The following is a 72,089-nucleotide window of genomic DNA, read 5'->3' as shown; positions in this document are numbered from 1 at the left end:
AGACCCTTATGAAAATGGTTATGTCCTTTAAGTTTACTGCATGTTTCCCGCAGTTCACATGAGGAAACGTCCTTTATGTTTCCTCGATGTTGAAATTTGGCCACTGCTTTTATGTTTCCTTCGTGTGTCCTACCTTTATGCATCCTTTATGTGGCCGCACTGATTAGATCCTATATTTTATGTAGACATGCATCGATGAAGAGTTCCGTGTGCACATTTTATATTTATAATCTTTTTCTGAGTTTAAAAGTTTGCATTGGTTTTCATTGTAAGGCCACTGTTCCCTACATGATGCAGCGTACGGATTGGAACTCTGCTATGACACAGAACTTCATGCGAATCTGTTCTAAAATTACAAATTAATTAGACTTCATAGATTATTTCAGTATAACACTTGGAGTACCCCTGTACGTTCCTCATTGCATAGCTGCTGTTGTTCTAGTCATGTCTTTGTTACTAATATAAAATGTAATGTTTGCAAAAGTTAATTTGCAAATGTTTGTCTGAAACTACGAACAGTTTATTGGACTATCTGGATGTTACTTCAATTTGCCACGTCTGCTCACAGCAGACCTCTAGAATGTGGTGCTTGGGTGAGAGCTCACAAGGCACCTGAAAAACAAAATAAAAGCCAATCTTTTTCACTTATTCAAAAATATTTATATAAGCAAGAACAGCTTGGCCTGTATGCACACAGCTAAGAAACGTGGAGCAGTCAAAAATAGCTCATAAAAACATCAGGGCAACACAGAAGCTTTTAACTAATTGTTACTTGAAACAGAGTGAGCTACCAGTCAACTCAGGTATTAAACAGCTCACAAATTCTTTTAAACATTATTGCAGCAGCTGCTAAATAGTAAATGACCTTTAGGAGTAGGCAACTGGCCAATAACTCTTTGTGTACTATCTTTGTGTGCCTGCTTGTACAGATGTCTCGTAGTTATATCTCAAGTGGTTACACTGTTATATAGTAAAATTCAGGTGGGAATAAAACCAGCAGCAGACATCAGACTACCTGGAAAATTATCACGAACGGTCTAAAACCTAGGCCGCGATTTTGTAGCGATCCCTTTTCCGATGCTACTCCTTTTCCTCATTGATCTGACCGACCTTCCCCTATCGTTATTAACTAGAACAGCCAGCCGTGGAAGGTGGTTTATAAGAGTGGCAAACATCGAGCGGAAAGCATCGCAAGAAAATCGCAGCCCTTATTAGGCAGTGCTACAAGCCACTGTCTTTAACAATCGCAGGAGCTGACATCCTGTTCTTCGGATGAAAATATTAATGAAAACGAGCGTCTGATTGACATGCCTCGATTAAAAAGAAATTTCGCTGTTGTAATGTCAGTGTATATTTGCCCTACAATATAAAAGACAAATACGCGAGCACGTCAAAGAGCACAAACAATGTAGACAAGTTCTCGCAAAGCTGTACTTCAAACTGAACACTATCAATAAAATAATCTTCACACAAGCTGATATCTGTTCAAGTGTCAAACACCGCAGTCGTGTGCCAACTCGCGATGCCCACGACACATCGAAATACATTGCACATGTAACTTGCGGAAATGCATATCCACGGAAGAATTTCGTGCCACGAAACTACCGGGGAAACAGTAGCTTTCAGCATTTACGTAAATGTTTGCCCATCCAGCCCCAACAATCAGCGGTTTCACCACAACAATCACCAAAAAATAGCGTTGAAAAAGCAACATGTCAAAAAGGGCTTCGAAGACCATGGTTTTGAGGTGGAGCAGTGTCAGCGTCTCCCAATGTTCGAGCTTTTTTTTTCAGTTTAGAGTATCAGAAACGTTATGGATGTTCAATTCCACTACATTCTTTCGAACTAGACATTCTGAAAGTTAACGGAAGCTCCAGTTCAGCTTTGGAGGTGGCAGCGCTTGCATTTCCCGCTGATGGCTGCAAAGAAATCTTACGAGCGTAATATAGAGAGACTCGTAACGTACCTATTAGATATTTACGCGTAATGAGGCTATTATGAAACCAATATAACACCGCGAACGGCTACTTAAATGGTTGTGTAATCATATACGCTCACAGCAAAGCGGCGGATTGGCCGCGGAGGCGTCCGCCTCTTATGCGGTTCATGTAGCGCAAGCCATCGAACACTGCGCGTCGTGCCACCGCGTCTCCAGCCGCCGCGCAATTGTTATTTGTCGTGAGAGAGTATTCGCTGCATGAGGCTTTGATGTACGTATGTATACTGTTGATGGCGCGTGGTGATCAATGCGGCCAAGATAGATTGGAAGGGGGAGGCAACCCCCCCCCCATTTTTTTTACTTTGGTACGCCAGTAGTTCATACATCTTTCATGTAGATGATCTATCTCTAGTATGTGTTAAAAGATAATCACTGGGTGCACTATATGTTATCTGGATGTGTGTTCGAGGGAGTACACAGCCAGGCAACATATAGTGCACACGCAAGTAACATCCTGTCGTAAACACAAAGGACACATCCTACAGGAAAGATAAAGTTCGTTTCCTCGAGTTCTAAGAAAGGATGAATAAACATACCTTAAACACAAAGTATGTTCACTCAAGTTCACATAGAAGACAAGGAAACATAAAGGTCACGCAGGGCAGAAGAAGGAAACATACAGGAAACATAAAGGTCATGACCATTTTCATAGGGCGAGTGGAGACAACCGCGGCGTCTTCTACGGCGTTGGCCAAAACCGTAGAGATGCGGCGCAGAGATGCGCCGTAGAGATGCGTCGTCGGCGCCAATGTGTCTTGTGTGGGGTTTTGCGCTATATTACTAGCCTTCCCCTAGCTCCACTGGTGTCTGGTGTTTGTAATAGCAGAGCCACGCATAATTTTTAAATTATTCACCCTTCACGAACGACGGAGTGTAGCTTGTACCACGGACAGTGAGTGAAAAAGAATACCGCTGGAATGCAATCTTTACAATATACCGACCCTGTTCACACAAATAAAATAAGGTCCACTTTAGCACCCCACTTAGAGACGCATCTTGTGTCAAGGACGATTCGTGTCGCTACTATATCGCCTATACTTCTACTGCTACGATCTAATAAATAAATGTGGCCACGGCCACAGCCAAAGGGATCACCTTAAATTTTCTTGCCACGTGTTCTTGCTCACCACGCGTGAGTACGTTCAACTAGATATAGTTTGTTCCTGAATGAGAAAATGTGGCGCAGAAAACACGAGTAGCCGTATTCAGCACCGGTGTTCACCTAACTCGTGTATAAGCACTCCACTCCGCGCTTTCTTTCTCATCGTAGAATGTTAAAGTGATTGCATGCTACAAGAACAAAACAGAAAATGTCAGTTTTTCGGGAATATATTCATGAAATGGAGGAAGAAGCTTGAGCAGTATCATTGCGTTTGGAGTTATCGCTTACGATGTCAATGTCAGCGAGGTTAGATCATAGTCCTCAAACTGCCAGCTTGCGCGACCAATCTTTTTGTTAAAGGAGACTAGAACGATTTATTCGAATGGTAGAACGGTAGCCAGTGCTATAGTGTACTAGAATAATACTAGTACACTATAGCCAGTGCCATCAGGGTACGAAACTGGCGAGTTTTTCTACGGGTATTGAACTGCGAGGGGAACTCCCGTGCTTTCTTGAGTTTGTCCTGAACCAGCTGGTCATGGCGCTTTTCTTTTTTTCTCAGCTAGTTCGGGAGATGACGGAGGCAACTGAGATTGACAGACGTCGTGAACAATGCGTTAACACGCCGTCCTTGTTACTAAAAAAAAAAAAAAGAACTTCAGCTTTCGCGCGTACAACCACTATGTTGAGCGCAAAAAAAAAAAAAAAGCGTGTTTCCCATGATGTGCAATCACGTGACTTCGACACGTGTGGGCAATGGTATAAGAAGCCGTGTTTCTTTCAAATAAACGTTGTTGAAAATCAACGCTTGTGGTGTGGTCTTCTCGTCTCGTGTCCCGTCTACGTTTTGCGCTGTTAACACCAGGATGGAAAACCAAAAAGCCCAAGCTGCTATTCTAGCGAAATACTAACGCGACTATAGCAGTGATAGGGACGCAAAAACGAAGTTTTATTCTGAAAACTTGGAGCGGAAGACGGGCCTATGGAGTCTCCCGCGATTTTCAGAAGAAACATGTCCGCGCATGCAGTCTGGGCATACAGTTCTTTTTTTTTTTTTTTTGAGGGCATGACAGAGTTCAGCCCAGCTCGTGGCAGTAGGTGAAGAACCCTCGGTCCTGATTTTATCCTCCGATAGGCTTCAGCAATATGAATGAAAGCATATGCAAGTCATTCGTTAGCGAGACCACAACACGTGTCACGCACAGAAGTGGCACGTGAATACATGCCGCTGTGTTGAGTCAAGGACCTGCGCAAGCAAGAACAAGGGCAAGGCGGCACGAAACGGGCAACGCTGCTTGTACGCGCGCGCTTAAAAAAATTAAAATTAAATTATGGGGTTTTACGTGCCAAAACCACTTTCTGATTACGACGCACGCCGTAGTGAAGGACTCCGGAAATTTCGACCACCTGGTGTTCTTGAACGTGCACCTAAATCATAGTACACGGGTGTTTGCGCACGTCGCCCCCATAGAAATGCGGCTGCCGGGGTTCGATCCCGCGACCTCGTGCTCAGCAGCCTCTTAGCAACCACGGCGGGTGCGCGCGCTTCCTCGGCCTCGTAAAACATTGGGTGCTCTGAGTCAACAATTAGGATGCCAGTCAACTATTACGCACAGCCACCGTAACAATCTTGAAAACAAAAATTAGGGAAAAAAGAAGAGCCAACGAGCCCTATAACTGAACTACAGGTTGCGCAGGCGACATGGAGCAATGGGTTTATTTTTCGAGGAAATTTCCGCGGCTTGTCGTTCATGTCAACCCATTTTCACTTCGGCTCGGTTGATAATCACAGCTCCTTTAGAAGTCATTACATACAAGTTCCCGTATTTTATTAATGAAATTTTGTAATAAAAAGGAACCTAAGGAGCCGCTAAAAATGCTGAAGTGCCATTGGAGATAGCGTAGCCTGACCGACCGTGTTGCTTTTCTCCCTGCTTTATTTACTTCATGGTTGCGGCACCCACGCCGGCAACACAGCAACTCAGTGAACTCCCTCGAAACATGCGCATATATGCTTCCAAGCAGGACACGCCTACATACCTTTCTACCAAAGCGTCTAGGAATCGGGGACTTCAGTACCTGCAGCCTTGCTTCTCGCTAGCTGGAAGCAATTGCTGTTTTTAAACGGAGAGTATCGTTTTGTCCAAATCCGTAAAAAGTAAATAATGAGAACCACATTACGGGAAATGTTCCGCGGAACAGTTTCTGCTACCCTACCCGCACTCCGTGCGCCAGTGATACCGTTTCATGTTCGAAAAAAACGTAGGCATGCGGACGCAGGCATAAACAGAAGGAAACGGATAAGAGAAACACCGACTGTCAACTGCAAAGTCGCACAGTGGCGAAAAAGAAGGTGCACACAAAACTTATCGGCGCATATTGAAGAATGGCAGCACCCTCCGCCAAACTTAACTGCGCAGGCTAATGAGATGCAGCTCCAAGCCTCAATCAGGGACAGGATGAAAATAAAGAGGAACTGTCGCGCCTTAACACCTACCTTTCACGCAGGCCCACATGTGTCCCCAGTTGACGGTGGGCGCTGCCACTGTGGTACTGCAGTACTTACCCACGTTCAAGTCTTCAGTCGTTTAAATCACATCTCGAATTGCTGAACAACACAGCGTAAGCGGAAAATCGCACCCGTCATGAGGTACGTTTCTCATTAATCGTTACACGTTAACAGTCTCAATCTACCAGTTTTTATATAATTTACACCCATGAAATGATTAACTTTGGAGAGGGGGTGCCTACTTGCCGGGCACCATTCTTAATCTATGTTATCCCACTTTTGTTGTGTGCGCAGCTATGTGACTAGCCCATATTTGGAGTCAGTAATCAATATGCACGGCGTAAAAGCGAGAATTTGTAAAAAAAAAAAAAAAATTCAGGCCCGGTGCAATGCTCTAACTCAACGATAAATACGGCTACAAAACCACGCAAGATTTCGCACATACAAGCTTTTGCCAGTTCTTTTTTTAATTACAGTCCTGCCACGTGTCCACTGCAGGGAGCTAAATTCGAGGGTCACGCTAAAGTTACGTAACACTTTGAAGTGCGAACGGATTATTTTGGTGAAATATTCCACATGCAATTATCTTCTTAATGCACGCGGTGTGCAATCTCGAGCAAAAGTTGAGAAATCATTAGCGACGAAAAAAAATTACGCACACCCAACGCAAATGTGGGAATCTAAATGAAGCAAAGTTTCAGTAAAAGAGTTAAATAAACGCTTTGCATCTATCGGCCATGAGTACAATTGTGCTTGCTTTGATCCTATGCAACGGGTAACCTAGTGGAATGTGGAACACAAAGCTCACAGCTTTATAGTAATGCAATTTTTGTGCTTAAACACTGCATCGTTCACAGGCTGTGACGAAATTCAATCTCAATCAGGCGGTTGAACACTGCAAGACGTCTGTGTAGAAATGTCTACGAGGACAAAGGCTATGCATGACTCTTGTCGAGGGAAGACTGGGGATGACAAGTGCGTGAACAGAAAAGTACGACACGTATTAAAGATCATTTAGGAATTCTGTACCTGTTGTGTCACAATAGGAGAATTCAGGAGAATTGGCCAGGAACTGGCACACACACACACAGTGGCGCATATCGAGAGGCTACATCACAGCGAATAAAGGAAACTGAAGAATAAGTTAATCACAATACGCGATTTCATTATGGTTGATTCCGCGATTTCATCTGATGAAGAAACATAGTGGCTATGAGTGACCAATAGGGACAATGTCTCTGGAATAATTTTTGCCGTCGGGTGTTTCAGAAAAGGACTTCGACCCCATGCACCTGCAGAAGGGTTATTCATTCCAACCGCATTGGAATGCGGCCGCGAAAGCTGGGAATCGAACCTACGAACTCGAGCTAAGCAGTGGACTGCTATACTCTGGGACATCAAGCGGGGTAACAGACAGTGTAATAGGTGCACGAAACCTGTCCTAATACAGAGGGCAAACCACTTCCGTGATCTTGCCCAAATGTTTTTCAGAATGGTTCATGGCGTTCTGAGCACATCGCGAGGGGATAGCTTCAGTTGCTGGTCACGGCGGCAGAATTTCGATATTGCCTTAATGCGAAAACGCTCGCACATCCTTTCGTGGGTGCTGTTTTAACCCCAGGCGGTCAAACTTCATCCGGACTCCGCCCACTAAAGTGTCACACTTAGTAGTACGGTGAATAAATCACACAATTCCCGTTCATTCTCCTATTTTTGTTACTTTAGCGCAGAAATAGCGTTCAAATAAACGTATGTGACATTTACCCTACATCTCTGTCTCTCTTTTATATCACCAACATTTTCGCCCTCATACTCTTATTCATAAGCTAAATCAGCCGTAGTACAATCGGGTCTCGTTACATAACGCTTCGTCATTCTTGCTCAAATACTGATATATACTTATTTTGCGCTCTTCACCTGAAAAAAACATACAGACTGTCGAATAACGTTTTGCCTTCCTTCAAGCTTTCATGTGAGCGTGATGTCCACAAATATTTGTATAAAGCTCGAAAGAAAGTATGATTTAAAGAACATTAAGTGAATGTTCATATTCTGACACAACATTGCATCTAGCTTCTTACCACTCCCCATCACTACCTTTTCTGCACGAACTAGCACATATAATGTGACGTCCCCATGGGGGGTAAAAGACCTTTCCTGAAATGCTGCCCCTATTTTATCTACGACACTCCCGAATGAACACGGAACGAGGACAGCTGCATTAATGAAGTGTTTGCCGATCAACTGGCAAAAAATACAGCGATGAGGAGCCTGACATTCAATGATGACACATAGAGTGGAAGAAGGGATTATGAAACTCGTTCAAAAAGCACAGAATAATGTTCTTTTGTGAGCTCGCATTAGTGAGGGATAATAAAAGCAAGTAAAACCCAAAGCTGGCGCGCTTCAGAATGATTCGGGAAAATCTTTAAACGATGTCAATCCAAGCTGGAGTAAACACATTCCATACTCGTATTTATAAAAATATCAAGAGCGATGGCCGTCGCCTGTGTGCGAGGATCACGTGCGAGTAAAAGACGAAGACGAAGCGCCCTTCTCCGTTCGACGCTGCACGAGACGCTGCACGAGCGAAACCATCCAACCGAGCGAGCACCTCGGAGACGATGGCCCCTTCAGCCGCTCTGAAGTCCTTCAGGCGTTCCCGGATGCCAAGGCACCCTCACGCAAGGCGCCAACGGCGCACTGATGGCGTCCGCCGTCCAGTCTCACTCGGCATCCGACGTCGTGCTGGCGGGGCTAGGCAGCGGGCTTCGACCGACCAATTATCCCTCCGGCTGCCTGGGCGCCACAAGGACCGCAGGAGGTGTCCTCGCCACGTCTTCGAGCGCAAGTGCCGCAATGAGGCCATGTCGCCCTGCACTCTGGGATCCGCAGCAGCAGCACCTGGCAACTGCAGCATCCTACCGTGCTTCCGGCTCCGGCACGAAAGGCTGCGCTCCTGCAGAGCCCTGGCAAGTGACGTTTATTCATTCGCCTTGAGTGTATGTAGCTGCCACGCCGTCAATATTATTTCCTACTCGCAGATAGCACGCTACGTCACGGGATATCTTCATACTGAGTATAAAATGGGCCATGCTGCCTTTCCGTCCTTTATCAGTCTGGATTGAAAACCTCCTCACAATATTCATCAGTAAGAATGGAACGGTCTCTCCTGTATTTTTGTTTATTCCTTTTAATCCTAACGTTGGAGTCTTAGCGTAGATAACTAAGTACGTTTTACAGATATAAGTTTTAGAAATATTAAATCACAAGAAACGTATAAACGAAGAAGTGCCTCTGTGTGCACCCTTGTATCCATCTTTTGTGCGGATATTTGATGACGTAATAAGCTGTCATGGGAGCTCAGTAGCCACCCTGTCGCTCTCTAGAGGTCGAGGTCATGTGTTAGATCCTAGACGGGGGGCGGGGGGGGGGGCGGGGAGGGGGGGGCCAAGTTCCTATCGGGGGCGGCATACAAAACGCTCGTGCAAGATGGATTCGGAGCACTGTAAATAACCCCCGGCGGTCAAATTATTCCCAGAGCACAGCGACTCATCATTGAATTGCAGTTCCGACACCTAACTCCCGCTCAACCGACGCCAAAGCAAAACCAAGCAAAACAAAACAAAAAAAAACCTGGCGCCCTATAACGTAAAACTATTCCAATATGTTTTTATTCCAATCTCCTGACGTCAAGTTTCCGCAACCGCCGACGCAAGCATCACGCGGTGACCCGCAGCGCTGCCTCAACAGCCCAATCAAACACTCCTACTTTTCTTTGCTTTCGAAATTAATAACATTGTCTACGTTGAAGTGTGCTTCACATGTAATTGGGTGCCAGGAGGCAAGGAGCACGCTCAAGTGGAGAGCGTTTCGATGGGGCCGAGACACCGAACTGAAAGAAATAACCAGATGAAGAGGGTGGTGCCGGCGTCTGCGATTGGTCCACGTTCTCTAATTCGTCGAATGGGAAATTACAATTTTTCTTTTGTTCGGTCAAATGATGCATAATCAGTGCGTGCACGCTATTTCAGATGGGGAGCTATCGGTCCAAAAAAGTTTTTGACCAATCGTGGAGGGCTGATTTCATAATTGGAATAGAAATGTTTGGAATACTTTTACATTATAGCGCTCTGGTAGCTATCTGAATCATTTAGATGAGCGACAAAATAATTTTATTTAAATGGCTGTTTCATTATGTGGTGTCGCAAACGGACCAAATATAGAAGGCGACTTTATGCTGGCTGGGCTACGCAGCGTGCATCGACCGACCAGTTTTCGCTCCGGCTGCCCGGGCGCCACAAGGACAGCAGCAGGTCTCCTCGCCACGTCTTCCAGCGCAATCGCCTCCATGACGTCATGTTGGGCTGCCCTCTGGGATCAGCAGGAGCAGCAGGTGGCAACTCCAGCCTCCTGCCGTGCTTGTGGCTCCGGTACGAAAGTCCCTGCCCTTGCCGAGTGATAGCAAGTTGGGTTTGTTCATTCGCCAACAGTGTTAATAGCTGTGCTGCCGTGAAGGTGATTTGATAGGCGCCCATAGTACAGCGTGTCACGTGTTATTTCTATATTGAATATTCAGGGGAGTGGCCTCTTTGGGGCGCTCTCGGGATGCAGTTTGCATTCGGCTGGTCGAAACCAGGCGTTCTGAACACATTCGCGTGGTCTATTCAGAGCGCCGAGCTGGATCACGCGGCTACTCTGATGGCTCTGGCAGAAGCTAGCACGTTCGGCTGGGGCAGTATTTCTACGGCTACAATCACGAGAGGGCTCCGCATCGCTGTTAACCGACTTGGAGCGTCGTAGGAACCACCAGAGTGTACCATAAAAGGCCCCGTGTTGGCCTATTTTCCTTAAACTATTCGTATTAAAAGGCCTCTACTCATCAGGAAAAATTGAATGGCACTCCAAGCGTTCATTTTTTTATTTATAGAATTTGGTGCCTTTGGGTAGAAACTATCTGCATATGTTTTTTTTTTAATTATGGAATTTTACGTGGCGAAATCACGATCTGATTGTGAAGCACGCTGTGGTTCGGGACTCCGGAATAATTTTGACCTCGTGGTGGTCTTTTAACGTGCACCTAATCCTAACTGCACGGGTGCTTTCGCATTTCGCCCTATCGAAATGCGCCCGCCGTTGCCGGGATTCGCTCCCACGACCTCGTGCTTTGCAGCGCAACACCATAGCCACTAAGCAACCACGGCGGGTTAGATCGAGTCCATATAAGTCGTTCTTACTGTTCGACAAACAAACCTTAAATCGAAAAAGTACCTGCTTGTCCAGTGAATAATATACGCCTTCTTTACATATGTTTCTTCCATTTAGTGAACGCCGGTCTGCACGAAAAGAAAAAAAAAATAATTCTAGCAGTGTTATCTTTGTCGACAACAATTTTTGGGTCTAAAACGAAGGCTACGGAACCAAATCGCGACTTTTGCACCGCTGCAGGAAGAAGTCCCGCAGTTCTGTTGACGTTTTCTTATGTTCGAAAAACACTGTCTTCTTCTTTCAAAGCATAAAATTGGAACAATGCTTAAAAGTCAACAGTAAGCGACTGATAGTTTACTGTTTTGGTTAGTTCGCCCTGTTGAGTTCTCCCATGCTCGAGAAAAGAGCGCATTTGGGCGTCAGTCAAATTTGCAAACGCAAGATTGCGGCGGTGTCTTCTGGTGTTTGTTCGTCGCTTCTGTCCCGCTTGTTAATTGATTCCCACGTGGTCAAAATTAACCTCGACTGTCTTCCACTAAATCGTGCCTCATAATCAAATCGAAACTTTGGCTCGTAAAACCCCAGACTTCATTCATTGCGCCTCTGACCTTACGGGCAGAGACTGATGACCAACATGAAAAACAAAATACAGTTGAGGCGAACAAAACACGTTTTGACACCATCCACGCGGAATCCAGGTCAATCCGTCAGGGAATCACTACCGTCGAGGCCGGCTTCGGTTGCGCGTTCGACATCATACGACCACTTCGGGGCTCAGGTACAGGCTGCGTTGCTGCCTGTTCAGAAATCGATTGATATCGGCTGTATAAATATCGATTAGCCTCTGAAATTTACGCCGAGATAGTGGTATCAGCCAACACTGAAATGAAGGAGTCATGCACCGTCGGAAAACATTAAAGCCGAAGCCTGTGCCACACTCAATCACCGGGACTCCGCTGCATAGGAATACACGTGCAGAAAACTGAAAACCCGTAGCCTTCGCTTCGTGCCACAGAGTAGTTGTCAGCGAGTATTGTCAGCGAGTATTGAGCGTGAATTTGTTTCGATGTACCTTTTGTCGTTCATTTCCTGCTCCTTCATTGTTGTTCATTTTAAGTGCTGGCCCAGAAAGGTCGCAACCTCTTAGTGTACTGTTTAACTACGCGTATAATATTAACAAGTGTGTAAGCTTGTCCTTCATATTCTGATGCAATGTATTGCCCGATGTCCAGTAACCGCCTCCGTATGGAGGCTTGCACTATGTATGAAATAAAAAAAATAATTACCCGCAGTGGTTGTCCAGTGGCTAAGGGGTTGCACTGCTGAGTCCGAGGTCGTCGGTTCGATCCTCGCCAAGTTGGAGGCTTTCCGAAGTAGGGTGGAATGCAAGAACGGCCATGCATGCCGTCACTTGGGTGCGCGATGAAGAACCCCACCGCGTTGAAATATACTCCGAAGGACGCTCGCTACGGCGTAACTCATAATAATATCGTAGGTTTGGCTGGTAAAATGGCCGAATTGAATTAAAAAAAAAAGACTCCTTAACGGACACCAACATAATTCATTCGAATACCAGAGGAATTCTCTGAAAACGGATGTACTCTGCTGTGGTTGCACAGTCTAACCAAATTTACTAGCAGAACTTTTCCTTCTCATTTTATGACGTGCTCATCAGGGCAGTCAATTCATTTAAGCATGCAGTAAAGCAGCCAAGACTAAAATGATGACGTGCACGCATCCCTAAGCGTTGTAATCCCTGACGGTCAACGTGCCGCCAATCTGTTGCGGGAGTTTTGTTCCGACGGCTTTGTAAGCGCCAATTACAAGTAAATATACACTGAGTATTCTGCACGAAATCTGCACGCGCAATTTCAATATGATACAGACGTACTTGAGCTACGTGCGAGATAGCTGAACGCATAAGTTTAGCGAACTCCATTAATGGAGACCCTTGCCGCATAAGAATAAATATATAAATATAACACTAAATGAAATATTATGCCATATATAATGTCCTTCTAAAGCAAGTACAATTAAAGTGCGCTATTATCAACTGTCGTCATACCTCAATGGTCGATGAGTATTAGGAACTGGTTCGACTCCATTTGTGTTGAAACCATCAACAACAACAACAACAAAGGCCCTGTGTCATCCACTCTGTGACGAAGGATGACCAGCGAGGTTGTGTATGTGGGCCGCTTAATGGCGAACTACACCTACGCCACGGGTCGGTCCGGCATTGCACTATCTTCGGGATCGTACAGCGTAATGGGAGTTTTCTATCTACACACGGACACGTTTCTGGGGGAACTAGCCTTAAAGAGCTTCTGTATAATTTTTAAATAATTAATGACGACGACGAATGCGGGAGCAGTCGCACGAGCGCGTTCATGCGGTAGCACCCACGGGCGGAAACGAGCCAGCTGTGGAAGACGGCGATGACACTGGAACCAATCCTGATGACGATAGTTTTCTCTTAACACACGGATACGATCCTTGGGGAACTAGCCCTTAACAACTTCGCTGTAATAAATCCTAGGGCACTTAAGCGTTTAGGAGTTGTGAATACGAAACATTAAAGTACAACCGAACGCCACTGAGCGGTCCTTCGATTTATGAGCACTTCATGGGCTTTAAGGCGTGCGCGTTAAGACGCCTGGCCTAACACAAGGCTGGTGCACTTTGATCCGTGACGTAATGCTATCTTGCCCGCCTGCCATGGAATCTAATGGGGACGCTCTCGTGTAAGCCACGGTGATGTTGATGTCACTGCACTCGTCACGCCGGGCTTGGCAATCATGATCTCATGAGGCAGAGTGCAAAGGCCTACGAACCGTCCAGTCGGTAACACGCTCAGCTTCTGAACGTGGGTTCGTACTTTCTAAACTCACAACCACCAATGTCTTTCCTTTCTAGTTTATTCTGTTTTCTTTTTTTAATTTCTTCATAGCCATTACCGAGGTGAAGTTAGGACGCAGGCGACAGCTTCCGCGGCCAAGGAACGCGCTGATAACGTTGTCTTCCGAGAGCGAGAGCGAGGTTGACGTGATAGGCGGCGATGCCCTTCCCTTTCGCCGCACTTTTCCGTCGAGTGGCGCCTTCCTGTAGCCTTCCTGTAGGACTGGCTGCCACTCCGACTTTATCTCGTAACACCCACTTCCTAACACTTTGACCCTTCCTCTAGACATCAGCAACCCCCCAACCTATACGGAATATTATCGGGAGGAAAAGTAATGGATTTTGTGCCTCGGATTATGGCGTGCTTTGACAAAAGGGACCGATACTTGTTTCCATTCCCGGTTCTCGGAATTATACGTGCTGAAGGATTTGGCCACAATACGCGGAAATCAACTCTCCAGGGCCCGTGTCGTCTGTCCTCCTTATTTCAGTCATGTTTTCACACTGTATGCCATAGTATGCCGCTCTGTCAACCAACTCGGGAAACAACCGTGTTCAAGCTATCGAGCTTGTCCAACAGGGTACCTACACTGCCGGTATTAATCAATCGTGCACGTAGGGACCATAAAATGAATCTGGCGGCGACCACCGACACGGTGACATCTTTATTTACTAGGCTTCCTCTTTTCGCCAGCGAGTGAAGCTGGCTTCACACAACGCAGCAAAGTCCTCTGACAAGCATCACGTGACCTAGCCGCAACGAACTGCTCCGCCGGTAGCTTATCTGCTTCGTACATGTGTGCGCAGTGATTGGGCAACACTGAGTCACCTAATGCTCCTCCGCACAATTTGTTCCGTCACTTCAATCCAGCTTGAGTGTGTGCCTATAAGCGGAAACGCAGCGCAAAAAATAAAAAAATAAAACGAGGATGTGTGTGTCATTCAAGCTCACTGACCTCTTCGTTCGATCGTCAGTGCTGCCTCCAGCTTTCTTGTCGTTTTCAACGGCAGTCCTCCTCACATGCTTAATTGTCCTGCACTAAATGGAAGGAGAACGCATTAAACCTTGCTTTAATACGGGAGAGTATTTCAGCATTATTGGAAGACTCTTAGCAAGTAAGTAGCGCAAAACACAAAGGAAAAATGTTGCGAGCTGATCCGCTTCATAGTGCATGGCTTGGCACCTGTAACACACGGTCAGGGTTGTCCGCAGTCTCCCAGATCGTAACAGAGCAAAAGGGTTCGATCTCTGAGGGCACGTGCTGTCCAACTGGGAGAGAAAGACAACTCGGGAGAGAAAGACAAGCCGCTTGAAAATAGTTGCGAACTGTACTAACACGGGACATCGCTAGTTAATGAAAAGCACGCGCGTCTGGTTTACCTGCGAAAAAATTATCAATAAACTGACCTATTATAGGCTACCATCAATCTGTGTACTGAAGCATCGGTAACCGTCCTTCGTAATCACCTACCGCATTCTTCACCCCTGTCATTAGCGTTGGGCATCTGCGAAGCAGTGAAAAAGTTTACTCCGATGAAGCGTGTTACTGATTAAGAATGGCCACTAGTCAAAAGAAGCCGTTCCAGCCCAGAGAGCGATGGTCTTGCGCTGCCGTATGGTTTTCTACCATAACGATTCAGAGGTGGCCTGCAGTGGCATGGTTCAAGCACTTACATGATGTTCTGAGGGCCGCAAGATAAGGATGGTGACAAAGATAGGCATGCCTTGAACATTTTCTTACCGTCCTAACTTTGCAGCCCGTTCCGCCTATGCGTTTCGAGGAAATATTCTATAAATTTATAAAAGGTCTGCAATTAGGCATAACATCAGCACTGCCCACCAGCACGGAAACTGCTAAAGCTGATCTTGTTCTCACCCAGAGCATCAAGGACTCCACTACACTCAAATCGCAGTCGTAATATTTATCGGTGTAAATCAACTGACACGCTGTGTTATGACGTTCTTACAGAGAAACATCCAAAGTGTAGATTTTGGAAGAATCTTTCGATATCCTTACGCTTTGCCTTTCAAACAGACGGTAATGTGTTAAACTGAAAGACTTCACTTCTTCAGCACTAAATACACAAAAATGATTATACCACAGGGGTCCGTTGCACGGTGTGTTCTTTTCAATTTTTATTCGTAAATTATTTGACTATTTGATTATTTTAAAAATTATACGTAAAATTGAAAAACCTACAATTCAGAATACATAAAAGGCACTCAAAGAGGATAATTCGAAAACAAGATCTACCGGATGTGAAAGTACCGGAGGAACACAACATAGAATATAACTCATCCAAAAAGGAAAGAAAAAAAACTTTCACATTGCACCTGAGACATCACATGATGACATACGTACGCAGGATTTGTTGAAAGTTGCCGGGGTGAACTTAGTAGCCAATGTCTGATGGTAGGTTATTCTAGCGAAATATGAATCTGGGTATAAATGACTGAGCGCAAAGATCTGAGTGATACACACCGTGCTTTGACTTAGAGAGGGTGATCTCGGCGAGAGAAAATGACAGAGCGTGAGTGAAAGAAGCCATCAATGCAAACGCTCGTGATGGTGAAGTTTATGAAAGAGCGATAGGCGCGCGTGTTTGCGGCGTAGTGATAGCGGATGCAATTCGGCACGATTCTTTAAACATGCAGCACTAGAGTGTGGGAGATAGTCTGTAAAGATAAAGCAAGGAGCACGGCTTACAAGTATTCAAGGTTACGTACGATAGTGTCCTGGTTCGGATCCCAGGTGGCGCATGCATATTCGACTTTGAGGTATCACTAATGCGGTGTATATGCTGGATCTTTTTTTTTAAGTGTAAAGGCGCTTGCTTTAGTCTGTGTTCTATAATTAGAAATTTGCGGTTAACACATGCAAGTGTAACGTTGATGTGATGACGAACATATTGGATCCCATTGCAAATTGACTCCTCAACAATCTTATTATCAAGAGAGTATGACGTTGCAATATACGAGACGAGGAGCGCCAAAATGACATGCACTTAGCTTTAGCATAATTTAAGGTCATTTACCAGTCTGAACACCATGTACTGAATGCGTTTAGGTGCGGTTGGAACGCTTGACGATTAGCGTTAGTAGAAATTTTACGGCAAATAGCGCAATCATCGGCCAACAGACTTATTCGGGACGACATGCAGTCAGGCAAATCAATAATATAGACTATAAAAAGCAAAGCAGCAAGCACGCTCCGTTGTGGAACCCTGGAGGCAACTGGAATAAAGGAGGAGTTGTGGCGTTCATGGCGCAGGTGTTCCTGTTCAAACTAGATTATTTCGCTAGGAAATAGAGGTTTGCCGTCACCCGACGGCCCCGGAACTTATAATTTCATAACCGCTTCTGTACAGCGCTTCGACTGAGCGCGGGCCGTGTCAGTGGATTTGTCAGACAATGCAAATGCCACGCAAAGGTGACAAAGGGCTTGTTTTGTGCTGTCGCAGTGCCAGGACCTGCGGCCACTCTGTGCTACGGCGAAGCTGCAGAAACTGCTCGACGCCTGAGAATCGCACGCAGCAGCACAACTAGCGTCATTGAGGAGGTAATGTATGGTATGTGCACATCGGCCATTGGCGACGTTCTACTGGGAATCGACCGTTAGAAGTCATTTATGCATTATTTGGCGCGTGAGTGTTTCAGCAGAATTTAATGACATTTTGCGATGAACCTTTCCGAAACAAGATGAAAAATGTTGCACGTTTGTTCAATTGCTTTTGGAAGCGTTGCCATCTGCATAGGCCGCGGTAAGGGTTCGGAAACTCCTGCTTCCGAGCCACAGATTCTGCACTACAGGAAGACATGAGGCAATAAGGGTCGCAAGACAGAGGGAGAATAGTTAAAAAAATTAATGTATTGTTTTACGTGCGAAAACCACGATCTGATTATGATGCACGCCGTAGGAGGGCACTCCCGAAATTTGGACCAGCTGGGGTTCTTTAACGTGCTCCTGAATCTAAGTTCACAGGCCTTTTCGCATTTCGTCCCCATCGTAATGCGCGGCCGCCGTGGCTGGGCTTCGGTCCCGCGACCTGGTGCTTAGCAGCCCAATACCATAGACATTAAGTAACAACGGCGGGTGAGGGAGATTATTCGTCAACTGCTAGAACGACATGTTGCTAGTTAACGACCATGCGCGCATGCCCGGTTATATGCATGCGGAAAAATCGGTGAACTTCCTCGGCCCAATTTAGTTGCAATTGGCCTGCGCACTTCGACACTCGTCACCGTCCTCGAGCGAGACTTTGATCCAACGAACAGTTCTTCTTATACTTGTTTTTACTAAATGTAACACCCAAGGGGATGGTTGGTTAATATTTTACCCTCGCAGTGGCCCGACCTGCCGGCCTGCTGCCCTTCGGTGACGCTGCGGTGGCTGCTCGACGCCGAAGAATCGCACGCAGCTGCAGCGCCACGAGCAGCGCTCACTTCGCCAAGTGCATCACATGCTGCAGCTGTTGCGCCTCGAGGGACCCAGCGTTGCCGAAGGAGGTCACGTGGACTTCTGTCTCTCTAGAGAGAGTCCGCGCACGTGGCCAGGACGTTCATGTTAACGCTTTTGGTTTCGTGATCCGTCACTTTTTGTTCTTCTACTTTTTTTAATATATCAATAAATATGGTTTTGATTGTCTACTGGCGTGACGTCTATGCTAAAACGCTGTCGTTATCCGAGAAGAGGTGATTTCAAGCTGTGCCGAAGTATCTCCTGTCCTATACCCTTACTATCCACAATCGCAAAAAAGGAGTACAACTACTGAAATGATTGCAGTGTGTTTCGCGGTCGTGTACGTGTACCGCGACGTACCGGTAGTCTTGTGCTTATGTGCATCAAATGGTGTTAAAGTAAGACCAAGAGTGAAACAGCAGTCATGGCGACACTTTCACGGTGGATATCTGGAAACTGGTGCCACCCTTAGGATTAGATCAGAATAAATATACCTTGCAAAAGCACCGGCAACCATTATTAAACTAAATAAGTGCCGCATAAAGCAGTCCGTTGAAACGTTCGTTAGAGATTTGTTCGGTAATGAGTCAGTTACGGTATTTGATTTCTCGCGCAGATATAAGCCTCTTCCATTATTCCAGTTGAAGGATTCGATTTGCGTTACAATGCCGCAGGCAACTTTAAAAAGATACTGTATTGTCTAAAACATAAACCTGCCATAACGCCCTCAAGCCCCTGCAGTTCTTAAGTGAGTCAATTAAGGTTCCGCACTTTTGACATGCGTGCCGACAATAGACTGGCCTATAACGAGGCCTGCTTGTCATTTGCGGTTCTGCGTTCCGTACATGCCATTGAATGCTGCATTATACGTCAGCTCGGATGTGTAATAAAAGCAAGCCCGTTGTGGGGTACGTCACGTGTTATGTGAATGCGATGAAACGCTGACATCTGTGAGAAGCATCATCTGAGGGGAAAGCGACGCCCCGTTACGCGGTCAAGCGAAGGTGAAGTCACTGCCATCGGGTTGCCATGACAGCAAGATGCATACGCAAACGTTGGTAAACAATCGTAAGCGCAAAATGTATTCAGCAGAGTAATGGTTCTGGAAGGGGATTTACTCGTCGTCAAACAGGACGCCGCCTCAAGTGCGAAAAACGATTCACTGACTCGTGACTGAAGCCAAAGGAAAGCGTCACTTCATGTTAGAAATAGGTTACGGAAAAATCTTCTAATATTAGGCCTACACAACAGCGCTACGGAAAGTTGGACTGGCTGTGAAAATAAAGCCCTGACCTCCTTCCAGTTGTAATGAGGCGAATCTATTCCTTCAGACATAATTCAGCATGCGCACAGGGCCGGCAAGTTCGACGGTAATAAAAATCAGCCCGTTAAGATGACATATCATTAAAAGATTAGCAACGATTGTTGTGTGAAGACATAAGATGAAAGTGTCACAATAAGTGGTACGCGAAGATTTCACCCCTTGTGTTCGGCATGCACAATCAAAGCTGCTGCAGTGCAGTGCAGATAACTGCGGCGTCTCATACGGCGTTGGCCACGCGAATCGCGGAAGCCGTAGGAGACGCCTTAACCGGACGCCGTATATGGGCGCGTTGCCGGCGCTGATGTGTCTTGTGTGCGGTTTGGCACTACTTTACTGGCTTTGCCCCATGTCCACTAGACTCTGGTGTTCGCGATAGTTGAGCGACGCATAAATTTTATTATTCACCCTTCACGTCCGGCGGCGTGTAGATCGGACCATGGACGATGAGATAAAAGGAATAGCGTTGGAATGTAATCTTTACAATACACCGACCCTGTTCACGCAAATCAAATAAGGCCGATTTTAGCACGACAGTTAGAGACGCATCTTATGTCCAGGACGGTTCGTGTCGCTACTACATCGCAAATACTGCTGCTGCAGCTGCGATCGAATAAATAAATTTGGCCGCGGCCACAGCCATAGTGATCACCTTAAGACACCTTACGTTTTCTTGCCACGTGTTCTTACTTACCACGCGTGAGTACTTTCAACTAGATATAGTTTGTTCCTAAATGAGAAAATGTGGCGCATAAAACACGAGTAGCCGTAGTCAGGGCCGGTTTTCACCTAACTCGTGTATAAGCACTCCACTCCGCGCTTTCTTTTTCATCGTAGAATGTTCAAGTGATTGCACGCTACAACAGTAACACCGAAAATTTCAGTTTCTCGGGAATATATTCATGCAATGGAGGAAGGAGCTTGAGCAGTACTATTGCGTTTGGAGTTATCATCCCTTCTGACGTCAAGGTCAGCTAGGTTAGATCATAGTCCTGAAACTGGCAACTTGCGCGACCAATTTTTTTTTTCTTGAAGGAGAGTAGAACGATCGATTCGAAAGGTAGAACGGTAGCCAGTGCCATCAGGGAACGAAACTCGCGTTTTTTTACGGGTATCCAACTGTAAGGGGAACTCCCGTGCTTTCTTTAGTTAGCCTATAGCTGGCAAGCCCATGGCCGATTGTACACTATTCCCGTGAACGCAGCGAAGGTGACGCGTTGCAAAGGAAGAGCAGAGACGTGATTGACATTGGTAACACGTAGTGCCAGACTGAATATTGTATTTAAGGCCTAAACAAGCTTTCCCAAGAATTTTTCGCCAAACGTCTGCATACGAACGTTGCGCGGTTTCTGTGAAACACGGTTTCATAGAAACTGGAATACGCTGGCGAATTCCGTGCGGCAGAGTCTGCTGGAAGTGCGAGCATCGCACGCAGCACCGCAGCCATTGGCGCCCATAGGCGTCGCCCGAGTCCGGGGCCACGACACCCGAAGCAGCCGAAGCGGCTCTTTCTTGTCTTCTTCTTCTTCTTCTTCTTTTTAAGCCACTCCCTGCCTGCACTGCGCTGCGGCAGAAGGAGTGGCAAGACCGCGCGATAGTTTACGAACACGTTTTTTTTTTCTTTTCTTCTGTAACATCGCTTTTCGCGGTTCGCGTAGGTCCAGCTCTTCAAGATTGTAAACATTTAAACAGTAAATATCGTCACATGGTCGTGACGTCGAAGAACACATTAGCAGTACTGTGACAGGCAAAACTAGCTTTTATTGGGCGAACCTGTCCCCACAAAACAGGCTACACTTAAAGCACAACGAGAGCGGCGAACACAGTCGGCGATCGTCGACAATCTGATCAACGGGTCAAGCGCGTCGGCTTTTATACAGCAGTCGTCGAATGTTCCAAATTGCTGGGACCCACGTGTCTTCCACAACGTTCTACATTATTCGCGTCGCGCACACATGCAATCAGATTACACAAGTTTCGGTCACAGACAGTGGTTGGAACCATCGATAACATTCCAGAAACTTCCCACATATGCAAGCGCGTCCTGCGCTGTGCGATAACATTTGTTATACCTGTGTCACACGGGCACATTTGGAAGGCCTTCCAGTCAACGGCCTTTGAAACGCCACAACTCCATCGACTCAAAGGAGTTGTCGCGCTGCTACACGGTACTTTTGAAAGGCCGTTGAGTGGTTCAGGCGTTTCTCGCAGAATTGTGCGTCGCTGCGGATCTTTATTTTCGTTTTTATGTCACGAAAGGTTAAACAACATTAAAACCATTTAAGAGCACTATAACTTATTTTAAGTTTGTTTATAGATTTAAAAAATTGTTTATACATTGCCATACATCTATGTTTAGTTTTAAGTTCTTGAGTAGCGAAACTGCAGCAACGTTTGCGCCGCTCGATGCGGCTGCCGTTTTGGTGTGTGTTCGCACATGTCAAGTGGCAAAAACATTTTATTGAATAATGAATAACACTCATATATAGTATTTTTAGAGTATTTGGTTTGATTTGCTCTTTCTAACCGTGAGTACAATCACACTGTGAACGAGAGGGCATGTTCGCGCTGTTTCCGCTTCCGTTGCTCAAAGGCCATCGAGATTTAGATAGATTTGTAGGGTGCTCCGTTGACTCGATAGACTATTGACTCGGCGGCCTTCGAAATCGGTTGGAAGGCCTTCCAAACGCCTGTGTGACACGGGTATTAGGTGGTGAAACGTGTCGCCCGATAAAGACAAGTACACGTGTCAATACGCGCCTCTCAAAATGCATCGACCCGATGCTGCAAACAAACGAAAGTAATAAAGAAAAGCACTCGTAGCAAAGAAAACAAAAATAAGGAAGTTCGTCAGCGTGCGTAAAAGGGCTTCAGACGCACTACGTGGGCCACTTCAGATCGTGCCCTGCGCCGCTGTCACTGCGAAATGCCGTCTAGCACAACCTCACAGTCCAGTTCGCCAACACGTCGGATGATCTTGTAGGGTCCGAAATAACGTCGCAATAGTTTTTCACTGAGCCCATGTCGACGTATTGGGGTCCAAACCCAAACACCGTCACCGGGCTGGTACTCGACGAAGTGTCGTCGGAGGTTGTAGTGTCGGCAGTCGGTACGCTGCTGGTTCTTGATCCGTAGGCGTGCGAGCTGTCGGGCTTCTTCGGCGCGCTGGAGATAGGTAGCGCCGTCGAGATTCTCCTCCTCAGTGACGTGCGGCAGCATGGCGTCGAGGGTCATCGTCGGGTTCCTGCCATCGTCGGGTTCCTGCCGTAAACCAGCTTAAACAGCGTGACCTTTATTGTTTCTTGCACCGCCATGTTGTAAGCGAAGGCTACGTACGGAAGGACGGCATCCCAGGTCTTCTGTTCGACGTCGACGTACATTGCTAGCATGTCGGCGAGGGTTTTATTCAGGCGCTCCGTAAGATCATTCGTCTTTGGGTGGTAGGCAGTTGTCCTCCTGTGCCTTGTCTGACTGTACTGAAGAATGGCTTGGGTGAGCTCCGCTTTAAAGGCCGTTCCTCTGTCGGTGATGAGGACTTCTGGGACGCCATGTTGCATCAGAATGCTTTCGACGAAAAATTTTGCCACTTCGGCTGCGCTGCCTTTCGGCAGAGCTTTAGTTTCAGCGAAGCGGGTGAAGTAGCCCGTCGACACGATGATACGCTTATTTCCGGACGTTGACGTCGGAAACGGTCCCAACAAGTCCATACCGATCTGCTGAAAAGGTCGGCAAGGAGGCTTGATCCGCTGTAGTAATCCGGCTGGTCTTGTGGGTGGTGTCTTGCGTCGCTGACACTCTCGGCGTGTCTTGACGTGAAGGGCAACGTCGGCGGTTAGGCGCGGCCAGTAATACCTTCCTTGTATCCTCGATAGCGTCCGGGAAAAGCCGAGGTGCCCGGCGGTCGGATCGTCATGTAGGGCGCGCAGTACTTCTGGACGCACCGCCGACGGAACAACAAGAAGGTAGTTGGCATGGACTGGTGAGAAGTTCTTCACGAGTAGATTGTTTTGAAGCGTGAAGGAAGATAATCCGCGCTGAAATGCCCTGGGGACAACGTCGGTGTGCCCTTCCAAAAATTCGACGAGGCCTTTTAGCTCCGGGTCTGCCCGTTGCTGTTCAGCGAAATCTTCCGCGCTCATCATTCCAAGGAAGGCGTCGTCATTCTCGTCATCTTGCGGCGGCGGGTCAATGGGGGCGCGTGATAGGCAATCGGCATCGGAGTGTTTTCGTCCGGACTTGTAGCTTGTAGTCATCCTCAAGGATCCTTTATATTCTCTAGCCAACACAACTCGCGATGGTCGCTGACGACTCTGAATGGCCTGCCATAAAGATAAGGGCGAAATTTAGCTGTAGCCCAAATGATGGCGAGGCATTGCTTTTCGGTCTTATAATAGTTGCCCTCCGCTTTTGACAGTGACCGGCTAGCGTAAGCTATCACCTGTTCGACTCCGTTTCTCCTCTGGACTAGAATGGCACCGAGGCCTAGGCTACTGGCGTCATTATCGATTTCTGTATCGGCGTACTCGTCGAAGTGCGCAAGTACCGGCGGCGACTGCATGCGTCGTTTGAGTTCATCAAATGCGTTGGCCTGCGGCGTTTCCCACTTGAAGTCAACATCACATTCAGTTAGACGTGTCAACGGCTCAGCGATGCGTGAAAAGTTGTTGACAAAACGCCTGTAGTAGGCACACATGCCAAGGAATCTACGCACTGCCTTCTTGTCGATGGTTTGCGGGAACTGTGCGATGGCCGCTGTCTTTTGCGGGTCTGGACGGACACCAGGTTTCCTGATTACGTGGCCTAGGAACAGAAGCTGATTGTAAGCGAAGCGGCATTTTTCCCGCTTCAGAGCAAGCCCTGATGACTTGATGGCCTCTAGTACTGTCGCAAGCCGCCTGAGGTGATCGTCGAAATTTCCGGCGAAGCCGACGACGTCATCCAAGTAAACGAGAAAGGTCTACCACTTCAATCTGCTAAAACCGTGTCCATCACGTTGCAGGCGCCGAGCACAGTCCGAATGGCATAACCTTGAACTTGTAGAGACCCTCTGGGGGGATGAAGGCGGTCTTTTCGCAATCTCTTTCGTCGGCTTCTATTTGCCAATAGCCAGACTTGAGATCCATCGACGAGAAGTATTTAGCGTTGCACAGCCAATCCAATGCGTAGTCTATTCGTGGGAGGGGGTATACGTCCTTCTTCGTGATCTTGTTTAGACGACGATAATCGACGCAGAAACGTAGGGTTCCGTCCTGTTTCTTCACCAAGACTACAGGAGATGCCCACGGGATTTTTGGGCGGCCGGATGATGTCGTCGCGCAGCATTTCGTCGACTTGGTGCCTTATAGCCTCACGTTCTCGTGTAGAAACTCGATAAGGGCTCTGGCGGAGTGGTCGAGCACACTCTTCGGTTATTATGCGATGCTTTGCGACTGACGTTTGTCGAATCCTTGATGATGTCGAAAAGCACTCTTTGTATCTTCGAAGTAAGCTTCTCAGCTGTTGTTGCTTAATCATGGGGAGACTTGGATTTATGTCGAAGTCTGGCTCGGGAACTACGGCCGTCGGGGTACATGCGGCAGAATTCGAGAGGACAAACGCATCGCTGGTTTCCAGAATTTCCTCGATGTATGTGATCGTTGTGCCCTTGTTGATGTGCTTGAAGTCCTGGCTGAAGTTTATCAGCAACACTTTCGTGTTTCCTCCGTGCAGTCGAGCGATTCCTCTAGCGACGCAAATTTCACGGTCGAGCAGTAGACGTTGGTGGCCTTCGATGACGCCTTCTACGTCAGCGGATATTTCTGTGCCGACCGAAATGACGATGCTCGAGCAAGGCGGGATGCTCACTTGATCTTAGAGCACATTCAAGGCGTGGTGACTACAAGAGCTCTCCGGCGGTATCGCTTGATCTTCAGACAGCGTTACCGATTTTGACTTCAGGTCTATGATTGCACCGTGTTGATTCAGGAAGCGCATGCCGAGAATGACGTCTCGTGAACACTGTTGGAGGATAACGAAGGTGGCAGGGTAAGTCTGGTCATGAACAGTAATTCTTGCCGTGAAGTTTCCAGTCGGCGTAATGAGGTGTCTTCCAGCGGTTCGAATTTGAGGGCCTTCTCATGCAGTTTTAACTTTCTTCAACTGGGCGGCGATGTGTCCACTCATTACGGAGTAATCGGCCCTTGTGTCCACTAAGACGGTAACTGCGTGGCCGTCGAGAAGCACGTCGAGGTCGGTGGTTCTTTGTCTGGCGTTGCAGTTGGGTCTCGGCGTCAGAGCACGGCTGCGTCGTGTTGAACTGAAGCTGGAACGTCGCGTCGTCAGGTCGTCTTTCGTCGTCGTATTCTTAGCTTCCAGACTTCGTCGGGACGGCGGCGTGTCGTTATGTCGTCGAGGTAGTTTCTTCGGTGTCTTCGTCGGCGCCGGAGGATCTTCGACAGTTCGACGAACAGCAACCGCACCTCCATCGGTTGCTGCTTTTAGTTTTCCGGATATGGGCTCACTGACCAGCCCAGGGCTGCGCCAGTGTATGGTCGTCGCTGCGGCGACAGGTAGCGGCATGGTGATGGCGAACGCGATGGTCGTCGAGAGCTCCACTGAATAGCGGCGAGGTAGTCGGCGATATCGCGAGGGCGTTCATTTTGCTGCGGGCGCGGAGCGTTGACGGCGAAACCTCGCAGTCACATCTCCCGGTATGGGCATCGTCGGTAGACGTGACCAGCTTCTCCGCAGTGGTAGCGAGGCGGGCGGTGGTCAGGAGCGCGCCAAACCTCTGTCTTCCTCGGGTAGCTGCGCTGGGCGACGGGTGGGCCTGCTGGCGGCGGCGGTGGTGGTGGTCGACGGAATTGCGGCGTTACGGGGCCCTGGCGCGGTCGTGGAGGGGGACCTTGACGGCGGGCGACGGCGGCGTAGGTCATCGCTTGCGGCTGAGGCTGCGCCGATTCAGGGGCTACTCCGAGTTGTTATTGGAGCTGCTCACGTACGGCGTCGGCAATCGAAGCCACTTGAGGCTGTGATGATGGGAACAGCTTCAGTAGCTCCTCCCGCACTACCACTCGGATAGTCTGGCGTAGGTCATCGGTGGCCAGTGACTGAACTCCGGCGTAGTTTGTCGAGTTCGCGCGGCGGTCGAATTGCCAGTTTCGCATCTTGAGTGTCTTCTCGATGCAGGTGGCTTCGCGAGGAAACTCGTCGACGGTCTTCGGTGGGCTCGTACCATTCAGGCAAAAAGTTCCTCCTTCACACCAGGCATGATTAGGCGGACTTTCTTCTCCTCGGGCATTTCAGGGTCGGCGTGGCGGAATAGACGGCCCGTTTCCTCCGTGAAGATCTTGGTTGTATCATTAGGCAGCTGCACCCGGGTTTCTAATAGCGCTTGGGCACGTTCTCGGCGCACGACGCTTACGAATGTCTGCAGGAAGCCGCTTCGGAACAGTTCCCAGGTCGTTAAGGTGGCTTCTCGGTTCTCGAACCACGTCCTGGCCGCGTCTTCCAATGCGAAGAAGACATGTCGCAGTTTGTCGCCGCTGTTCCAGTTGGTAAATGTAGCGACTCTCTCATACGTCTCAAGCCAGCTTTCCGGGTCCTCGACCGTTGAACCGCGAAACGTCGGAAACTCCCTGGGCTGCTGCAGCACGACGGGGGACGCTGGGGCTGTCATTGGGGTGGACTTGGTGGCGATCTTCCTGGCCGTCTCAGGCAAAAGTCCGTGCTCCGGGGGCAGTCCTTGCAGCCTGCGGCTACCTCGCTGGTTCTTGGCGACCTTGGTGTTGTCTTCCGCGTGAGGGTTTGGGTCACGGCTTTGTGGGGCCGGCCGGTACATGAACGCAAAGCACCTCCACCAGATGTGACGTGATCGTGACGTCATAGAACACAGTAGCAATACTGCGAAAGGCAAAACTAGCTTTTATTGGGCGAACCTGTCCCCACAAAACAGGCTACACTTAAAGCACAACGAGAGCGGCGAACACAGCCGGCGATTGTCGAAAATCTGATCAGCAGGTCAAGCGCGTCGGCTTTTATACAGCAGTCGTCGATGGTTCCAGACTAATCGCTGGGACCCGCGTGTCTTCCACAATGTTCTACATTATTGGCGTCGCGCACACATGCAATCAGATTACACAAGTTTCGGTCACAGACAGTGGTTGGAACCATCGATAACATTCCAGAAGCTTCCCACACATGCAAGCGCGTCCTGCGCTGTGCGATAACATTTGTTAGGCGGTGAAACGTGTCGCCCGATAAAGACAAGTACACGTGTCAATATTGAAATAATAAAATATGTTTTCCTGTTATATACCTTATTTTGCGCTTCACAGATCTTTCTTGTTTCAAGCCATACAGAGAGGCCTCAATATATCTTATCTCCAATGCTGCGGATCTAGGAAAAGGGAGGACAACTCCATGCATAGTGAGGTCCGATCCCAGACCGAGTGGACTGTCAACCTTCCCTCGAGGAGTACCGGGTGTTTTGCCGACGACTGCAGCTGGTTGCATGATACAGCGGATTCGATACACAAAAACACCTTATTCAGGTCGAGGTTCCCAACACGGGCTGAGAAAAGAAACCTTCCTTGCGAAGCATACAATAACAGAAAAGGTAGCGTAAAATGTATTACATCGCCATACACTTGAGTCTTTGTAGTTCAACCGCCAGTAACTTTCAACCCGCCCTGGTGGCGTAGTGACTTTGACGTGGGGCATGCTAAGCGCGAGGGTGCGGTATTAAATACCGACCGCGGCAGTCGTATTTCCGTGGGGGTGAAATGAAAAAACGGCCGCCTAGCGGGTAATAAGTGCACATTACGCAACCCGAGCTTGTCAGATTCAATCCGGAGTCTCCCACTACTTCTTGCCTGATATCATAATGTGCTTTCGCCACGTAAGACCCCAATTCCAATTAAAATTAAGCTCACCTTCTCTCTCTCTCTGTTTTCTTTTAGTGTTTAACGATCGCAAATTAAAATATGCCACACACGTAGTTCTTGGAATCATTAACTGTTTTATGGAACGTAATTTTCCGTTTTTCAACCTGCAATATAACGTATTACATTAACCGTCCGTAACTTAACATTCTTATGGCTGAATATACGAGGGTTGGGCACAGCGATATCCCATGACCCCATACAGCGATGACGACACTGACATAAAATGGTGACATATATAATGGCAGAAGGGATTAGGAACCTGGTTCGAAAAGCACCAGCTAGTTTTCTTCTGTGAGCTCGCATTAGTGAGTGACAATAAAAGCAAGTAAAACCTGAAGCTGGCGCGCTTCAGAATGATTTGAGAAATTTTTTAAATGATGTCAATCTAAGCTGGAGTACACACATTCCAAACACGTATTTATAAAGATATGAAGAGCGGCGCCCGTCGCCTGCGTACGAGGATTATGTGCGAGTAAAAGACGAAGCGCCCCTCTGTGTTCGATGCTTCACGAGACGCTCCACGAGAGCAACCAGCCAACCCAGCGAGCATCTCGGACACGATCGCACCTTCAGCCGTTCTGGAGTCCTTCAGTCGTTCCTAGTTGCGTAGGCACCCTCCCGCAAGACGTCAACGGCGCACTGATGTCGTCCGCCGTTCTCTTTCACTCTGCATGCGACGTCATGCAGACGGGGCTACGCAGCGGGCTTCCACCGACCAGTTTTCGCTCCGGCTGTCTGGGCGCCACAAGGAGTGCAGCCGGCCTCCTCGCCACGTCTTCCAGCGCAAGTGCCACCATGACGCCATGTCGGGCTTCATTCTGGGATCCGCAGCAGCAGCACCTGGCAACTCCAGCGTCCTACAGTGCTTCTGGCTCCGGTACGAAAGGCTGCGCTCCTGCAGAGCCCTGGCAAGTTCTGTTTCTTCATTCGCCATGAGTGTATGTAGCTGCCCGGCCGTCAAAATGATAGGCGCAGATAGCCCAGTGCGTCACGGCATATCTTTATATTGAGTCTAAGATGCGCCATGCTGAATTCCTGCCCTTTAACAGTTTGGATAGAAAACCCCTTCACAATATTCATCAGTATTGATGGAACGGTTTCTCATGTGTTTGTTTATTCATTTTAATTCTAAAGTTGGTGTCTTCGTGTAGACAATTCTCCTTACGTGTTTATAGCAGTCATTTATTCAGTTTTACAGAGATTAAACTACAAGAGACGTATAATCAAAGAAGTACCTCTGTGTGCAGCCGATCTATCCACCTTCTTTAGAGATATTTCTTCCATGCAGTGACCACTGTTCCTCTTTGTTAAGAAAAGTGAATAACTGTGGCAACTAATAGATGGTGAGGCAATAAGCAGTCAGGGTAGCCCAGCTGCCATGTTGTCGCTCTCTAGAGGTCCAGGTTTTAGGTTCGATCCTAGGCGCTGGTGGTCAGATACCGATACGGCGGAATCCAAGAACGCTCGTACAATATGCATTCGGTGCACTGTAAAGAATCTCGAGTAGTAATTTGATCAGGAGATCGTAGTTCTGGCACGTAAAACCCCCCAAAAATGACTGTGTATTAGACTGCATCATTCAAATGAACGACAAAATAATTTTATGTATGTCATTGTGGGTTTGCCCAAACTGACTAAATAATATACAAACAGAACTTTCCTTCCTATTTGACCACGCGCTCCTCAGGCCACTAAACCCAATTAGACAGGCACTAGTTTGCCAACAGCCAAAGACTAGCGCCCACACCTCTCTACGCCATGTGACATGCAACTACCGAAGTGCTGCGAGCACGTTGCTTGAGTTTTGCCTGGATGGTTATATAACCTTAAATTCACAGGGATGTACGTTGCGAGTATTTTCCACGCAGTCCGTTAGGCTATTATTACACATTCACAATTCCTTCTGTGAAGTACCGGGAATAGGATTTTTTTTTGGAAGTCTCAGTTTCAATACGATCAAAAAAATCTTGGACCTCTACGCGTAACTTGAGAAACGTCAGCGCAAAAGTGTTACGAATCTTAAAAAACAATATCACACACAAACAGAAAGGAGTACTCATGGCTTGCGTAACTGAAGCGATTCTTCAAACGTCATGGGTTGATGACCATAAGGAGCAGCTTCCACTCGCCTTCTGTTTAAACTGACATAGCAGGGTTACCGCCTTTCAACAGCAATAGTAAACTATAAAGCTTTGATATGGAGCTGGATAATCGGATTGGAAATGAACACCAAATTTGCTCGGTCACACTGTTCTGTAGCACAGTGACGTACATATTTCATGCATGTGTGCACACTGTGTTCAAATTAGATGAAGACAGTTGCTTACGGTGTGCGTGCGTGCGTCTGTCTGCGAGAAAGAGAGAGGGAGAGCGAGAAATATAACTAAAAAATCCGGATATGTTTTACTGAAGCTCAGAGACCCCGTCAGTCGATCAGCAGTGCCGCCTTCCGCTGTCAGCTCGTTCAGCATGGAAGTATTTGGCCTTACACACTGAGTAGAACGCCTACATCCAACCGTCGTTGACAATGTCAGTTTTTCACACTGTATGAAACCTAATTAGCTAGGAACAGGAGTACAACATGATAGAAAATGTTGCCAGCCAGCTTCTCCACTTCATACTGCAAACCTAGCTGGACCTTGCAGTAAGGGTTGCCGAATGGCCATTCGTAACCCCCGTGCCTTGCATTGCTCGCAAGAGGAAGACAAGGTTAGCCTACGAAAAATAAAAAAAAAAGGTCAATTCATTATCTTGGAATTATTAGGATGCCACCAGCCTACCTATCCACATTCGTAACCATGCTTCGTAAATTTTGGTGCAGGATCCTTCCTTGTCATGTGCGTCGGCCAACAATGCAGCACCGGCTTCATTGTCACAGACTTCACCCTTCTCATCTACGTGGCACACCTTCGTCTCACGTAGTGAAAGAGTTGACTCCGGTGAAGCGCGTTGCTCATGGAAGAAAGTTGAGCGATCGAAAGAAGCAGTTCCAGTCCAGGGAGTGATGACCTTGATCCGTCTATACAGTTTTCAACCACAAGTATTCGGAGGCGGCCTGCAGTGGCGTGGTCCAAGCACTTGCGGAATGTATTGCATGCAGCAAGATGAGGACGGTGGCAAGGATCGGCATACCCTGGGCATGTTCTGCTATCAGTGAGGAAGACACGGCGGCAGTGGTGCTCCTACCCAAGCCGTCCTTTCCCAGTCCGCAGCCTGCTCCACATACTTGTGGCCTACGTGGGCGACGTCGGCTCAGCCGTTGCGCGCCTCCTGCTTCTGCCACGCATTCCTCCAGATGGGTGTGGTGGCATCATTGTTATTTTGTCGATGCTTTCACTCTCCAGTGCGCATGCTTTTCGAGAGTGGCGTTGATTTGATTCTTTAAATACTCTTGTACGAAGAAAATTGTGATTTTGTAATATTTACAATAAAGGAGCTATTTATTGTCTAATGTCATTATTCGAGTATGTCGTAATCCTATCGCTGTGCGAAGAGACGTGATTTGATACTGCGGGAAATGGCATGTTGTCTTAACCTCAGAATCACGAGCCCCTCAAAAAAAAAAAAAATCGAGAGCTATTGGAGCGACTCCACTGCGCGTCGCAGTCATGTGCATGAAGCATTCGTCCAACTTTAAGGCTGTCACAGCATTTATAAGACATCCTGTAAATTGTCAATCTGATTTAAAAAGGAGTCTCTTGCGGTCGTGATTGGGAAAAAATTTCACACTTGCATGGAGGTCCTTGAAATCGCATTAAGAGGCGCATTGCTAGGTGCATCCATTTCCGTGTAGTTAAATAAAATTTTTTACCCATGGTCCCTCAGAAGGCTTGCTGTGTTCTTTGCAATGTCTATATTTCTATCATTATATAAGAAACTCCTATTCCAATACAGTTTTGCGTTACCGTTGAGTGAGCCAGACACTTAAAATATCGGGGTTTTACGTGCCAAAAATGCAACATGATTGTGACGAACACGGAAGTGGGGGACTCCGGACGAAAGTAAGGCGCGACGAACTTTCGTACGCCGCGTCATGTCGCAAGACGATGTCGTTGCGTCTGGAATGCTTTCATCGAGGATGTTAACCTTGATTGCAATGGTAATATTCACGGTTTTATTCGGCAACGAAGCGCACGGCTGCGAATCGATAGCACAGCTCTAACGAACTGCTACGATGTTCATGCCGGTAACAGAGGCGCATGCGAGTCTTTCGGTGGAAAGTTTATCGAGTTGCTGGCCAAGAAGGAAACGGAGAGACTGCACAATGGGCAGAAAACGAATTTGTTACTCACTATGAAGGTACTCGCGCGAATACTCATCACAGGCCCATGCAGGTGTTCATGAAGGAACCCGCGCTGTATTGGACTCCAAGTACTACCTCCTATTCAGTTGGGCTGAGCCAGTACAGGAAAGCTTTATCTACCTCAGAGTAGGTCGTAGAGGAAGGTTTCGCAACACAAGTATTAAAGTTTATGTTTGTGTGACGCGCGACTCTTGTCCTCGAAATGTTAAAATTATAACTTCGGTGGTGTTTAAATGCAAAACGAGGATCTTATTATGAGGCACGCCGTAATGCAGCATTCTGGATTAATTTCTCATGGAGCGGGGTTCTCTCATGGGCCCCAAAATCAAAGTATACCAGCATATTCGGGTTTCACCACCCTAGAAATGCGGCCACGGCGGCCAGAGCTGAACCCACCACCTGCAACTCAGCAGCGCAAAGCAACAGCCACTGCGCTATCGCGACGGGTCCCTGGGCTGATGACCCGCAATGCGTTGTGAATAATAATTACAAGAAACAACCTTTTTCCCCCCATTTCGTTACATTTACCTAAAGGGAAAAATAAACCACAAAGCTATCACAAAGCAGGGAAAATTTAATCAAGAACCTCAGCTACATCAGTGAATTTCCGTCCGTCTATTGAGTACAGTTCAACCTTGTTATGTCACTGTCTCCGCCCTATACTTATCAAAAATTACGTGGCCTTGCCAAAAAAATAAAAATAATGAAATTCAGTCCAGAAACACTCGAAGACCACAAAATGACATTTTAGTTAGAGAAATCCTTGGACCTAGTGAATCCTAGTGAATCCTTGGACTCGTACAACAACTACACCATCGTGTAGATCAAGCGATTGAAGAGCAAATGCCGCAAGACAACTGAGCACGTGAGTGAGCATGGACTCAACTAGTAAGTTGAAATATTGCGTTTGTTTCTCTCGACGTCTCGAAGAATTCCATAGATTCTCAAGACCTACCTTGGTTAATCTGGCTCTGAAAGAAATTAATGAGGTGCGTTTCAACGCTACGAAAAATGCGAGCGTTATTTACGATTTCTTCATTGACATCACCGATGGAAAATTCGAAGGGCTTCTGTCTTCAACAGTGAAGATCACCGATGAGCTTCAAGCTTCTTTTTGAGGTACACGCGATACCTGATGACGTCAAGGTGGGCTATGTGACACACTCTGTGCGTCCTTACGTTCCCCTACCTCTGTGATGTCGCAAGTCCCGAAAGCTAGGTCATGCCAGCGCTGTGTTCATATGCCAGACGGCATGACTTCGCTTCGCAGGCAGCCACGACATGTGTTTATGCACGGTAGGAAAGAAATGAAGTGCTTGACCTACAGAGGACCACACGAGGTAAATTTCAGCGATTGTCTCCAACAGAAAAAGAACAATATTTAACCAAACGAGCAAGAGAAGTATATCACCCAACGCAGCGGAAGCGGAGAACCGGTGGAGACTACCGCGTCATCGACATGAACAAGCTGTCGGTCCAACCGAGATCTCCCTGGCTCCCATCCCGCAGTACCGGTGTAAGGTATTTGAATCCGCATCGGTGGGCCTCTCCGAGTCACATTGCTTCAAGCGAGCACCACAGGCCTGGAATCGAATGCATGGCCACGCCTACAGCCGCGCACAGGGGCTTGGACTGTGAGCTCCAGGAACGGCAGTGCAACGAAAAATTCTCATAGGGCTCTCTCATCAATGTCATGCTGCGACAAATAATCGACGCCCTGCAGCTGTTACTGCCTCGTTTTGACAAGCCAGCGGGTGCAAGAGCTCCAAAAATCATGCAAGCTACAGACGCTCCCGTAACCACACTGCAGTAACCTCTACCTCTATCCGCGAGGACGTGTGGGCGGCGCTGTGAAGTATGCATGTAGGCGGATCACAGGAACAGTATGCTGTGCAGCTCTCATCATCACCATCATCAGCACACAACCACCTGCCTCCCATTTCACATCCCACCTCCGTCATTCCGACAAATCCCTTCGCCAGCTTGGAGTAGCAGGTTACAGGAACTTCACTCAGGCCGACCTCCCCTTCTTTCTGCAACTGAAAATTGCCCCTTTCTCTCTATCTATTAAAATCTGTAGTATCGGGTCGTTCATCCACACATGTATTTATTATTAATGGTGAAATAAACATATTCAACCTTTTTTGGCTTCTCTATTTGTCCCTTTAACAACTATCATGAAAGTCTGACACCAACGTTCCAGCATGAAAGGCGCCATTGAATGTCTCTCCGGTGCTCAATGTACTAGCTTAATAGCTCAAAGCGATAGTTTAAATGCTAATCACATTAACGTAGATATTTATCGTTATTCAATATGTGCCCACTCCTGATGTAATGTCGCGTTTAGGGACCTCTGAGGCATACTAAATAAATACATAAATAAATAAATAAATGATTTGTACTGAGAAATACGGGTGCCAGCCGAAGACGAAGAGGAAGGAGATTGTCGTTTATGGCTATTATTTAATTTCCTTACGTTAACTTATTTTATTAAAATTCTGAGCCATATCTTCACTACACTTCTAAATTACAGTTCTGTAGTCCCACGCTCTACTACTCAAATCTAGTTTTGCTTTACTTCTAAGCATACGGAAAACCGCCTGCTTCTTGGCCAATCCCCCATAGCGGGTATGCGCTACTGTTTAGGATACAAGACAATACAAGACAAGACGGTTCTCCTTTATGGACAAAATTCTTTTGCATCACCCCGACGCTTCCGAATCTACGACTCTATCCGAAACCGCCACTTATGCCGAAGAATGTCGTCCGATCGCTCGCCCACTTACCGCGCAAAATCACGCCAGCCACAAACATGGCCGTGACGCAAGCTTCACTTATCCGTCGTATTCACCTGTAACACTGGTATGGCTCCGCGTTCCTTCCTCTACTCCTGGCCATTCTACACAGTTCAGCTCAAAATATTACGGCCCTTACCGGGTTCCACAACAGACGTCCCCGGTCAACTACGTCAATGTGTCTATTGAGCCATCTGCGGACGAGCGGCGTCGCGGACGCGAAACTGTTCGTGTCGACCGACTGAAGCCGCACTACGACCCACCAGTGCTTGCTGTTCCATAGGTCGCCAGGACGGCTCCGTTTTCGGCGGGGAGTGACTGTAGTGAGAAATACGGGCGCCAGCAGAAGACGAAGAGGAAGAAGACGGTTGCTGTTGTTGGTGCTCGCGCTCGCCCCGCTCTGCCATTGTCTTTAGCCTTGAACGCGTAATGTCAAAATAAATAAATATAAATAAATAAATAAATGAATAGATAAATAAATAAACAAATAGGTTCTGCCGTATTTTTTCTTTCATTGTTTTTCTGCCTCTCACGTTAAGGATAATTCGAAGCAAGTAAAGAATGAGAGCGGTGCGTTTAAGATGTATTAGTACATATTATATGACGATGTCAATCTGCACTGTAAGTAGCATTGTATACCTGTCTTGAATGGCAGCGACTTCATTGTGTCATCACCAAGTTCTCTTGCGCACGGTTGTATTACATCGGCATCAGAGGCGGAGACAATGATTGAACACTGCCACGTATTAGGTTCCCTGTATCTCCTCTCTTTTATTTCTGGCTTTTTTTTTTTTGTAGCTTTTTTGTACAGCTTCGTTTTTTGCTTCCTCACGAATGAAACCTGAGCAGAAAATCTTGTCAATTCTATGATAGAAATGCCACCATGACTGTCGATGAAAGGACCGTACTTGTAAAATACAGTTCTTTCAGCTGCGGTGCGCAAGCCTGAAAATATGAACCTCGTTCCGAAAACCCGGCCTCCATATATCATTTGAGTGCGCGAAAAAACCACGTTTCCACAAGTTAAGTGTGTATGCAAATATCGTACCTCTGTGCGGATCTTCATGGCAATAAACACATTGCATTCTCGTATTCACAAGCATTTTCATAGCGATGCCCATCGCGTGCATGCGAGGATCACGTGCGCGTAAAAGACGAAGCGCCCTTCTGCGTTCGATGCTGCACGAGACGCTGCACGAGGGCAACCAGCCAACCGAGCGAGCACTTCGAAGACGATGGCCCCTTCAGCCGCTCTGAAGTTCTTCACGCGTTCCCAGATGCGAAGGCACCTTCACGCAAGACGTCAACGGCGCATTGACGGAGTCCGCCGTCCAGCGTCACTCTGCAACCGACGTCGTGCTGGCGGGGCTACGCAGCGGACATCGAGCGACCAGTTTTCGCTCCGGCTTCCCGGGTGCCACAAGGACTGCAGCAGGTCTCCTGTCCACGTCTTCCAGCGCAATCGCCACCATGTCGCCATGTCGGGCTGCACTCCGGGACACGCAGCAGCAGCATCGGGCAACTCCATCCTCCTACTGTGTTTCTGGCTGCGGCACGAAAGTCTCCGGCGCTTCCGAGTGATGGCAAGTCGTGTTTCTTCATTCGCCATCAGTGTTACTAGCTGCGCTGCCGTCAAGATGAGTTGGTAGGCACATATAGCTCGGTGCTTCACGGGATATATTTATATTGAATATAATATGCGCCATGCTTACTTCCTGTCCTTTAACTGTTTGGATTGAAGACCTCTTTACAATATTCATCAGTAACAATGGGACGGGCTCTCCTGTATCTTTATTTATTCATTTTAATCCTAAAGTTGGAGTCTTAGCGTACCTAATTGTAAGTACGTGTTTATAATAGTCATTTATCCAGTTTTACAGATATTAAACCAGAAGAAACGTATAATCGAATAAGTGCCTCTGCGTGCAGCCTTCTATCCATCTTTTGTACATATATTTCGCCCACGCAGTGACAGCGGTTCTGCGTTTTTAATAGAAACTGAGTAATAGTAGCAACTAATATTTGACGAGGTAATAAGCAGTCATGGGAGCCCCATGGCCATCCTGTCGCCATCTAGAGGTCGAGGTCATGTGTTAGATCCTAGACGGGGGGGGGGGGGGGGGCGGTGTAAATTCCTACCGGGGGCGGCATGCGACAACGCTGGTGTAAGATGCATTCGGAGCACGGTAGATAGCCACCGGTGGTAAAATTATTGCCAGGGTAGTGCGACTCATCATTGAATTGTAGTTCCGACACGCAAATCCTGCCCACCCCACGCCAAAAAAAAAAAGAAAAAAAAAGAAAAGACCTAGGGCACTATAAAGTAAAACTAATCCAATATGTTTTTATTCCAATCTCCTGACGTCAAGATTGCGTAACCACCGACGCAAGTGTTATATAAGGCGTCGCTGCCTACCGCAGCGCCATGAGAAGGCGCGCGCTTGGAGCCGACCAAGGGGGAGGAAAAAGAGGATGGAATAAACGCAGAGGATGAGTAATGTCTCCATTCCTGTCGTACTGAGTAATATGCACTATATAACATAATTGGCGACGAGGATTTAACAACCCATGTGCTACCGGCTTGCCCTTCATCTGTGCCGTCGATTGCTGCATATCATCCTCTACGATGAGTATTTCGGGGCTACAACCGCCACCCCCGTTCCTGTCATCACCTGGAGACGCAATCATCCCATGGGAGCAATGGATTCAAGCGTTCAAGAACTACATGGTGGCGTCGGGCGCCTCCGACCTACCTGCCATGCGTCGGAAGGCGATTCTGCTCAACTGCTTGGGCTTGAAAGGACAACGCATCTTCCAGACTCTCACGTCGGAGAACGACCCGCGCTTTTTGGCTTCGAGCGCCACCGGAGGGACGTTGACCACTCCTGCCCCAGATGAGTTAGAGTGCGCTGTTGGGACACTTGAAAGTCACTACAAGAGCTCTGTCAATCTCACCGCAGCGGGTCACCGTTTCCGTCGACGTGCACAAGCCCCAGGTGAGACTGCGCTCGATTACGTCACCGCGCTACGAGGTCTCGTAGGAGCGTGCAACTTCGGTGACTTGGCGGACGACATGATGCGCGACCAGCTTATAGAAAAAACTACTAGCGAATACTTGCGTGAACGTCTTTTACTGGAAGAGTCTCTTACGCTTTCTCGGGCCCTTACCATTGCGAGACAGCATAATCAGGCGACTAGAGAAGCGAGAGAACTTGCACGACATGAAGCACAAGTGCATCACGTTAAAAACACAAACACGTCAAATATGAGAGAAAAGCACTGTGGCACGTGCACGTGCTATAAGACGCCAACTGAAAGTCGTCGAGCTCTGAAAGAGCAAGAATGTTATCGTTGTGGCTCTTTGGACCATCTGGCAAATAGCCCTCACTGCAAAGCTAAGACAGATAAGTGTCGCAGATGTGGAAAGACTGGCCGTTTTGAAAAGGTGTGCAAGTCTTCCCGAAAGTCTGAAAAGAAAATTCAGCATGTCACGGAAGGCGACGCAGATACAGCTGACACGGACGGTCACATAAGTGTTTGTCACATATGGAGTCGTAAGAAGGGAATTTATGCAGTGTTGGAAATTGAAGGAGTTTCCGTGTCGTTCCTGATTGACACTGGATCATCGGTTTCAATCCTAGCCGAAGAACTTTACCGACGCCATTTCGATACTGTATTTCCTCTGACATCAACATCCGTCCAGCTCCTTGATTATTCCAAGTCAGCAATTCCTATAAAAGGATGTTTCATTGCTCCAGTTTCATTTCATGGCCGATGCACTTCTGTCCTTCTGTACGTTGTGTCGGGAGGAACAACAATTCTTGGTTTAGATGGCATCGCGGCTCTGGATATGAAGATTCAAGGGTCACCGCTCAGGTGTCTGCTAACGACGCAAGAAACTCCTGTGCTGCCTCCTGAATTACGTTCCGAGTTCGAGCACTTGTTTGAAAAGCAGCTAAGAACTGTCAAAGGTTTCACTCACAAGGTAAGAATTCGCGCATCTGTTCAACCAGTGGCCAGCAAACTGAGACGACTACCACTCGTCATTCGTGAGCAAGTCTCGGCAGAAGTACAAAAATTAGAAGCCCAGGACATCATTGAGCGCGTCGATTCTTCAGAGTGGGTCCCGCCAATTGTCGTAGCGAGAACAAAGGATGGCTCGATTCGCATGTGCGTAGACCTACGAGAGCCAAAGAAAGCTGTAGGAGTGGACAGTTTTCCCCTGCCACAAACTGAGGAACTTTTGAACAGCTTGGCTGGTGCACAGCGATTCTCCAAGCTAGATTTAGCTTCTGCATACCATCAGTTACCACTAAGTCCAGAGAGTCGTGATCTTACGACGTTTATAACCCACGACGGACTATTTCGCTTTAAGAGGGTGTGCTTCGGACTGGCATCGGCACCGTCAGCGTTTCAGAAGATAATGCATATGATCCTCCAAGGATGCAAATGCGTCTTGTTTTACATTGACGACATAATCGTGTACGGACGCTCCAGAGAGGATCACTTGGTCAATTTGCGCACTGTTTTTAACGGCTCTCTGACGCTGGCCTCAGGCTCAACTATAAATGTGTTTTTGACGTCACAGAGTTGACTTTCCTAGGCCATGTTGTCAGCGCCAAAGGGTTATTACCACTGATGTCATCTATCGAGGCGACAACCAAGGCGCCATCACCTACAAATATTAATGAACTTCGCTCGCTGCTGGTACTCGCAGGCTTCTACTCCAAGTTCATCCCGCATTTTTCTGATGTTGTGGAGCCAATACGTGCTTTGCTTCGAGGAAACACGCCTTTCGCTTGGACTGCGGCAGCCCAAACTGGCTTGGAGCAGCTGAAAACGTTGATAACATCTTGCGAAGTTCTTCAGCTTTTTCATCCTCAGTTACCCGCGTACGTTACGACTGATGCCTCGGGATATGGATTAGGTGCTGTACTGCAGCAGGATAACGGAACATCACTGCAAACTGTCGCGTTCGCCTCACGCACTCTTCAACCGCATGAACGGAAGTACTCCGTCGGTGAACGTGAGGCCCTTGCCGGCGTCTGGGCCTGCGAGCAGTGGCACGTTTACCTGTGGGGCCGACCTTTCATCTTGCGCACAGACCACGCTGCTTTGGTTACGCTCCTCTCAACGAAAGGCACAGGTCGCCGTCCGTTAAGGATTGCGCGCTGGTCGTCACGGTTGCTGTGCTACAACTACATCGTGGAATACAGGAAGGGTAGCGAAAACGTCGTGGCTCACGCACTCTCCCGGCTGCCCGTAGAGTTTCATCCATGATGCACCCGAAGAAGAATTATATGTCTCTTGTCACCAGTAGTTACCATGCAAGAGCTTCAAGAAGCAAGTGCCGCCGATCAGGCTAACTCTCAAGTTAAGCAGTTTAGCACTACTTCTTGGCCTGACAAGAAATCCTTGTCAAACGAGCTGCTACCTTACTTTCACGTGCGATCCGAACTCTCTGTTGTTAGCGACATTCTTTGCCGGGGTGACAGGATTGTCGTGCCTTCAGCTTTGAGCCGCCGTCTTAGGGATCTGGCTCATGAGTCACACCCAGGAATTAGTCGTACCAAAGCTCGTCTTAGGGAGTCATATTGGTGGCCGTGCATGGATAATCACATTGAAGAACTTGTACGCACGTGTGTAGCCTGCCAGTCATGTGACAAATCAGCGCGTACATCTGCAGCCCCAATGCAACCCGTCACTCTTCCCGAGAAAGCCTGGGACAAAGTTGCTATCGACATTGTGGGACCTTACACGCAAGCTCCAGCTGACTGTCGATTTGCCATTACGCTTATTGATTATTACAGCAAGTGGCCAGAGGTGACTTTCGTACGCGATGCGACCACGTCTACAGTGACCAAATTTCTACTTGAACTTTTCGCAAGAGACGGATATCCACGTGGTATCGTATCCGATCATGGACCACAATTTTCTTCAGCGAATTTTGAAGATTTTCTCACAGAGCGCGAAATCACCCATTACAACTCTTCTGTGTATTACCCGCAAGCTAACGGTGCAGTGGAAAGATTTAACCGGGTATTAAAATCCTATATTCAATTAGCCCTGTTAGAACGTCGTGAGATAAGAACAGCGATGTATGATTACCTAGAAACATATCGCTGTACGCCTCATGCGACAACTGGTGTTGCACCTGCTATTCTTCTTCATGGACGCCAACCTCGCACCAGACTTGACAATGTGGGATTCCCTGACAAATGTTTCACCAGTGACCCTTCAAAAGCACTACAGCAGTTGAGAGCGCGCATCAAGAACAAGCAAATGACGTCGAAGCGCTACACCGATCAAAAACGCGGTGCCAAGGAATCCATCTTCGCCGTGGGTGACTACGTGCGGGTTAAATTACCTGCAGTTCATGGGAAGTTATCTTCACAGTTTTCTGCGCCCAAGAAAATTATTGGAGAGCGCGGACCCGCCTCTTACCTCTTGGAAGATGGGCGGGTGTGGAATGCTTCTAAATTAGCGGCCGTGCACCCTGAAGCTATCAGCAGAATGAAATTAGGTACCACTGTTGTCATGAACTGGTCACCGGCATCCGATCACTCAACCAGTGCGGTTGTAAGCCATCCGTCACAACCGTCAAGCGCAGATAAGGCACCCCTGAATCCGGAACCACCTGCTGCAGGGCGCACGCAACAAGCTTCAGGTAATTTGCCAAGATGCGAAGAGCGCGTGAGGAGAAGCGCCCGCAACAAGAAGACACCAAAGAAGCTGCATGACTACATCAGGAAGTAACGGACCATTTTTTTTTCACGAGGGGATATGTTATATAAGGCATCGCTCCCTACCGCAGCGCCATGAGAAGGCGCGCGCTTGGAGCCGCCCAAGGGGGAGGAAAAAGAGGGTGGAATAAACGCAGAGGATGAGTAATGTCTCCATTCCTGTCGTACTGAGTAATATGCACGATATAACACCAAGCATCATGCGGTGACCCGCAGCGCTGCCTGAATAGCCCAATCAAAAACTCCTGCATTTCTTTGCTTTTGAAATGAATAACGTTGCCTACGTTGAAGTGTGTTCACTTGTAATTGGTGGCCAGGAGGCGAGGAGCACGCTCAAGTGGAGAGCGTTTCGATGGTGCCGAGCCACCGCATTGAAAAACATAACCAGATTAAGAGGGTGTTGTCGGCGTCTGTGATTGGTCCGCTTTCTCTTACTTAGCTTGCGGTGGCTGGTCGAAAATCGCGGCGTAGTGCTACTGAAGGTTAAGAATGCCGCTAGAACGAATCCTCAACAAAGAAGAGTTGGAACAGCGAGATCGTAAACATGCCGAAATTGGTCAAAAAGGTTACACGGCCAAGCAAGAAGTTTATTATACGCGAATAAATCCATGCTCTCCGGCAGGTGCGAGTAGCCAGTGCCTGAAGGATCGGTGGCAGCCATCTTTTATTCCTTTGGGAACAAGGCAGCCTACGGCTATTCAGAAGAAAATTCAGTTTTTTTCGGCATATTAATGCATCTTTAACGCGTACGCGTCACTTTGACGCGGTGAGCTTTTGCGGTTTTGTGACGCCGCGTGACAGGCAGGTGAAGAGGGTGCCGCCAGAAAACCTTTGACCAATAGCCGAGTGCTAATGCCGAAAATCCGTCGAATCGAAAATTGCAATTTTTCTTTTTTTCGGGCAAATCATGCATAATCAGTGCGTACACGTCATATCAGATGGGGAACTATCGCCATTTTCGTGACGTCGCTTGACAGACAGGTAAAGGGGGGGGGGGGGGTCAAAAAACCAATCGCGGAGGGCTGATTTCACAATTTGAATGGTAAAGTTTGAGTACTTTTACGTTACAGCGCCTCTGGTAGCTAACGGAATCATTTAGATGAACGACAATATAATTTAATGTAAATGGCTGTTTCATTATGCAGTTGCGCAAATTGACCAAATATAGAAGGCGACTTTATGCTGGCGGGGCTACGCAGCGCGCATCGACCGACCAGTTTTCGCTCCGGCTGCCCGGGCGCCACAAGGACAGCAGCAGGTCTTCTGGCCACGTCTACCAGCGCAATCGCCTCCATGACGCCATGTTGGGCTGCCCTCTGGAATCAGCAGGAGCAGCAGGTGGCAACTCCAGCATCCTGCCGGGCTTCTGGCTCCGGCACGAAAGTCCCTGCCCCTGCCGAGTGATGGCAAGTTGTGTTTCTTCATTCGCCATCAGTGTTAATAGCTGGGCTGTCGTCAAGGTGATTTGATAGGCGCCCATAGTACAGTGTGTCACATGATATTTCTATATTGAATTTACAGGGGAGTGGTCTCTTTGGGGCGCTCTTGGGATGCAGTTTGCATTCGGCTGGTCGAAACCAGGTGCTCTGAACACATTCGCCTGGTCTATTCAGAGCACCGCGCTCCAGCAGAGACCGTTAGGAGGCGGTGCTGCATGCCTCGAGCCTGAGAGCGCGACCGGCGTTCGATAGAAGCTCGATCACGTGGCTACTCTGATAGCTCTGGCGGCACCTACCTAGCACGTTCGGCTGGGGCAGTATTTCCACGGCTCCAATCAAGAGAGGGTTTTACATCGCTGTAAACCGACTTGGGTCGCGGTGGGATCAAGTCGAGTGGACCATAAGAGGCACCTTGTTAAGCCATTTACCTTAAACTATTCGGATTAAAAGGCCTCTACTCATCAGAAAAAATTGACTGGCATTTCAAGCGTTCATTCTTTTTATTTCTAGAATTTTGTGCGTTTGGGTAGAAACTATGCGCATATGTTTTTTTTTATTATGGAATTTTACGTGGTGAAACCATGATCTGATTATGAAGCACGCCGTAGTTGGGGACTCCGGAATAATTTTCACCTCCTAGTGGTCTTTCACGTGCACCTAAACTTAACGACAATGGTGTTTTCGCATTTCGGACCCATACAAATGTGCCCGCCATGGTCGGGATTCGTTCCCGCGACCTCGTGCTCTGCAGCGCAATACCATAGCCGCTAAGCAACCACGACGAGTTACAGAGAGTCTGTATAAGTCATTCTCACCGTTCGAGAAAAAAACCTTAAATAGAAGAAGTACCTGTTTGTCCAGTCAATATTATAAGCCTTCTTTACATATGTTTCTTCCATTGAGTGAACGCTGGTCTGCACGATAAGAAAAAAAAATGAATAACACTAGCAGCTTTCTCTTCGTGGACAACTATTTTTGGCGCGAAGTGAACGCTACGGAACCAAATCGCGACTTTTGCACCGCTGCAGGAAGAAGTCCCGCAGTACTCTTGACGTTTTCTTATGTTCTAAAAACAGTCGTTGTTTTTTTCAAAGCATAAAATTGGAAAAGCGCGTAACAGTCAACAGTAAGCGACAGATATTTTACTATTTTCGTTAGTTTGCCCTGTTGAGTTCTCACATACGCGAGAAGATAGCCCATGTTTGGCATCCGTCAATGTCAAAATGGCAAATGCAGAATGGCGGCCGCGTATTCTGATGTGTGTTCGTCGTTTGCTGTACCACCTGTTCATTGATTCCCAGGTGGTCGAAATTAATCTGGAGAACCTGGGTACACTACGGCGTACCTCATAACCAAGTCGAGGTTTTGCCACGTAACTCGTCCAGAATTCATTTATTCCGTCTCAGAGCTAACCTGGTGAGACTGATGGCCAACATGAGCAACAAAATGCTGTTGAGGCAAACAAAACAAGTTTTAACAATGAACATGCGGAAACCAGGTCAACCCGTCTGGAAATAACAACCGTCGACGCCGGCGTCGGTTGCGCCTTCGACATGATACGGCCACTTCGGGGCTCCGATGCAGGCTGCGTTGATGCCTGTTCAGAAGTCATTCATATCGCACTGTGTAAATATTGATTAGCTTCTGAAATTTACGCCGAGATAATGGTATCTGCCAGCATTGAAATGAAGGAGTCATGCAACGTCGGAGAAAATTTAAGCCGAAGCCTGTGCCACACTCAATCACCGGGACTCCGCTGCATAGGAATACACGTGCAGAAAACTGAAAACCCGTAGCCTTCGCTTCGTGCCACAGAATAGTTGTCAGCGAGTATTGAATCAGCGAGTATTGTCAGCGAGTATTGAGCGTGAATTCGTTTCGATGTACCTTTTGTGGTTCATTTCCTGCTCCTTTATTGTTGTTCATTTTAAGTGCTGGCCCAGAAAGGTCGCAACCTCTTAGTGTACTGTTTAACTACGCGTATAATATTAACAAGTGTATAAGTTTGTCCTTAATATTTTGATGCAACGTACTTTCCCATGTCCTGCAACAGTCTCCGTATGGAAGTTCGCAGTATTTATGAAATAAGAAAAAATAATTACCCGCAGTGGTTGTCCAGTGGCTAAGGGGTTGCACTGCTGAGTCCGAGGTCGCCGGTTCGATCCTCGACGAGGCGGCCGCTTTCCGAACGAGGGCGCAATGCAAGAACTGCCACTCATACCGTGACTTGGTTCGGCGTTGAAGAACCCTACAGAGTCGAAATATACTACGAAGCACGCTCACTACGGCGTGCCTCATTATAATATAATAGATTTGGTTCGTAAAATGCCAGAAATGAATGTAAAAAAGAACACATTCGGTAACGGACTGCATCATGATTTAGCCGAATACCAGAATAATTCTGTGAAAATGCCTGTGCTCTGCTTTGGTTGCACAATCTGAATAATTGTACTACCAGAACTCTTCCTTCCCATTTTATGTCGTGCTCGTCGGGGCACTCAAATCATTTGAGCATGGAGTAAAAGAGCCAAGACTGAAATGATGGCGTGCACGCATCCCTAAGCGTTGTAATCTCTGACGTCAATACGGTGCGAAAGTTTTGCTCCGACGGCTTTGTAAGCGCCAATTACAAGTAAATATACACTGAGTATTCTGCACGCAATCTGCACGCGCAATTTCAATATGATACAGACGTACTTGAGCTACGTGCGAGATAGCTGAACGCATAAGTTTAGCGAACTCCATTAATGGAGACCCTTGCCGCATAAGAATAAATATATAAATGTACCAATAAATGAAATATTATGCCATGTGTAATGTCCTTCTAAAGCAAGTACAATTAAAGTACGCTATTCTCAACTGTCGTCTTACTTCAATGGTCGATGAGTATTAAGAACAGGTTCGACTCCATTTGTGTTGAAACCATCAACAACAACAACAACAAAGGCTCTGTGTCATCCACTCTGTGACGAAGGATGACCAGCGAGGTTGTGTATGTGGGCAGCCTAATGTCGAACTACACCTACGCCACGGGTGGGTCCGACATTGCACTATCTTCGGGATCGTTCAGCGTAATGGGAGTTTTCTATCTACACGCGGATACGATCCTTGGGGAACTAGCCCTTAACAACTTCGCTGTAAAAAATCCTAGGGCACCTAAGCATTTAGGAGTTGAGAATGGGAAAAATTAACGTACAACTGAACGCCGTTGAGCGGTCCTTCGAGTTATGAGCACTTCATGGGCATTAAGGCGAGCGCGTTAAGACGCCTGGCATAGCACAAGGCTGGTGCACTTTGATCCGTGACGTAATGCTATTTTGCCCACCTGCCATGGAATCTAATGGGGACGCTCTCGAGTAAGTCAGGGTGATGTTGATGTCATTGCATTCATCACGCCGGGCTTGGCAATCATGATCTCATGAGGCAGAGTGCAAAGGCCTACGAACCACCCAGTGGGTAACACGCGCGGCTTCTGAACGTGGGTTCGTACGTCCGAAACTCACAACCACCAATGTCTTTCCTTTCTAGTTGATTCTGTTTTCTTTTTTTAATTACTTCATAGCGATTACCGAGGTCAAGTTCGGACGCAGGCGACAGCTTCCGCCGCCAAGGAACGCGCTGATAACGCACTCTTCCGAGAGCGAGAGCGAGGTTGACGTGATAGGCGGTTATGCACCCTCCCATTCGCCCGCACTTTTTCGTCGAGTCGCGCCTTCCTGTAGCCTTCCTGTAGGACTGGCTGCCACTCCGACTTTATCTCGTAACACCCACTTCCTAACACTTTGTCCATTCCTCTAGACATCATCAGCCTCCACCTCCTATATACGGAATATTATCGGAGGGAAAAGTAATGCTTTTTGTGCCTCGCATTATAGCGTGCTTTGATAAAAGGGACCTATAATTGTTTCCATTCCCGGTTCTCGGAATCATAGACGCTGAAGGATTTGGCCACAATACACGGAAATCAACTCTCCATGGCCTGTGTCGTCTGTCCTCCTATTTCAGTCATGTTTTCGCACTGTCTGCCATAGTATGTCCCCATGTCAACAGACTCGGCAAACAACCGTGTTCAAGCTATCCAGCTTGTCCAACAGGGTAGCTACACTCCCGGTATTCATCACTGGTGCACGTACGGACCACAAGATGAGTCTGTCCGCGACCACCTACACGGTGACATCATTATTTGCTAGGCTTCCTCTCTTCGCCAGTGAGTCAAGCTGGCTTCACACAACGCAGCAAAGTCCACTGACAAGCATCACGTGACTGAGCCGCAACGAACTGCTCCGCCAGCAGCTTATCTGCTTCGTCCTCGTGTGCGCAGTGATTAGGCAACACTGAGTCACCTAATGCTCGTCAGCACAATTTGTTCCGTCACTTTAATTCAGCTTGAGTGTGTGCCTAGAAGCGGAAACGCAGCGCAATAAATAAAAAAAAAACGAGGATGTGTGTGTCATTGAAGCTCACTGGCCTCTCCGTTCGATCGCCAGTGCTGCCTCCAGCTTTCTTGTCGTTTTCAACGGGAGTCCTTCTCACATGATTAATTTTCTTGCACTAAGTGGAAGGAGAAAGCATTAAACCTTGGTTTATTATGGGAGAGTATTTCAGCAGTATTGGAAGACTCTTTGCAAGTAAGTAGCGCAAAACACGAAGGAAAATGTTCCGAGCTGATCCGCTTCATAGTGCATGGCTTGGCATGTGTAACGCACGGTCAGGGTTGTCCGCAGTCTCAGAGATCGTAACGGAGCAAAAGGGTTCCATCTCTGAGGGCACGTGCTGTCCAACTGGGAGAGAAAGAAAACTCGGGAGAGAAAGACAATCCGCTTGAAAATTGTTGCGAACCGTACTAACACGGGACATTGCTGGTTAATGAAAAGCATGCGACTCTGGTTTACCTGCAAAAAATTATCAATAAACTTTGACTTATTATAGGCTACCATCAACCTGTGTACTGAAGCATCGGTAACCGTCCTTCGAAACCGCTGCGGCATTTTTCACCCTCGCGATTATCGTTGGGCAGCCGCGAAGCAGTCAAAAAGTTCACCCAGGTGAAGCGCGTTACTGATTAAGGATGGCCACTAGTCAGAAGAAGCCGTTCCAGCCCAGAAAGCGATGGCCTTGCGCTGCCGTCTGGTTATCTACCACAAGGGTTCAGAGGTGGCCTGCAATGGCATGGTTCAAGCACTTACATGATGTTCTGAGGGCAGCAAGATAAGGATGGTGACAAAGATAGGCATGCCATGAACATGTTCAGCTATCGAGAGGAAAGCACGGCGCAAGTGGTGTTCCGATCCAAGCGTCCCTTCCTAACTTTGCAGCCCGCTCCGCCTATGCGTGGTCGACGGTGGGGACGGCGACTCGGCTGTTGGGCGCGTCCTGCTGGTGTCACGCGATCCTCCAAGACGGCGCTGACGACAGCGCCCATTGTTCCTCTGCTCTCTAAGCCATCGCCCTACGGCTTCCTTCAAAGGTGATCAATTCAAAATGATTTTCGAGGAAATATTCCATAAATTTATAAAAGCCTTTGCAATTAGGCATAACATCAGCACTAGCCACCAGCAGGCAAACAGCTAAAGCTGATTTCGTTCTCTCCCAGAGAACCAAGAACTCCACTATAGTCGAATCGCAGTCGTAATATTTATCGATATAAATCAACTGACACGGTTTGTTATGACATTCTTACAGAGAAACATGAAATGTGTAGATTTTTTGACAAATCTTACGATATCATTACGCTTTGCCTTTCAAACAAACGGTAATTTGTTACAATGAAAGTCTTCACTTCCTCAGCACTAAATGCACAGAAATGAGTATAACACAGGGCACCGTTCCACGGTGTGTTCTTTTCAATTTGTATACGTAAATTATTCCCCCATCCCTTGGCCTAGAGTACCGCACAGTTTAAAATACAGTACGTTGTACGAGCACAGGAAATGTGTGCTCAAGTCAATATTTTCCGTATCGCGGAAACTGTACAACGTCGGGGAAATTGCTAGTGGCGCCACCTCATTGTATTCAGCTGTGGCCGCTCATTCTACAGCATGCGCTTTTCGGTGGTGCTATTGTTTCTGACCGATCATATGTGAAATCACCTGAACCATTTTTGACATGTTAGTCACGAGAAAAAAACCAAACCAGTTGAGGCAGTTTTCACGTTTTTGTTACGTCAATTTAAATAGTGTATGGAAACGAAATCACAACTTTGCACGTGAACAATAGAATTTCGAATAGCAGCTGATGAGGCTGCGCTGTTTCAGCGAAACAGTTGAACAGCGACTTAGAGTTCCTAAGAAATTCGTAGAAATACAGTGTAAATTACATGCATTTATTTATTTATTTATTTATTTATTTATTTATTTATTTATTTATTTATTTATTCATTCAATAACACCACTGAATACCCTGCGTAAGAGGGTATTAGAATTGGGGGAGGGGGGGGAGGCACACGAACATACTGTCATAATAATTTCTAAAGAATACAACAAACGCGCCTAAATACGCGACTGAATACGCAGACACGACTATGCATAGTAAAGTCAGAGTTGTGATTAAACCCAATTAACAGTATATTAGAAAAAACACCTGGAATTCAGAATACATAAAAGACACTCAAAGAGGATAATTCGAAAACAAAATCTACCGGATGGCAAAGGTACCAGAGGAACAAGCCCCCCCCTCCCCCCCAGCATAGAATATAACTCATCCAAAAAGAAAAGAAAAAAACTTTCACAGTGCACAGAGACACCAAATTATGACATAAGTACGCAGGATTTGTTGAAATTTGCCGGGGTGAACTTCAGTAGGCAATGTCTGATGGTAGGTTATTCTAGCGAAGTATGAATCTGCGTATAAATGAATGAGCGCAAAGATCTGAGTGATACACACAGTGCTTTGACTTAGAGAGGGTGATCTCGGCGAGAGAAAATGACAGAGTGTGAGTGTAAGAAGCCATCAATGCAAACGGTCGTGATGGTGAAGTTTATGAAAGAGCGATAGGATCGCGTGTTTGCGGCGTAGTGATAGCGGATGTAATTCGGCACGATTCTTTAAACATGCAGCACTAGAGTCCGGGGGATAATCTGTACAGATAAAGCAAGCAGCACGGCTTACAAGTATTCAAGGTTACGTACGATGGAGTCCTGGTTCGGATCCCAGGTGGCGCATGCATATTCGACTTTGAGGTATCACTAATGCGGTGTATATGGTAGATCTTTCTTTTTTTCTTTAACTGTAAACGCGCTTGCTTTAGTCTGTGTCTTATAATTTGAAATTTGCGGGTAACAGATGCAAGTGTAACGTTGATGTGATGACGAACATATTGGATCCCATTGAAAATTGACTCCTCAACAATCTTATTATCAAGAGAGTATGACATTGCAATACGAGACGAGGAGCGTGAAAATGACATGCACTTAGCTTTAGCATAATTTAAGGTTATTTACCGGTCTGAAAACCATGTACTCAATGCGTTTAGGTGTGGTTGGAACGCTTCACGGTTAGTCAGTAGACATTTTACGGAATATGGCTGAATCATCGGCGAACCTTCTTATTCGGGACGACATGCAGTCAGGCAAGTCGATAATATAGACTATAAAAAGCAAAGCACAAAGCACACTTGCTTGAGGAACGCTGGACGCCACTGGAATAAAGGAGGAGTTGTGGTATTCATGGTGCAGGTGTTCTTGTGCAAATTGGATTATTTCGCTAGGAACTATTTTTTTACTGGCGCTCTGCTGCCCCGGAAATTATAATTTCATACCCGCCTCTGTACTGCGCTTCGAGTGAGCACGTGCCGTGTTAGTGGATTTGTCACACAATATAAGTGCCACGCAAGGGTGACAAAGGGCTTATATTGTGCTGTCACGGCTCCAGGAACTGTGGCCACGCTGCCATTCGGCGAAGCTGCAGCAGCTGCTCGACGCCCGAGAATCGCACGCAGCAGCCCAACTGGCGTCATTGAGGAGGTAATGTACGGTATGTGCACATCGGCCATTGGCGAGGTTGTACTGCGAATCGAACGTTAGAAGTCACTTATGCATTATTTGGCGCGTGAGTGTTTCAGCAGAATTTAATGACATTTTGCGATGAACCTTTGCGAAACAAGATGGGAAATGTTGCACGTTTATCGAATTGTTTTAGCAAGACTTGCTATTTGCATAGGCTGCGGTCAGGGTTCGAAAGGACTGCTTCCGAGCGACAGATTCTGCAGTACAGGAAGACATGAGGCAACCAGGGTCGCAAGACAGAGGGAGAATCGTTAAAAAATTTAATGTAGGCTTTTACGTGCGAAAACCAGGATCTGATTATGGTGCACGACGTCGGTGGGGACTCGATAAATTTGGACCAGCTGGGGTTCTTTAACGTGCACCCAAATATAAGTACACCGGCGTTTTCGCATTTCGTCCCTATCGTAATGCGAGGCCGCCGTGGCTGGGATTCGGTCCCGCGACCTCGTGCTTAGCAGCCCAATACCATAGACACTAAGTAACAACGGCAGTTGAGGCAGGATCGTCGACAACTGCTAGAACGACATATTGCTCGTTAACGACTATGCGTCCATGCCCGGTTACCTGCATGCGGAAAAATCGGTGAATTTGCTCGGCCCAATTTCGTTGCAATTGGCCTGCGCACTGCGACGCTCGTCACCGTCCTCGAACGAGATTTAATTCCAACGAACAGTTCTTTTCATATATTTTTTAAAATAAATGCATGACCCATGGGTGGGTGGTTGATTAACATTTGACCCTCGCAGTGTCCCGACCTGCCTGCATGCTGCCCTTCGGCGACGCTGCGGTGGCTGCTCGATGCCGAAGAATCGCACGCAGCAGCACCGCCGCGAGCAGCACTCACTTCGCCAAGTGCATCGCATGCTGCAGCTGCGGCGCCTCCAGCGATCCAGTGTTGCCGAACGAGGTCACGTCGACTATTCTTTCTCTAGAAACAGTCGACGCGCGTGGTCACCACGTTTATGTTAACTCTTTTGCTTTCGTGATCCGTCACTTTTTGTTCTACTCCTTGTTTAATATATCAATAAATATGGTTTTGATTGTCTACTCGCGTGACGGCTATGCTAAAACGCTGTCGTTATGCGAGAAGAGATGAATTCAAGCTGTGCCGAAGTCCCTCCTGTTCTATGCCCTTAGTATCAACAATCGCAAGAAAGGAGTACAACAACTGAAATTATGACGGTGCATTTTCGCGGTCGTGTACCGCGATCTTCTGGTAGTCCTGTACTTAAATGCAGCAAACAGTTTTAAGAAAGTAAAAGCAAGAGCAACACAGTAGTTCTACCGCAACTTTCGCGGTGGATATCTGGAAACTGGTGCTACCCTTAGGATTCGATCAAAATGAATATTGTTGCGTAGGAAGACGCATGAAGAATATGCCTTACAAAAGCGCCGGCAACCATTCTTAAACTACATGTGTTGCATAACCCAGTCGGTTAAAAACTTCGTTAGAGATTTTTAGCAACGAGTCAGTTATCGAATTTTATTTATCGTGCAGATATCACTCTTCAATTATTCCACTTGAAGGATTCGAATTGCGTTAAAATGCCTCAGGCAGCTTTAAAAAAATACCCTATAGTCTAAAACATAAACCTGTCATAACGCCCTCAAGCCCCTGCTGTTCTTACGCGAGTGCATTAAGGTTCCGCACTTTCGACATGCGTACCGAGAATAGACTGGCCTATAACGAGGCCTGCTTTTCATTTGCGCTTCTGCGTTCCGTACATGAGATTTTGGGAATGCTGTATTATGCGTCAGCTGGGATGTGTAATAAAAGCCAGAGCGTTGCGGGGAACGTCACGTGTTATGTGAATGTGATGAAACGCTGACATCTGTGGGAAGCATCATTTGAGTGGAAAGCGATTCCCCGTTACGGAGTCAAGCGAAGGTAAAGCCGCTCCCACCAGGTACCATGACAACAAGGCGCATGCGCAAACGTGGGTAAACAATAGTAAAAGCAATGTGTCTTCAGCAGAGTAATGGTTCTAGAAGGGGATTTACCCGTAGTCAAACAGGATGCTGCCACAAGTGCGAAAAACGATTCACTGACTCGTGACAGAAGCGAATAGAAAGCGTCACTTCATCTTAGCAATAGGCAACGCAAAAATCTTCTAATATTCGGCCTACCTAAAAGCTCGACGGAATGTTGCACTGCCTCTGAAAACAAAGCCCTGACATCCTTCCAGTTAGAATTAGGCGAATCTATTCCTTCAGACAGAATTGATCGGTCGCACAGGGCGGAAAGTTCGACGGAAATAAAAATCCGCCCGTTAATATGACGTATTAACGAACCGAAGTGGGGGTCTCCGGAAGAAAGTCAGGCGCGACGCACTTTCGTACGCCGCGTCAGGTCGCAACACGATGTCGTTGCGTCTGGAATGCTTTCATCCAGGATGTTAACCTTGATGTCAATGGTAATATTGATGGGTTTGTTCGGCAATGAAGCGCACGGCTGGGAATCGATAGCAAAGTTCTAACGAACTGCTACGATGTTCATGCCGGTAACAGAGGCGCATACGAGTCTGGCGGCAGAAAGTTTATCGAGTTGCTGTCCAAGAAAGGAAACGGAGAGACTGCACAATGGACAGAAAACGCAATTGTTCCACATTATGAAGGTACTCGCGCGAATACTCATCACAGGCCCGTGCAGGTGTTCATGAAGGAACCCGTGGTGTATTGCACCCCCAGTACTACCTCCTATTAAAATAGACTGAGCCTGTACAGGAAAGCTTTATCTACCTCCGAGTAGGTCGTAGAGGAAGGTTTCGCAACGCAAGTACTAAAGTTTATGCTTGTGTGAAGCTGGACTCTCTTCCCCGAAAGAAGAAGAAGACGTATTTTAATGATTGGAAAATGTGGAGAGGTCGGCCGGATAATGGAGCATCTGGCCTGCTACTCTACGTAAGGGAAGGGGAAGAGGGGAACGAAAAGGGTCACAATGGGGGATGATACTTCCCAGAAATGTTAATATTATAACTTCAGTGGTGTTTAAATGGAAAACGAGGATCTTATTATGAGGCACGCCGTAATGGAGCATTCGGGATTAATTTCTCATCGAGTGGGGTTCTCTAATGGGCCCCTAAATCAAAGTACACGAGCAAATTCGTGTTTCGCCACACCATAAATGCGGCCACTGCGGCTAGAGCTGAACCAATTAGCTCGAACTCAGCCGCGAAACATCACAGCCACTGCGCCATCGCAGCGGTACCCTGGGCTTCTGGCTCGCAATGCGTTGCAAATATTAATTACAAGAAACAACCTTCTTTTCCCGCTTTCTTACATCTACCTAAAGACATAATAAACCACAATACTGTCACAAAGCAGTGAAAATTTAATCAAGAACATCAGCTACATCAGTGCCTTTCTGCCCTTCTATTGAGTACAGTTCAACCTTGTTATGTCACTGTCTCCGCCCCATACTTATCAAAAATTTTGTGCCCTTGCCAAAAACATGAAATTAATAAAATTCAGTTCATAAACAGTCGAAGACCACAAATTGACATTATAGTTAGAGGTATTGCCTCAGGAATAAATACACGTGGAACAGGAGACTTTTTAGAGCTTAATATTATCTGCCCTGAAAATACATCGATTTCTAATTTCTCCCACACAACAAAGACTCGATGCGTTCGCAACAACATTCGAAATATTATACAACACACATGTTGAGTAAGGAAGACACTAATAGCGAGGCTTGAATCAAAGCTACATTTTTTTATTTACTTCTTTGTATCTTCTCCAATAGGTACATGACCGGGTGTTACCTAAGCTTCACTGTTACGACGCGCCCGTGTTGATCGCGGAGGAACGTCATTATCATTATCAACGCATGGAGACACTGGTGCGCAAGCTCTTCTTTAGTTATGGTTATCGGAGCAACAAAAGGTACCAGATCGGCTCTACAGCGCAGGACGACCGATTACTATATATGCCCGAATTGTTTAATGCAATCATACCATGTACAGTTTTTAGTCTCACCGGCACATCATTAACAGTAACAAGAAGATTTCGCGGCCTTAGATATCCGCAATTGTAGCTTCTGCAGAGATCCCTCGAGACAGATAGAGAGAGAGAGAGAAATAAACTTTATTCTTGACCAGGCTTCTTGAGCCCAAAGGTAGGTGGCCTCCTCAGTCCAGGTAGCCATGGCTCGCTGCCGCCGCCCGAACCCTGTTCACCAACCGTAGCTGGCTGTCAGGGTCTTGCGTCACAAGCAGAGCCTCCCACTGGTCTTCCGATTCTTCCTCTGAGTCCGCTTCTTCCTGCATGTTTCCCTTCGTTCTCGAGGATATACCGCTGCGTCCGTGTATACCGTGTGTGCCTTGGTTGCTAAGTATTTTTCTGCATATTTTGCCGTAGCGTTCCGCCAGGCTGTGTGCAAATTTGGGTCCATGTTTCTTGGCAGGGATCCTCGAGAACGAAGGGAAACAGAACAAAGAGACGTCGCGGCAGTAATAGACTCGGACTATACGGAAATCGCTTGCGCGTCGGCACGGGATTGTACGGTAACCAAGGGAGAGGAGAGAGAGAGGGATAAAGGCAAAGGAAAGACAGGGAGGTTAACCAGAGATTATCTCCGGTTGGCTACCCTGTACTGGGGGAGGGGCAAGGGGATGCGATAGGTGAGAGAGAGAAGGATTAAAAAAAGAATAAAAAAAAACTACACGCACACGCACGTACACACAAACTGTTTCTGTGGGCACTGTCACGTAGCCCGCAAAGGCGTTCCTAGTGTTATGCAGTGCACCGTACAATCCTGTGCCACACAGTGAAGTCACAATCTGTCAGAAAGTTCAGTGTCCTTTAAATACCGCAGCAGTGCCTTCATAGCCGATCGCGCTGATGTTCGCGTAGGCCAGTATCCAAGGATCTTGTTTTCTGTAAGTGGGCGCTTGTCCAGTTTGTCTAGTGTGGCTGAGAGGACTGCTCTTTGCGGGTTGAAACGAGAGCACTCACAAAGAAGGTGCGCGATTGTTTCATTGCACCCGCAGAAGTCACAAAGTGGGTTGTTGGACATTCCGATAAGAAAGGAGAGGAAATGGCTGTTGCTCTAGCAGCTGTGGAGGGCTACCGCACAAATAGATGCCTGATAATTCTAACAGACTCCAAGGAAGCATGCCGAAACTACATTAACGGCAGAATCGGTCAAAAAGCGCTCCAAATCTTCCTCCGCACTGGCCAACAGAATAAACGCATTAGACACACCATCTTTTGGGTACCGGGGCACACTGAGATTGAGGACAACCAAAGGGTTGATAGGACCGCTCGCGAGCATACAAACCGAGCGGACCTAAACATACATCCTGAGGACTTCATGACAGTGATCCCAACGTACTCTGACATACTAAATTACCATAGAGGGACGACGATCAGATATCCGCCGCCCCACAATACACTCACTCAACAACAGGCAGTTTACTGGCGAAAGCTGCAGACGGGAACTTTCCCAAATCTACATATACTATGCAAAATGTTCCCAAGTCAATACAGGAACACATGCCCGTGGTGTGGCGCAATACCCACTTTTTATCACATCACATGGGAGTGCAATACGAATAAGGCATCCCACAAAATAGAAAATCCGAGTGCGGAGCAGTGGGAGAGCGTGCTCTCCAGAGGCGACCCTAGCCTCCAACGGAAGCTGGTGGATCATGCCCGACGAGCAGCCACGCTCAGTGGTGCCCTGGAATAGGGGCGCCAACCATGCAGGCCGGAGATCATCATCAACCAATAGAAGACGGAGACATCCGGCCCGACCACTGAATTACACTTTCTAGAGCAATAAAGTTTACTTCCTCCTCCTCCTCCTCCTGCATGTTATCGCCTGGTGGTGATGATGATTGTGGTACTTCGTGGTTATTTCTGCACTCCAGCACCATATGTAGCGAGGTGTTGGTCGTGTCCGGCAGGCAGAACTTGGAGTCTCGCCCGTAGGTGCCCAGATACATGGCGTGCAGCAGTGTTCCATGCGGATAGGTTCCAGTCTGGAGTCTTCTCCCGCTTACCGCTTGCTCCTTACTCATCGTCTTGTGCGCAGGCGGGTAGCGACGCCTCTGCTTCCTGTAGTGCGCCAAGATATGCGAGTACTTCTTGGATATCCGTTCATCATCCTCGTCACAGTCGTTGGTCCGTGTTCTCTGCGCTTCGGAGTTGGCTCGGCGTGCATTATCTCGAGCCGCGGCGTGCGCCGCCTGGTTCCCCGCGAGAGACTCGTGTTCCCGTGCCCAGAGGATTTGTGCTGTTCCTATCTCGGTGTTGGTCAGGATCTGGAGTGCTGCCTTTCCGATCCTTCCGGTCATATACCTTCTGTATGCTTCTTGTCAGTCCGTCACCACGGTAACCAGGGTCTTCTTGCACGTTGCCATAGCCAGGGCTATGCCCAGCTCTTCCGCTGTGCTCGCGTCCTTATCACTTATGGATGTGGCTGTAAGTTGTTCGACGCTCTCTTCGACCACGCTGATTGAAAATCAGTCGTTTGTTTTGTGCTGTCAGGATTGGCGGCTCAATCCCATCGCTCGTAACCCGTTGTCAAGATTGGAGTCCGCCATGAATTCGAAAGTAGGTGGCCCATGCTGTCGTCCAACTTATCCACACTGAGGACGTTGATGAAGGCAAGGACTGCTTCTCATCGAGAACGAGGAATACGGGTTTATTCACAGTATTTACATGCAGTTCATCAGTCTAGCATGACTGCGAGAGAAAGTACGTCAGTCTAACACGACTGCTTGAGACAGTGTCTCAGTCCAACATAACTACTTAAGAAAATTGTGTCGAGCATCCGCACAACAGCGGCTTGTAAGCACTCGGTCCCCCCTTGATTCCAAGGGGACGGAAACGTTCGTCCAGTCCTTGTAAACACACCGCCTCTCTCCTGGACGGCTTACACGCACACACAAACACACACACACACATGTGCATGGCCCGGAGCCGACGTCAGAGGGGCTTCGTAGAACTCGGAGCCGACGCGGGTAGCGCGCCCGGGTAGCACATTGTCTTTCGTCTTGGTCGGCGCGTGGGAAGGAGCCTACGACGACGTTCCCGCGGCCACTCCCCCACCCGTAGCAGATCAGGTCCGCGTTGAGGAGTTCGGTAACAATAGTTGGCCCGCCGAACTCATTCCGTCACAATGGTGACGAGGCTAGAACGTAACCGTGCGGTTTCAGCACAAAGCCTGCTTCGTCAAACGCATCCTAGCTGAAGCGACGGAGAGTGGCGGACGTGCGTATTGTTCCCGACACAAAGTCGACTTAGTCACGCCGTGGCAAGAGGTTGGCGGCGGCGTTCCAAGATGAGGTTGCCACCGCTTGCGTACATGGCTGGCAAACTTGCACTGCAGCTGGCCGTTCTTAACAGCGCCTCCATGGCCCGGGAAATCTCGACTGTCTAGCGCAGATAACCGCTGGGCAGGAAGAGAACGGCTGGTGGCCAGGGGGTGATGACTTGGCTCGCAGTAACCACTTGTGCAATGATGTCACCGCCCGAAAACATCCAACAAGGAAAGGCAACTGCAAAATGAACCCCACAACACGGCTCTGCACCGAGATGACGTGCCTTGGCTCTCACGCTAGACCCGCTAGGCTTCAAAAAAAAACACCAGGGCAGAAACAAAAAAAAAATGCTGCATTTCGCTATGCCAATTTCTGAAGCAATTTCGTGCTGACAAATTCAGCAATCATTGAGGGAATCCTGCTAAATGAGAGGGGATCTTCTTGGCTTAACACTAGTACCCCTAAAATTTAGTCGGGACCCTCAAACGCAGAATTCAAATTAGTCTGCTCAAACTATCCGCATTGCTATGCAACTTTCCCTTCTTATATATAACGGAGGAGTTGTACTCTTGGAGAGTGAGGCTCCATCGGAGCAAGCGGCCATTTTTGTGTGACATTTGATTGAGCCACGTCAGAGGACAGTGGTTAGTCTCGAAGATGAACTTCGCTCCGTACAAGTAACACGACAACTTCTGGGCGGCCCAAACTAAACAAGCGCATTCCTTCTCTGAAGCGATGTAGGGTTCCTCTCTTACATTTAGTTTACGGCTGGCATAGAGGATAGGATGCTCCTCGTTATCGTCGCCGACCCAAGTACCACGCCCATACCTCTGTCGCTTGGGTCGCATTGAACTATGAATTCCTTTATGTAGTCTGGCACGCGAAGCACAGGACGAGAAACCAATAGCGTTTTCAAACTTTGGAAAGCGTTCCCTTTGTCCTCATCCCAGTGTACGCTACTCGGTGCTCCCTTTCGAAGGGCGTCCGTTAATGGACTTGCAATTTGCGAGTAATTCGGAATGTACCGTTGATAGTACCCCACAAGTCCCAATAATGAACGAAAGTCTGCTTTCGGGCGCGGCTGAGAAAATTCTCCAATCGTAGCTATTTTGAGCTCGGCCGGCCGTCTCATGCCCTGGCCGCAAACATGGCCCAGATAAGTAACCTGTGAACAACCAAATCTACACTTTTCCACTTTCATCGTTAAGCCAGCTTCCCTCAACCGGGAGAACACCTGTTTGAGGTGCGATACGTGTTGTTTCCAGCTGTCCGAAAAAATTGCTACATCAACAAGATATGGCAAGGCAAACTCCTGCAAATCTTTTAGGACAATATCCATTAACTTAGAGAAGCTAAACGGCACGTTCTTCAGCCCGAAGCTGAGTGTGAGAGGGCGAAAAGAGCCTACAGGTGAGATGAATGCGGCATAGCGGCTGGCACTTTCTGAAAGGGGAACTTGCCAGTACCCCCGCACGAGATCTATACTTGAAATGTATTTAGCAGCGCTAACTCTTTCAATTCGTCCCTCAATGTTGGGTATCGGGTACAGCTGATCCCTAGTGATGGCATTTAACTTCCTGTAGTCAACACACGGACGAGGGTCCTTGTTAGGGGTTTCTACCAGTATTAGCGGTGACGTGTAGTCACTCTCAGTGGGCTCGATAACTCCCAACTCTAGCATGCGCTGTATATCTGCCTCCATAATCTCTCTCTGTCTTGGAGACACCCTGTAAGGCTTTGATCTTACTGGTTCGGTTGATGTCAGCTCTATTTCATGCGTTATTAGTTCGGTTCTACCCGGCCGATCGCTGAACCTGTCGATATATTCCCCTAACAACCGGTTTAGGTCCTCTAGCTGCTCGGGTCTTAGAGCGTGCGAGCTTACCGAATGTTTTACTACTTCTTCTATGCCAATTTCAGATTTGGAGGTCGCCCTATACTCCTTAAACTTGGTACTAGTGCCATCCTGCACTTTGATGGTATAGTTAACGACTCCGCTCCGCTCTATATACGGCTTCATCAAATTGCAGTGATAGATCCTCACCTCCTTCCTGCGAGCGGGCATTTTCAGAGCATAGTTAGTATCTGAAAGTTTGTGCAACACATTAAAGAGCCCGTACCAGTGAACTTCAAGCTTGTTCTTTCTTGAAGGTTTGAGGATCATTACCTGGTCTCCGGCGTTAAACGTACGAAGCCTCGCGTTCTTGTCGTAATAGAATTTGGCGTTCTTTTGAGCGACTCCCATGTTCTTTCCGACTAGTTCTTGGGTTGCGCTTAGGCATTACAAATTTAGCACGTATTCAACCACTATTGGACTCTCCCCTCTTTCCTCCCACATCTCTCTTAACATTCTCAGTGGAGAACGGAGTGTCCTCCCATACACTAGTTCTGCTGGCGAGAACCCTGTCGCTTCATGTGGAACTGTTCGCAAAGCAAACAAAGTTGCCGGCAGACAGTTCTCCCAGTCCTCCTTGTGCTCGTAGCAGAGCGCCCGCAAAACTCGCTTAAGCACTGAATGCCACCTCTATACTCTGTTTGACTGAGTGTGATAGACAGAACTGTGAATTAACTTTACCCCGCACTTTTGCAAGAATATGGGAGTCAGTGCGCTCGTGATTACTGACCCTTGATCCGCCTGAATTTCGGCTGGAAACCCAACTCGTGCAAACACTGCCAAAAGCGCGTCTACTACTTCGGTGGAGCTGAGCTCTTTCAGAGGGATTGCTTCTGGAAGCATTGCAGCTGGACACAGCATGGTAAACAAGTACCTGTAACCTGATTTTGTTTTTGGTAGAGGCCCTACCGTGTCTATTACAAGTCGTCTGAAAGGCTCTGTTATTAAGGGCACTACCTTTAGTGGAGCTTTCCATGTCTCTCCTGGTTCACCAGAGCGCTGGCAGGCGCCGCATAATCTTACAATGTTTTCTACGTCTTTGAAACAGCCAGGCCAGTAGTATTCCATAAGCAATCTTTCCTTTGATTTGTTTATGCCTAGGTGGCCGGACCACCCATTTCCATGACAGAGACTCAAAAGGTCCTCCCTATACTTAGTAGGTACGACTAACTGATCTAAAATCCTACCCTTTCGATCTCTGTAGGGCCGATACAACAAACCTCCTCTCTCATGTATCGTCACGTTGCGCCTAGCAATGCCTTCTTTAGCTGTGTGATGTAATTTAGCTAAGCTCTCATCATTCTTTTGCTCGGCTGCCAGTGACTCTCTATCCACACGTAAGAGCTGATCAAAGTTCTTTGAGGCCGGTGATAATAGCGACCCTGTCTCGCTTGCGTTTGCGTCAGCTTGCTCTTCCTGCAGGCTTGAACTTTGACACTCTAGTGATACGCTCTCATTGAGCTGGTCAGCTGGCAGGCTCTCCTCGACTGATTTTTCATCCCTCAAGCCTAGCTCAGATTCGGGTATTGAAGTTATCACGTTTTCTGCTTCCGCTGGAGCAGCTTGGGCATTTTCAGCCGAAAGCGATGCGATTTTACGAGCTTGGCCTCGCGTCAATGCCTGTACTATGCCCTCTCCCAGTTTAAGCCCTTTGTCACGCAGTAACTGATTCGAACGATTCGAAAAGATGTAAGGGTACTGCAGTGACAAAAAAATTGGAAACTGCAGCCTCAGTCTCTACCTCCCCGAATGGTCCACTGATTTTGACTTTGGCCATGGGCAGACACACGCTGTGTTCTTCTACAACCTGTTTGATCCATGCTACCTCTCCGGTGAAATCATCTACCGTCACGTAAGACGAATGGACAATGTCCATCGTGGCGGCACTGTCTCTTAGCACTCGGCATGGTTTGCCATTAACTTGCAGCTCGTGAAGATATGAGCTCAAAAGATCCATGTTCTCGTCTTTTTCCTCTACGTAGGAAAAAACTACACTGGCCTTCCCGCAGTTAACAGCTATATCTCCCAGTTTGTGGCATTTATAACAGCGAATTGTTCCAAAAGATTCAAATTTTCTTTTCTGTTCTTTTTGTGCGGCTTCCCCGTTAAGTTTCTCCTCGCTCTTTTCTACGGGCTTTTCCTCCACGTCCACAGGCTCCGATGGTCTAGTCTGCGAACCCTTTTTGAACGGAAAAGCTTTCCGCGGTCCATTTCGACCGTCCCAGTTTCCGTCCTCGGCGTTCAACTTTCTACGCGTTGTGTACTCTTCGGCTAATTCAGCCGCCCTTTCCACAGTGTTTACATTCCCTCTGTCTTGCACTCACAGTTTCACAGCTTGGGGGATCTCTTGGAAACTGCTCTAGACACATTCATTCTATGATCATGTCTCTGCTCTCGTACGCTTCCGCGCTTTTCAGCCACTCGCCTAGGTTGGCCTTTAAGCCGTATGCGAACTCCGGATACCCCTCGCTATCTTTCTTGCCTGTGCTCCTAAACCTTTGCCGAAAAGCTTCGGCTGAAAGGCGGTATTTCTTCAGGAGACTAGCCTTAACTTTTGCGTAATCATATGCATCCTGTGCACTCAGTCTCGTAATTACTTCCGCCGCATCACACGGCAACATAGACAGCAACCGCTGTGGCAATGTACTCGGGCCGAAGTTCATCTTCTCGCAAGTCCTTTCAACATTGCTTAGGGACAAGTCTATGTCGGTCCCGACCTCAAATGGCTTTAATAGCCTGTCCATGCGGTATTATTCGGCCTCACTTGATCGTCACAGAGCCCCTTCTCTTCCTTGAGACAACTCCAAACGTTTGCTATCAAGTTCCAGTTGCATTTTTCTTAACTCGCGATCTTTATCGCGTTCCTCTCTCTCTCTCGTTTTTCTCTGTCCCGTTCTTCTCTTTCTCTTTCCCGTTTCTCTCTCTTTTTTAGAAGTTCCAATCCCATTTCAATTTCTTCCTCAATGGCCTGACCGGAAATCAGCTCCAATAATTCCGATTTTAGCATTTCCTTGCGTACATCTAGACCAAGTTCGTCACCAATAATCAACAATTCGTCTCTCAGCAGTGTCCTTAACTCGATGATTGCTGCTTTACTGCCTTGATCCTGCTCTCTAAATCTAGTTAGGAAAACACAACCTAGCTAACACTCAACAATCTAGCTTCCCTACTGTTCTAAACAGAACAACCACAAAATGAAGCCTAGAGAGTCAAAGCAAGAACCAAGCACTCACCGCAGATACAGCACCACGTCGCAAAGTCCATCTCACCGCGGTCAGCCAGTTGTCAGGATTGGGGGCTCAATCCCATCGCTCGTAACCCGTTGTCAAGATTGGACTCCGGCATGAATTCGAAGGTAGCTGGCCCATGCCGTCGTCCAACTTATCCACGCTGACGACGTTGATGAAGGGAAGGACTGCTTCTCATCGAGAACGAGCAATGCGGGTTTATTTATAGTATTTACATGCAGTTCATCAGTCTAGCATGACTGCGAGAGAACGTACGTCAGTCTAACACGACTGCTTGAGACAGTGTCTCAGTCAAACATGACTGCTTAAGAAAAGTGTGTCGAGCATCCGCACAACAGCGGCTTATAAGCTTTCGGTCCCCCCTTGATTCCAAGGGGACGGAAACGTTAGTCCAGTCATTGTAAACACGCCGCCTCTCCCCGGGACGGCTTACACACACACACGCACACACACACACAGACACACACAGACACACACACACACACACACACACGCACACAAACAGGTGCATGGCCCAGAGCCGACGTCAGGGGGCTTCGTAGAACTCGGAGCTGACCCGCGTAGCGCGACCGGGTAACACATTGTCTTGCGTCTTGGTCGGCGCGTGGGAAGGAGCCTACGACAACGTTCCCGCGGCAACTCCGCCACCCGTAGCAGATCAGATCCGCGTTGGGGAGTTCGGTAACAATCGTTGGCCCGCCGAACTCATGCCGTCACAACGGCGACGAGGCTAGAGCGTAACGGTGGCGGTTTCAGCACAAAGCCTGCTTCGTCAAAGGCATCCTAGCTGAAGCGATGGAGAGTGGAGGAAGTGCGTATTGTTCCCGACACAAGGTCGACTTACTCACGCCGTGGCTAGAGGTTGGAGGCGGCGTTCCAAGATGAGGTTGCCACCGCTAGTGTAAATGGCTGGCAAACTTGCACTGCAGCTGGCCGTTCTTAACAGTACGCAGCAGCGCCCGTGTATCTCACATTTTCTTCTTCGCTGTTGGTGCGTTCCAGTATGTGCTTGAGCGCGTGTATTCTCGCCTGTCTGCTTTCGTTGTCGTACTCGGGATGCATGTTTCTGGGAATGGTACTTATGTGTAGCTTGTCTCTGATCCCGCGTGACATGCGCTATGGTTGGTGCCTCTCATCCTTGACTTGGTAGCCCAGATCTTTGACCAGGGCTCTTATCGTTTTTGTTAGCTTTAGTCTCTCCAGTTGGGTGATGTTGTGCGCTTCCACGAGCTCTTCCCACTTGTAGTGAACTCCCATTTTCAGTAGTTTCACTGTGGAGGTGGAGAGGGACAGGCCCAACAGAATTTTTTCTTGTGCGCGAGCATTTTTTTAAAGTAATGAAACCGCGATATTGGTAATGGTAAACATTACGAAGAGATCAGAGGCAGAAATGGCGGAAGCAAGCACATGCGGACGCTCTCGTATAACCTGCCAGTTTCAACTGTCGAAGAACGAAGGGGGTACAAGAGGTGACATGAGGAACGGTTGCTCAGTAATTTCAACACTTTGTTTTCCTTTTCGAACACGCCACTGATACATTTAAACGGCTGGTGTCTTATTCATTTAAACCTCATCCGGCCTCCGGCCATGCGGAAGGGAATGTAACACGCGTCTTCGTGCTAAGAAGAACGCCGCACTCAGACATCAAATAGGGGTGTACGGGACACTCGAACAACCATTGAAACTTGTTCCTTTTAACACGACAGCGTTGAGGAGCTCATGTCGCAGAAAAGCCGGTGTCGTCGGCGTCGGTGGCGTTGTCCGTGAGCGAAAGATCCTGGAAGGCAATTCATAAATAAAAACAACTTGCAAGATGGGCTGGGTGGGAATCGAAAGAGGGTCTCCGGAGTGTGAGACGGAGACGCTAACACTCACCCATGAGTTCGATGGTTCAAAGCGGGACGAAAGCGCGTCTAGTGAATGCGGTGTTTCCTTAGAAACGTGCCGTAGAAAGTTATACTGTGGTGTATATCGGTAATTATGACCATGTAAATTACAGTAGTCGCAGTTAAACGAGTAGCAAAGTAAGTTTCCCCTACATTTCTTCTACGTTTAGCGCACACGTCGAGCCATCTTGCGGCAAACACAGTAGACCCCCTCCTCGCTATGTACGGCGCTGCCCCGACAGGTGGCCCACCACTCGCGCGCTTCGCCGCTTCGTTTCGTCAAGAGCATGCCGAGCGAATGAGTGGGCGGCGCGAGCGGGGTGCGATAACTCTGTCGCATTCCACTCTTGTAGACGAAGCTTAAGCGTCCTGCAATTTTTATCGAATGCGAATTATCTCCATAATTTTGTGGAAATCTTGGTTCGAATAACCTGTTTCTACCACTCAGAGTCTAGGGTATTTCAGGTTTAGCCGGGCTGCGGTGGACGCATATCTATAGGGTCCGTGCATTCACGTTTATCATGCACCTTTCTTCAGGTATCTGAAGGAACGCCAGATGTTCAAGGGTATAATATGGAGCCTGTTTTTTTATTGTCACGGGTAGGCATGGTTAACTGCAGGAGCTGAGCTAGCGTAGCTTTTCAAGTTTGCTGCGATAGTTTTGTTACAACTGATGCTTAATTGTGCTTCCTGAACGAAAAGCCGTCCGAGGTGATGACAGACGGCTCGCCATCACTTGTGCCGGGCACGCCTGTTTGCACTCTGGCACCCAGCGATAATTGTGCAAGACTCGCCACGTCGATGTGGAGACGTCCGGCTCCTGCTTCTCCAACAGTGAATCCTCGGACTCGTACATATACGCCATCGTGGAGGTCAAGCGACTGAAGAGCAAATGCCGCAAGACAACTAAGGACGTAAGTGGGCATGGCCCCAAAGGATCGCCTACTCGCAAGTTACAATCTTGCGTTTGTGCCTCAAGACAGATTCTCAAGACTACATTGGTTAATGTGGCTCTGAAAGAAAATAATGAGGTAGCTATCAACGCTAAAAAAAAACGCAAGCGTTATTTACGATGTCGTCATTGACATGACAGATGACGAATTCCAAGGGCTTCTGCCTTCAACAATGAAGGTTATCGACGAGCTTCAAGCTTCTTTTTGAGGGACACACGATACCTGATCACATCAAGGTGAGCTATGTGAGACACTCTGTGCGTCCTTACGTGCCCGAACCGCTGTGATGTTGCAAGTCCCTAAAGCTTGGTCATGCCAGCAGTGTTCAAATGCCAGACGGCAGGACTTCGCTTGTGCATGTGCATATTTCTTTCCTAGCGTGCATGTGTTTATGCACGGTAGGAAAGAAATAAAGTGCTTGACCTATAGCACCACACGAGTTAAATTTCAGCGATTGTCCCCAACAGAAAAAGAAGATAAATATATTGACATATCACACAAAGGTGCGACTGCGTAAGCGGAGCACCGGAGGAGACTATCGCGTCGTCGACATGAACAAGCTGCCGGTCCAACCGAGATCTCCCTGGCTCTCATCCCGCAGTTCCAGTGGAAGGTATTTGAATCGTCATCGGTGGGCCTCTCCAAGCCACATTGCTTCAAGCGAGCAGCACAAGCCTGGAATCGAATGTATGATCACGCCTGCCGCTACGCACAGGGGCCTTGGACTGTGAGCACCAGGAACGGCAGTGCAACGAAAAATCACCATAGAGCTCTGTCGTCAATGTCATCCTGCGACAAATAATCGACATCCTACAGCTGCTACTGTCTGGTTTTGACAAGCCAGTGGCTCCAAGAGCTGCAAAAATCATGCAAGCTATAGACGTTCCCGTAACCACACTGCAGTGACCTCTACCTCTGTCCGCGAAGACGTGTGGGTTGCGCTGTGAAGTATGCATGTACCCGGAGCACAGGAACAGTACGCTGTGCAGCTCTCATCATCATCATCTTCAGCACACAACCGCCTTCCTTCCATTTCACATCCCACTTCTGTCATTCAGACAAAATCCTTCCCCAGTGTGGAGTAGCAGGTTCGAGGTCCTTCACTCAGGCCGACCTCTCCATCTTTCTCTCATTGAAAATTGCCCCCTGCTCTCTCTCGATTAAAATGTGTAGCATCGGCATGTTCCGCCAGACATGACTGTATTATTTATGGTGAAATAAGCATTTTCAACCTTATTTCGCTTCTCTATTTGTCCCTTTAACAACTGCCACGAAAGTCTGACACCAAAGTTCCAGCATGAAAGACGCCATTGAATGTCTCTCCGGTGCTCAATATACTAGCTTCATAGCTCAAAGCGATAGTTTCAACGCTAATCACATTAACGTAGATATTTATCGTTCTTCAATATGTTCCCAACCCTCATGTAATGTGCCGTTAAGGGACTTTTGAAGCATACTAAATAAATAAACCAATAAATAAATAAATAATTTGTACTGAGAAATACGGGTGCCAGCTGAAGACGAAGAGGAAGAAGACGGTTGTTGTTTATGGCGATTATTTAATTTCTTTACGTGAACTTGTTTTATTAAAACTCTTCACCATGTTTTCATTACAATTCGAAATTACAGTTCCATAGTCTCACGCTCTACTATTCAAATCTAGTTTTGGTTAACTTCTAAGCACACGGAAAACCGCCTGCTTCTTGGCCAATCCGCTACAGCGGGAATGCGCCACTGTTTAGGATACAAGACAGTACAAGACAAGACGGTCCTCGCTTATGGACGAAATAATTTTGTATCGCCCCAACGCTTCCGAATCTACGACTCTATCTGAAGCCGCCACTTATGCCGCAGAATGTCGTCAGATCGGTCGCCCACTTACCGCGCAAAATCACGCTAGCCAGAAACATGGCCGTGACACAAGCTTGACTTTGCCTTCGTATTCACCTGGAACGCTGGTATGGCTCCGCGTTCCTTCCTCTACTCCTGGCCTTTCTACACAGTTCAGCTCAAAATATGACGGCCCTTACCGGGTTCCACAACAGACGTCCCCGGTCAACTACGTCAATGTGTCTAATCTGCAGACGAGCGGCGTCGCGGACGTCGCTCGTCTAGCCACACTACGACCCACCAGTATTTGCTGTTCCATAGGTCGCCAGGACAGCTCCTTTTTCGGCGGGGAGCGACTGTAGTAAGAAATACGGGCGCCACCAGAAGACCAAGAGGAAGAAGACGGTTGCTGTTGTTGGTGCTCGCGCTCGTCCCGCTCTGCCATTGTCCCTAGCCTTAAACGCGTACTATCAAAATAAATAAATAAATAGGTTCTGCCGTATCTTTCTTTCATTGTTTCTTTGCCTCACATGTTAAGGATAATTCGAAGCAAGTAAAGCATGAAAGCAGTGCACTTGAGATGCACTAGTACATATATTAAAATGATCTCAACCAACACTGTAAGTAGCATTGCCTTTCTGGAATGGCAGCGACATCATTGTCTGATTACGAAGATTTCTTGCGCATGGTCGTATTACATCGGCTACAGAGGCGGAGACAATGATTGAATTCTGCCACGTGTTACGTTCCCTGTATCTGGTTTCCTTTATTTCTGGCTTTCTTCTTGATTAGCTTTTTTGTACAGATTCCTTTCTTTTTTTGCTTCTTTACAAATTAAACCTAAGCAGAAAAGCTTGTCAATTCAATGACAAGAAATGCCACCATGACTGTCGATGAAAGGGCCGCACTTGTAAAATACTGTTCCCTCTGCTGCGGCGCGCAAACGTAAAAATATAAACATCGTTCCGAAAAGCCGGCCGCCATATGTCATATGAGTCCGCGAAAGTGCCACTTCTCTACAAGTTAAGTGTGTATAGAACTATTGTAACTCTGTGCGGATGTTCGTGACAATAAACACATTCCATTGTCGTATTCATAAGCATAATCATAGCGATGCCCGTCGCCTGTGTGCGAGGATCACGTGCGAGTAAAAGACGAAGACGAAGCGCCCTTCTGCGTTCGACGCTGCACGAGACGCTGCACGAGAGCCACCAGCCAACCGAGCGAGCACGTCGGAGACGATGGCCACTTCAGCCGCTCTGAAGTTCTTCACGCGTTCCCGGATGCCAAGGCACCATCACGCAAGACGTCAACGGCACACTGATTTCTTCCGGCGTGCAGTCTCACTCAGGATCCCACGTGGCGATCGGCGGGCTGCGCAGCGGGCTTCGACCGACCCGTTATCCCTCCGGCTGCCTGGGCGCCACAAGGACTGCAGCAGGTCTCCTCGCCACGTCTTCCAGCGCAAGTGCCGCCATGACGCCATGTCGGGCTGCGCTGTGGGGACAGCAGCAGCACCTGGCAACTGCAGCATCCTACCGTGCTTCTGGTTCCGGCACCAAAGGCTGCGCTCCTGCAGAGCAATGGCAAGTGATGTTTATTCATTCGCCGTGAGTGTATGTAGCTGCCCTGCCATCAATAGTATTTCATACACGCAGATAGCACGCTACGTCTCGGGATATATTCATACTGAGTATAAGATGGGCCATGCTGCCTTTCTGTCCTTTATCAGTCTGGATTGAAAACCTCCTCACAATATTCATCAGTAAGAATGGAACAGTCTCTCCTATATTTTTGTTTATTCATTTTAATTCTAATTGTGGAGTCTCAGCGTAGGTAATTGTAAGTACGTTTATACGTTGCTTGCGTACGTACGTACGCAAGCAACGTATAATCGAAGAAGTGCCTCTGTATGCACCCTTGTATCCGTCTTTTGTGCGGATATTTTGTCCACGCAGTGGCCGTGGTTCTACGTTTTTAATAAAGACTGAATAATAGTAGAAACTAAAAGTTGATGAGGTTATAAGCAGTCATGGGAGCCCTGCAGTAGCCATCCTGTCGCTCTATAGAGGTCGAGGTCATGTGTTAGGTCCTAGACGGGAGGGGGGGGGGGGCAAATTCCTATCGGGTGCGGCATCAAAAACGCTCGTGCAAGATGGATTCAGAGCACGGTAAATAACCCCCGGTGGTAACATTATTGCGAGAGTAGTGCGACTCATCATTGAATTGTAGTTCGGACACGCTACTCCCGCCCAACCCACGCCAAAAAACAAAAAAGAAAGAAAAGAAGAAGACCTGGGGCACTATAACATAAAACTAATCCAATGTGTTTTTATTCCAATCTCCTGACGTCAAGTTTGCGTAACCGCCGACGCAAGCATCACGCGGTGACCCGAAGCGCTGCCTGAACATCCCAATCAAACACTCCTACTTTTCTTTGCTTTCGAAATGAACAACATTTTCTACGTTGAAGTTTGTTTCACTTGTAATTGCCTGCCAGGAGGCGAGGAGCACGCTCAAGTGGAGAGCGTTTCGATGGGGCCGAGCCACTGCACTGAAAAAATAACCAGGTAAAGAGGGTGATACGGCGTCTGCGATTGGTCCGCTTTCTCTTGCTTAGCTTGCGGTGGCTGGTCGAAAATCGCGGCGTCGTGCAACTGAAGGTTAAGTATGCCGCTAAAACGAATCCTCAGCAAAGAAGAGTTGGAACAGCGGGATCGTAAACGTGCCGAAAGTTCTCAAATAGGTTAAACGGCCACGCAAGCAGTTTATTATACACCAATAAAACCCATGCTCTCCGGCAGGTACGAGTAGCCAGTGCCTGAAGGATCGGCGGCAGCCACCTTTTATTCCTTTGGGAACGGGGCAGGCTGCCGCTATTCAGAAGACAATTCAGTTTTGTTCGGCATATTATTGCATCTTTAACGCGTACACGTCACTTTGACGCTGTGAGTTCTTGCGGTTTTGTGACGCCGCGTGACAAGCAGGTGAAGAGGGTGCAGCCCGAAAACTTTTGACCAATAGCCGAGTGCTAATGCCGAAAAGCCGTCGAATGGGAAATTACAATTTTTCTTTTGTTCGGTCAAATGATGCATAATCAGTGCGAACATGCTATTTCAGATGCGGAGCTATTGGTCCCAAAAGGTTTTTGACCAATCGTGGAGGGATGATTTCAGAATTGGAATAGAAATGTTTGGAACACTTTTACATTATAGCGCCCCTGGTAGCTAACTGAATCATTTAGATGAGCGACAAAATAATTTTGTTTAAATGGCTGTTTCATTATGTAGGGTCGCAAACGGACCA

The 72,089-nt window shown here is 47.7% G+C and overlaps 2 long non-coding RNA genes across 2 annotated transcripts; both read left to right on the top strand.

Moving 5' to 3' along the window:
• The first annotated feature begins 9,639 nt into the window (after positions 1-9,639).
• LOC129381151 (uncharacterized) lies at positions 9,640-18,364 on the top strand. The gene is made up of 3 exons (XR_011892326.1): positions 9,640-10,043; positions 17,179-17,286; positions 18,063-18,364. It is a non-coding gene; the product is annotated as an uncharacterized lncRNA (long non-coding RNA).
• A 29,396-nt stretch (positions 18,365-47,760) lies between these two features.
• LOC129381152 (uncharacterized) lies at positions 47,761-52,748 on the top strand. The gene is made up of 3 exons (XR_008609388.1): positions 47,761-49,168; positions 51,571-51,672; positions 52,451-52,748. It is a non-coding gene; the product is annotated as an uncharacterized lncRNA (long non-coding RNA).
• Positions 52,749-72,089: the final 19,341 nt, after the last annotated feature.

This window comes from Dermacentor andersoni, chromosome 1, assembly GCF_023375885.2.
Source record: "Dermacentor andersoni chromosome 1, qqDerAnde1_hic_scaffold, whole genome shotgun sequence".
Lineage (NCBI taxonomy): Eukaryota > Metazoa > Arthropoda > Arachnida > Ixodida > Ixodidae > Dermacentor > Dermacentor andersoni.
This window is presented reverse-complemented; position numbering and strand designations above follow the sequence as displayed.